The sequence below is a fragment of the Diceros bicornis genome, chromosome 34 (genome assembly GCF_020826845.1).
Source record: "Diceros bicornis minor isolate mBicDic1 chromosome 34, mDicBic1.mat.cur, whole genome shotgun sequence".
Lineage (NCBI taxonomy): Eukaryota > Metazoa > Chordata > Mammalia > Perissodactyla > Rhinocerotidae > Diceros > Diceros bicornis.
This window is the reverse complement of record NC_080773.1, coordinates 26,874,272-26,944,978: the sequence shown is the minus strand read 5'-3', so window position 1 is coordinate 26,944,978 and position 70,707 is coordinate 26,874,272. Positions and strand designations below refer to the sequence as shown.

The window sequence follows — 70,707 nt, the reverse complement described above, 5'->3', positions numbered from 1 at the left end:
CAGCGTCTGACCTCAAGGGGACCCAGTCTGGTAAATGGAGATCCTTAGAAATGGAAAAGCACTGACCCTCCCCCCATGCTGGGACAGATGTTCATGATGGTCCTGGGGAGGGAGGGGTTACTTCTTCCTGGTAAAGTCAGGGGAGGTCTCCTGGGGGGGGGGTAACACCCAGCTGCCCCATCCTCACATCCACTGTATTCATTTGTTCTGGCTGACATAACAAAGCACCACAGACTGGGGGGCTTAAACAACAGAGATTTATTTCCTCATACTTCTGGAGGCTGGAAATCCAAGATTGAGGCGTCGGCTGGGTTGGTTCCTTCTTTTTTTTTTTTAATTTGTGAGGAAGATCGGCCCTGAGCTAAAATCTGCCAATCCTCCTCTTTTTGCTAAGGAAGATTGGCCCTGGGCTAACATCCGTGCCCATCTTCCTCCACTTTCTATGGGACGCCGCCACAGCATGGTTTGACAAGCAGTGCGTCAGTGCGCGCTGGGGATGAGAACCAGCGAACCCCGGGCCGCCGCAGCAGAGCGCGCGCACTTAACAGCTTGCGCCACCGGGCCAACCCTTGGGTTGGTTCCTTCTGAGGCCTCTCTCCTTGGCTTGTAGACAGCTGTCTTCTCCCTGTGTCCTCACATGGTCTTCCCTCTGTGAGTCTGTGTCTTAATCTCGTCTTCTTATGAGGACACTGGTCTCATTGGATTAGACCCCATCCTATGACCTCATTTTAACTGAATCATCTCCTTAAAGACCCTACCTCCAAATGCAGTCACATTCTGAGGTACTGGGGGTTAAGACTTCAACATATGAATTTTGAGGGGAGGAGATATAATTCAGTCCATAACATACACTTTCTCTTCACTCTGATTCCTGAGTCCCCTCTTCCCAACCTGGGCTTCCTCTGAGGGGACCAGGTTCCCTTCTCCCAGGGGAGCCTTCGAGTCAGGGAATCACCCCCTTCACTCTGTGGAGCTCACAGAAGAGGGGCCTCTCACAGGGAGGAGTGCGAGGGAGAGATGGATGCCTGGGTCCTGCAGGGGGCTTGCCCTGAATGAGCTGAGAACTGAGCAGCCCCCAGCTTAGGCCCAGCCCCGCCTCTGCCTTTGAGCGTTTCCATCCCTCTCTGGGACCCATTGGGGTGGGAGCCAGGAGAATGGCAACATCTCAGTCCTTCCATGGATCTGTCCACACCACTATTCCCTGATGCCCCATCAGCTGGAGAAGGGAGGAAGGACCCTCCGCCACCCTGGGGCTGAAAGGTGCCAATCCTGACCCCTTGGGGCTCTCCAAGCTGACCTGGGGGCCCCACAACCCCCCATAAGAATGTGGACCACCCTTGGGGTTAGAGATCCCTTTGAAACTATAGGGGAGGAAGAACTATTTCTCTACCCTCTAGGTCCTTCTGACTGGTCTAAGAATTAAATTGACATGAGAGAGAATAACAGGAAAAAATCAAACAAAGTTTAATAACACATATACATGGGAGAAATCCAGGAAATGTGAGTAACTCACCAAAATGGTGGAAGCCACCACCTTAAATACCATCTTCAGCTAAAGACAAAGGAGGATGTTGGGGGTGGTGGTTTGTGACTTCAAAGGGGATGAAGGCAATTCACATGGAGATAGAAAAGCAAATGTTTGGTAAAAAAAAGTTTACTGGGCCGACTAACTTTGATAAAATAGGCCTCGCTAAGTTCCTTCCTGTCTACCACACCTAGAGTTATGTATAGTGATAGCTCCTTCCTGGGACAGGCCTTCTATCTTAAACTCTTTTAGGCAGTTAGGGGAAAGGCCAAAGTTTCTTTCTGAGTCCTTTGTTCTTTATTTATTTAATTTATTTATTTATTTTTTTTGTGAGGAAGATTAGGCCTGAGCTAACATCCATACCAATCCTCCTCTTTTCACTGAGGAAGACTGGCCCTGAGCTAACATCTATTGCCAATCCTCCTCATTTTTTCCCTTTTTCTCCCCAAGGCCCCAGTAGATAGTTGTGCGTCATGGTTGCACATCCTTCTAGTTGCTGTATGTGGGACACCGCCTCAGCATGGCCGGACAAGCAGTGCATCAGTGTGCGTCCGGGATCCGAACCCGGGCCACCAGCAGCGCAGCACTCACACTTAACCGCTAAGCCACAGGGCCAGCCCCAAATCTTTTGTTCTTAAAAATAATAAAGCCAAAGGGATACATTTTGGGGTGGCAAATTCTGATGTTACTGAACATAATTGGGGTTCTCTTGCCAGAAGTGCATAAACAGCCAATTAATTATGGCATCAGCCTTTGGGAAAAGAGATCAGCTTTATTCTGAGAGACCTACCTGCAGTAAGGCAGGGGGCGTGTACCCTCAGATCTGTCTCAGGATTTGGGGTGAAATTGAAGAGGTTAAGGAGAACAGGCTGGCATGCAGAAATGCTAGCGGGACAGATTTTGATTGGTGGGCTTCAAGCATTTATGGTAAGGTTTTAAACATTTATGATGGGGTTCTAAACATTTATTATGAGGTGGGGAAGGAATTTTAACACCAGGTCTTCCTGAATGAGGGACCCCTTGCTTCTGACAAGAGTCCGACTTTCAAGTTCCGGTCATGTCCCCTGCCTTTGTTTCCAGACCTTTGGTTCCTCGGTCATTTCAGGTCAAGATTTCTTCTTCTGTGCATTCTCTGGCTATGTGACTTTGCACATTTTCTGAAAGACAATTCTTAATCACTCTGTTGATAAGAGATGGGGTCAGATGAACTGGTCCTGGAGGGCCTGTGGTTACGCTGATTCCCCACAAACCTCAGAGCTGATCTCTGAGATGTGAGGGTGAGGAGGCCTCCAGTACCAGGCAAGGACAGCTTGGCAGCTCTATGTCCACAGCCTTGGAATTGGAGCAGATCTAGGCTTGGCAGGGAGAGGTAGAAAGAGAGTGGGGTTAGGGAACCCTTCTCCCTTCCAGGGGCAGTTGGCAAGAGACCATCAGCCCCTACAGCCCTTTCTCTGAAATCTTGAGGGTTCTCTCTTCTCTTCACAGGGAAAGTTCTTCAAGGACTTCTCCTTCTTTATTTACTGTCCATCCTACCCATCCTAGTCCAGTCTTGCTTCCAACCCCACATCACTCAAACTGCTCCTCAAGGTCACCAAAGACCTCAAATGGCTAAAGCCCACAGACAATTTCTATTCTCACTTTTCCTGGATGCTGCCCTCCCAGCAGCATTTGACATGCTCTGTCACCCATTCCTTCTTGAAACACTTCAGTCTGGCTTCCGTGTCACCTAGATCTGCCATCTTGCTCGAGTCTGGTGGCACCACCCACTGATTCTACATGAAGGTGACTGAACTTAACATATAGAAGATACCACACTTCCTAGCTTTTCCTCCGACCTTTCTAGACACTCTTTGTCATCTCCTTTCATGGTTCCTCCTCTGACTCCTAAATCTGGGAATGCATCAGGACCACTCTTTCTCAATGTCCTATTTCATCCATGACTTTATTTGTTTATTTATTTTGGTGAGGAAGATTGGCCCTGAGCTAACATCTGTGCCAATTTCCATCTATTTTATATGTGGGACACCACCACAGCATGGCTTGATGAGCGGTGTGTAGGTCGGCGCTTGGGATCCAAACCCACGAACCTCGGACCGCTGAAGTAGAGTGCACGAACTTAACCACTACACCACTGGGCCGGCCCCTATCTGTGACTTTAAAAACACATGCCACCTGTGACATTGTGATTTATAGTAAGTATATATTTTGGTCTTTGTCCACACTTCCTGGCTCACAGCTCCCCAAATCCTTGGAATTTCCAGAGCAATAAGAGCCATGCGAGGGCCGACCCCGTGGCTTAGTTGTTAAGTGCGCACGCTCCGCTACTGGCGGCCCGGGTTCGGATCCCGGGCGCGCACTGACGCACCGCTTCTCCGGCCATGCTGAGGCCGTGTCCCACATACAGCAACTAGCAGGATGTGCAACTATGATGTACAACTATCTACTGGGGCTTTGGGGAGAAAAAAGGAAAAAAGGAGGAGGATTGGCAATAGATGTTAGCCCAGGGCCGGTCTTCCTCAGCAAAAAGAGGAGGATTGGCATGGATGTTAGCTCAGGGCTGATCTTCCTCACAAAAAAAAAAAAAAAAAGATTAAAAATAAAAGAGCAATGCGACTATGTTTTGTTATAATGTTTAGTCTCTTGACCTCAGTTCCTAAAATCACTTCAGAGCCATAAAGATGAAATGGGTGCCTGTTATTCATAACAAGCCCTTTTCCATGACAACTGGGTTTATGTTAATGAGATGACTTTTGGAAAGCACCTAAGGATGGGGGCTGGTTGCCAGGGGAAACAACATGTGATTAGAGGGTTGGAACTTTCAGTCCCACCGCCTTACCTCCAGGGAGAGGAGAGGAAAGGGGCTGGAGGTTGAATCAATGGACGATGGCCAATGATTTAATCAATCATGCCTATGTAATGAAGCCTCCATAAAAACCCAAAAAGATGAGGTTCAGAGAGATTCTGGCTTGGTGAACACATGGAGATCCATGGAGAGTGGTGGGCCCAGAGAGAGCATGGAAGCTTTCTCTTTCCCCATGCCTTCCCCTATGCATTTCTTCCATCTGGCTGTTCTTGAGTTGTATTCTTTTATAATAAATCACTAATCTAGTAAGTAAAATATTTCTCTGAGTTCTGTGAGCCATGATAACAAAGTAATTGTAGCCAAGGAGGGGGTTGTGGGAACCTTCAATCTATAGCCAGTTGATCAGAAACACAGGTGACAACCTGGACTTGAGATTGGTGTCTGAAGTGGGGAGGCGGGGACAGTGTTGTGGGGCAGAGCCCTTAACCTGTGGAATCTGATGCTATCTGCAAGTAGGTAGTGTCAGAATTGAGTTGAATTGTAGGACACTCAGCTCAAGTCTGGAGAATTGCCTGGTGGTGTGGGAAAACCCTCACCCCGGATTGGAATTGGTGATCAGAGTTGCACTACCAATGTCAATTCCTTGATTCTCATATTGTACTATGGCTGTATAAGATGATGACATTGGGGGAGGCTGGAGTGCATGAGAGGTCCTTGTTCATTTCTTTGCAATGTCCTGTAAGTCTATAGTTGCTTCAAAATAAAAAAGTTAAAAAAAAAAAACAAAATAAGTGATGGTAAATCACACAACAGTAACAATAAAGAAACATACTGATGACTCATAAAATTATATTTCAGCCCTGACCCTTCCCTGTCAATTTGACACTTAGTCAGGAGCAGATAATGGGCATCTCAGACCTAACATGCTTCATGTTAACATGCAGCTCTCTCTATTTCTCACCTCAACCTCCTCTTCAGCAGTGTAAACATCATTGTTACGTGGTACCAACATCTGCCTACATCTAGCATCATTCTGATGTCTTCCTTTGCCTCACTCCCATGTACAACCTATCCCCGAGATCCATCGGTTCAACTTTTTAAATATTAAAAAAAATCCTATCCACTTATCCTCATCTCCACTACCCTTACCCTAATCCAACATTTCTCAATCTCAGCGCTACTGACATTTTGAGTCAGATAATTCTTGGGGGACGGAGCCGTCCTGAGCATTGGAGGATGTTGAACATCATCCCTGGCCTCTATCCACTAGATGCTAGTAGCACCCTTCCATCCCAGCTGTGACAATTAAAAACACCTCCAGGCATTGTACACTGGACAGCAAACCCAACCTCGATTGAGAATGACTGTCCAGATCCAAGCCACCAGCATCATTCCTCTGTACGACAGATTCCATGATTGTTGATTCTACTTCTGCTCCCTCCACAGTGCATTCTCAACACAGCAGCCAGAGTTCTTTTTTTAACTTAATTTTTCAATTGAGGTAACATTTGATTATAGAGAGTTATTTTAAAAATATAAATCAGACCAAGTCACTCTCTCACTTAAATACTTCAATGGCCTCTCATTATATTTGATAGAAAACCCAGACTCCCCACCACAACCTGTAAGGCTTGACCTGCTGCAGCCCTGATGACCTCCCCAGACTCACCTTGAACCCTGCTCACTTCGCTTCTGCATCCACGCCAATGATCCCCACTGTGTGTCTCATGTGGACCAAATTTGTTCCCACCTCAAGAACATGACACTTGTGGGTTCTCTCTCTTCCAGGGGTGCTCTTCCCTTGGATGGCCTCTTCTCACTGTTTTTCACTCAAAGGCCATCCCTTCAGAAAAGCCTTTTCTGATCTTACAAACTAAGTTGCCCCAGACATTTTCTCATCCTACACTTTCCTGCATGTTCTGTGGCTTCTTCAGCCCCCTCGGAACTTTCCATCCTTCCTCAGTGTAACCATAGCACCTCCCACCTCCTGCTTCTCAGTCACCAAGCCGCCCCTCCCCAACCCTGGGCCAGACCAGAGACTCGCGGCCACCTGAGGCCACGAGGATCTTCTTGGGTCATCCTCACGTCTACATTCTCTGCCTAAGAATGTTCAGATTTTCTCTGAGCTTATTCCTTAAAAAAAAAAAAAAAAAAAAAACAACTCTGCAGGTCTCCTGTCTCCTCCTCTCGTTCATCAATAGATGTTGAACACCACCTCTGTCTGTCCCTGGTGTCACAACAAGGGCAAACGTAGATACTGAGAGAAAGGGAGATATGGGGGATAAGTATGGGGAGGGAGAGGCTGAGGGAGGGGAGAGAGGGTAGGTTGGTAGGTGGTTCAGGACTCTACCCTGGGAGGGGTGCAGTGTGTGGGCCTGAGGACTAGAGTCTTGAGGAGGGATGAATGAGGGGGCGGTGTAGGGAAGGGTCCCAGTGGTGGATGAAGAGTCCACAGCTGGCTGTACTTAAGGCCTGGAGGGTGCCAAGGAGCCTTTATTGAGGGAAGCGGGTATCTTAGACACCAGGACCAGCATCTTTTTATCATTTGGGCCAGGTGCCTGCCATGGCAGCCTGTGCTGCAGTTCAGGACGCCGCCCCCAGGGGGCGCTCCATCTCCCCCCCCCCCCCCCCCCCCCCCCGACACTGACTACTCCTGTGAAGTTCCAGGCACTAGGATCTATGCTGTCCATCCATAGTCCTGCGCAAGGGCAGCTCTACTTGGAATATTTCTCAGGTTCTGGACACATTTGCAAATGTGGCTCTTCCAGAAAGACTGCGTTCATTCTCATTGCACCTACAGATCGTGACTGTGTTCTTCTCACTGCACCTCCACGGAACTGAGTCTCTGCCAGCGGGAGCACATTACAGCCAACACCGTCACCATGACACCCCACTTCCCTCACTGCAACCCCGCCCCCATTAAAACACCTCAATATCAGGGCCGGCCTGGTGGTGCAAGCAGTTAAGTGCGTGCGCTCCGCTGCGGCGGCCCGGGGTTCACCGGTTCGGATCCCAGGCATGCACCAACGCACCGCTTGTCAAGCCATGCTGTGGTGGCATCCCATATAAAGTAGAGGAAGATGGGCACAGATGTTAGCCCAGGGCCAGTCTTCCTCAGCAAAAAGAAGAGGAGGATTGGCATCGGATGTTAGCTCAGGGCTGATCTTCCTCACAAAAATAAAAAGAAAAGAAAGTTGTTCCTGTGGTGTCTTAGTCCATTTGGGCTGCTATAACAGAAACACCACAGACTGGGGGGTTTAACCCAAGGGACATTTATTTCTTACAGTTCTGGAGGCTGGAAGTCCAAAATCAAGGTGCCGGCAGATTCGGTGTCAGACGGCCATCTTCTCACTGTGTCCTCACGTGGCAGAAGGGTCGAGGGAGCTCTCTGAGGTCTCTTTTATAAGGGCACTAATCCCATTCATGAGGGCTCCTTCACTTCCATATGACCTAATCACCTCCCAAAGACCCCACCTCCTAACACCATCATATTGGGGGTTAGGTTTCAACCTATGAATTTTAGGGGGACACAGTCTATACCATGTGGGGTTATTTGGGTCACATACCCACGTTGTCTAGGTCGGGATCATTAATACTGTAGGAGCTCCTGGCTGGGTCTTTACCCTCTTCCTTTCATGTCAAGATGGCATATGATAAAATATCTGGGAATAAATTTAACCAAGGAGATGAAAGACCTATACAATGAAAACTATAAGATATTGAAAGAAATTGATGATGACATAGAGAAATGGAAAGATATTCCATCCTCATAGATTGGAAGAATAAACATAGTTAAAGGGGGCTGGCCCCGTGGCTTAGCGGTTAAGTGTGCGTGCTCCGCTACTGGTGGCCCGGGTTCGGATCCCGGTCGCGCACCAACGCTCCGCTTGTCTGGCCATGCTGAGGTGGCGTCCCACATACAGCAACTAGAAGGATGTGCAACTATGGCATACATACAACTATCTACTGGGGTTTTGGGAAGAAAAAGGGGAAAAAAAGGAGGAGGATTGGCAATAGATTTTAGCTCAGGGCCAGTCTTCCTCAGCAAAAAGAGGATTGGCATGGATGTTAGCTCAGGCCTGATCTTCCTCACAAGAAAAAAAATAAATAAATAAAAAATAAAAATAAATAAAATAAGATAAAAAAAATAAACGTAGTTACAGCTCCATACTACCTAAAGCAATCTACAGATTCAATGCAATCCCAATCAGAATCCCAATGACATTCTTCACGGAAATAGAGCAAAAGATACTAAAATTCATATGGGGCAACAAAAGACCCTGAATAGCTAAAGAAATCCTGAGATAAAAGAACAAAGCTGGAGGCATCACAATCCCTGACTTCAAAATATACTACAAAGCTGTAGTAATCAAAACACCTCGGTACTGGCACAAAAACAGACACACAGATCAATGGAACAGAATTGAAAGCCCAGAAATGAAACCACACATCTACTGGCAGCTAATCTTCGACAAAGGGGCTAAGAACATACAATGGAGAAAAGAAAGTCTCTTCAATAAATAGTGTTGGAAAAACTGGACAGCCACATGCAAAAGAATGAAAGTAGACCATTATCTTTCGCCATATATAAAAATTAACTCAAAATGGATTAAAGACTTGAAGGTATGACGTGAAACCACAAAACTCCTAGAAAAAAATATAGGCAGTACACTCTTTGACATTGGTCTTAGAGGGATCTTTTCAAATACTATGTCTCCTCGGGCAAGGGAAACAAAAGAAAAAAATAAACAAATGGGTCTTCATCAGACTAAAGAGCTTCTGCAAGGTAAAGGAAACCCTGAACAAAACAAAAAGAAAACATACCATGGGGAGGAAATATTTTCAAATCATATAGCTGACAAGGGGTTAGTCTCTAAAATATATAAAGAACTCATACAACTCAACAAAAAAAAAACAAACAACCCAATCAATAAATGGGCAGAGGATGTGAACAGACATTTTTCCAAAGAAGATATACAGATGGCCAAAAGGCACATGAAAAGATATTCAACATCACTAATCATTAGGAAAATGTAAATCAAAACTACAAGGAAATATCACCTTACACCTGTTAGAATGGCTATAACTACCAAGACAAAAAACAACAAATGTTAGAGAGTATGTGGAGAAAAGGGAACTCATACACTGCTGGTGGGAATGCAAACTGGTGCAGCCTCTATGGAAAACAGTATGGAGATTCCTCAAAAAATTAAAAACAGAAATACCATACAACACAGCTATCCCACTACCGGGTATTTATCCTAGGAACTTGAAATCAACAATTCAAAGAGACTTATGGACCCCTATGTTCATTGCAACATTATTCGCAATAGCCAAGACATGGAAGCAACCCAAGTGCCCATTGACAGATGAATGGATAAAGATGTGGTATATATATACAATGAAATACTACTCACCCCTAAAAACAAAGACAAAATCATCCCATTTGCAACAAAGTGGATGGACCTGGGGGTATTAGGTTAAATGAAATAAACCAGATAGAGAAAGACAAACACTGCATGATTTCACTCATATGTGGAAGATAAACAAATACATGGATAAAGAGAACAGATTAGTGGTTACCAGAGGGGAAGAGGCTTGGAGGGTTGGCATAAGGGGTAAAGGGGCATATATATATGGTGACCAACAAATAATAACATACAACTGAAATTTCACAATGTTATGTACTATTATGATCTCAATAAAATAATTTTAAAAAGATAGCATATTACAAAGGAAGAAGGTGAGTGACATACTACTACAGGGTAAGCTGGGATTCACTCTAATTTCTAGTAAAGGAGAAATTTTTCAAGCCCAGCACTTCATTATCAGATATAATTGCTACTCCCTGGGGTATGTTTTGACGCTCAACGTTAAGTATTTATTTTCCAAATAAAATACCAACTCTTTGTGTTAAAACCCACGGCTGTCTGTGATCTGGTATTTGTTTACGTCTCCGGCCTCCTACGTTTTAACTCCATTACTTTTTAAATTTTTCCTGTAAGAAAGAGAAAAGCAGCCCCTGCTGGCTCTCACAGCCAGGCCCTGGTGTTCTCCTATTGAACGTAAGCAATCTCACAGAACACCACACCAGACAAGCCCACTCCGTGACTGTGCTGGAGCAAGATGAGAACCACTCCACAGTCATGTCTCAGCACAGACACAAACAGGAACATGGTCTAAACTACAGAATGACCAAATACACCCCTATCCAGGGTGACATGAATGACTGCTGATTATTTACCAATTACAGCGTTAGCCTTTGGTGTGGACTGAATGTTGTGTCCCCTCCAGCATTAGTATGTTGACGCCCTAACCCCAATGTGAAGGTATTATGAGGTGGGGCTGTTAGGAGCTGATTAGGTCATGAGGGTAGAGCCCTCAGGAATGGGATTAGTGTCTTTAGGAAAGAGATCCTAGTGAGCTCTCTCGCCCCTTCCGCCTCGTGAAGACACAGTGAGAAGACGGCTGTCTATGAAACAGGAAGTGGGCTCTCATCAGACACTGAATCTGCCAGTGATTTGATCTTGGACTATACAACCTTCACAAGTGTGAGGAATAAATTTCTGTTGTCTGTAAGCACCCTAGTCTATAGTACTTTGTTATAGCAGCCTGAACAGACTAAGGCAGATACTTGTGGGAGCTCAGTGACATCACTTGGTGAGACTGGCCTATATTCAACTAGCTGAAACCCTCATCAAGATATGGAACATTTCTGTCACCCTAGAAAATACAATCCGTCATGCCCTTCCATAACAATCGCAGTGTTCTCAGCATGCCATGCTTGAGTGACACCTCCTGCCCTATGGACAGGGGGACAGCTTGAAGAAAACAGCCTCCAACTTCTCAGCTGCCTCGTTTGGAATTTCACCTCTTCTGCACATTCCTCTGGCAGGAATGAGAAATGCTGGCAGCCTGCCCCTCCTGGGAAGACACCACAGCCCTCAACTTGGGACTTGGAGGAGAGGGAGCCTTGTGGTCTTGGCGCCACCCACCCGGAATGGACTTCCCATCATGCTGAGCTGGAATAGGAATGGGAGGGTGCACGTGGTCATTCAAATGCCATAGACTCTCAACGTTCCTACTGAGTTTTAGTAGATTTTCTTGAATATGTATGTTTTATCATTTGTTGCTGGCTCTTAGGACAATTTCCAGAGAACTTAAATGGTTGTTACAAAGAAAATAATTTTCACCAGCTATGCTTGTTTGACTGAAGAGTGAGTCCATGGAACATCTCATGTTACCCTTCCAGACATGGAACTAGCAGCATTGTTCCTAACAGCCCAAACTAGATATGATGTAACTGTCCACCAACTGGTGAATGGATAAACAATGCGGTGTTTATCCCTACAATGGAATGATATTGAGAATAAAATGTAATTAACTACTGACACGGGCTCCAACATGGTTGAACTGCAAAAACCTAATACTAAATTAAATATATTAGACACAACAGACTTTACATGATCCCATGTATATGAAGTGTGCATAAAAACAAATTTTTAGAGAATAAAAACAAATTGACGATCTCCTGGAGTTGTAAAGGGAGTGGGTATCAACTGTAAACATGCACAAGGGTCCTTTTTAGGTTGCAGGACTCTATAAATTTGCTAAAAAATTATTGAACTGTTCACTTACAATGAATTAATTTGATGTTATGTAAATTATACCTCAGTAAAACAGATTTTACAGGACTACGGGGGACTTCTGCATCTGAGCATGGGAGAGAGTCAAAGGGTCCAGAATTATCCTTCTATGTAAGCAACTAGAATAGGATGAAATATAGGAAACTTCTATTTTCATACATAGGATACAAGCAGGGAAGAACTTTGGTCCTTGAGAGAAGAAAAAATAATAAGGTGAAACTTACAATCAATTATAAATGAAGTGTAATTCAAATTAATAACTTAAAAATCGATCTGTCTCCTCACATGCCCTCCAACCATTCGTGCAGAACCATCAGGAAGAGTCCTGGACACCAGAGGTGAAGGGTCATTTCTGGACAGGAGGCAGGGCCACCTCATGCAGCACCTCCTTGCTCCACAGAGCTGTGCTGGGGAGGGTCTCAGGACACAGTGGTCTGATGGATCCTCATCCACCTGTCAGGGATCTAGATCCCAGACCTCGGCACCGCCAGGAGGAAGGGGCTCAGTCACACCTTGCAGCCCTCTCCCCATAGGAGTCTCTAAACCTGTAGGGGAAACACAGTTCTGCATATAGAGACCAGTTCTATGGAGGGCGTACTGGAGAGAACAAGATGGGTGAAGCTACCCAAGATGTCCCCAAATGTAGGACATCTTGAGAAGGGCTTCTCATCTGGTATAGTAGATCCAGGTGAGGCCGTAGGTGAGAAGGAAGCCAGCCCCCATTAGGGCCCCCCTGAGCAGGGTGAGGACTAAAGGCCAGGTACCCTGCTGCTCCCCAGAGATGTGGGGGCAGTGACAGGAGAAACCTGGGGGAGGAAAAGGGAGAGAAGGATGGAGGGGTGAGTTTCCTAAACTCCACACCTGAGCCTGCTCACTGCCCCACCTAGAACGCAGGTGTCCTGCTGTACTCACCCTGCACAATTAAGTTCACGGAGACGTGGTAGGAGCCGCAAGCGTTCTGAGCACGGCAGGTGAATTCTCCTCCATCCCCTAAGGCCACCCGGGGAAGCTCCAGGACCCCAGGATCCAAGGGCTGAGAGGGGCTCAAGGTCAGGCTTCCCCGGGACCAGCTCAGCCTGGCAGGGTAGTTGCCATCAGTGTCACAGACCAGGCGCAGGGACTGGCCCTCCTGGACGGGCAGGGAGGTGGCGTTGCCCAGGACCTCTGGGACTAGGGAGACAGAGAGAGCCATAGGACAGGGCTGAGAGGCCCTCTCTCCCTCTGTCCTCCCACAGACACAGGAATGGGAAATAGTGTCTCTGAGACAGCAGTGCAAGCAAGGGCTGACAGCGCTAGAGATCATGAGGTGAGAGGTGGAAAGAGAGGCAACTGGATGATCCAGGACGGGAATGGACATCTGAGGATGAGTTGGCCATGTCTAGACATCCCAGGAGTTGGACCTGATGTGTGAGCCATGCAGGGCGCTGACACATGTAGTCTGACCACCTGGAGGCTTCCACAAGGTGATGCCCTCAGCCTCTCCCCTGAGGCCCACAGGGGCCGTGGGAGGGCTCTAAACAGGGAAGAAAGAGGGTCAGATGTGGGTATGTAGAGTCCCTTTTGGGGGCCAAATTCTGGCAGGTGGAGACTGGAGGCTGGTAGTCCAGAGAGGAGGTTGGTCCTGTCCAGGTCTCACTCATGTCCATGAGGACGGAGGCCTGAGGAGGGGCTGCGGCCATGGGGATGGAGGAAGAGAGGGATCTGAGACATTTTCAGGAAGTTGACTCTGCAAAACTCACTGAGTCATGGGGAGTGTTGGTGACACACAGAGATGTCTGAAGTGACTTCCAGGAATTGACTCAGGAGACTTGGGAGGGAGGGGCCTGGTAAGGGGGAGGGGAGGATGCTCAGGACCATCTGGACCCGACAGGGATTTGTGAGGGTCTTTAGGGCAGAGGTCGGACTGGAAGCACCAGGGTGGACGAGCTGAGCTGCAGGGTCATGCAGAAGGTGGTCAGAAGCAGGTGTCGAGCTGTAGGGACTCAGTCCCCTTGAGAGAGATGGAGATGGCCCAGTCAGATAAGAGGAAGGGAATCTGGGATAGGATGTCACGGGACAGTGAGGGGAGAGAGGAGGTCAGGAGAGAGGAAGCAACCAGAGGTGACAGTGAAGGGTCAACTAGGAATTCACAGTGACCCTAGAGAGTCCTGTCAGGGGACAGGAAGGGGGAGGGCTGAGGGGGACTGAGAGGGGATGGAGAGTGATGGAGCTTCATTCTGTCCAGCCTCCACACAGTCCCTTGACTTGACTTCTGAGACCCCACTTCCACCCAGGCCTCTCCCACCTGTGCTGTTGTCCCGGAAGACATGGACTGTCAGCTTCTGTGGAGCATCTGGAACAGAAATAGATAAGTGGCTCCTGCAGTAGGAGGGGTGGTCATGACTCAGGTGGTGGGGTCTGGGTGTTCTCTCCATCTCGACCCCAGCCATGTCTCTAAGAACAGTCCCCAGTATCCCACCCAGACCCTGCCTCCCAATCCTAGGAGCAGGAGGGACCAAACAGCTGTGGGGGTCTGTGGGGAGAGTGAAGGGGGAGCAGAGGACCCTCTCTCCTCTCAAGGACCCAGGTGTCCTTCCCCAGGTGTGTCCCGCTCACTGGTCACAAAGAGGCTCAGCGCAGCTTCCAGAGAGCCCAACAGGTGCCAAGCTCGGCAGACGTATTTCCCATGGTGCCCCAGCTCCACCCGGGGCAGCTCCAGGACCCCAGGGTTTGAGGGTGAGGAGGGGGTCAGGGTCAGGCTCCCCAGGGTCCAGCTCATGGTGGGAGGAGGGTTGCTGTGGGCCACACAGACCAGGCGCAGGGAATGGCCCTGCTGGACTGGAAGAGATGAGCCATTGCCCAGAGCTTCAGGTCCTGACAAGACAGAGAGAAAGCTGAGCCCAGGCCCTCATTAGGAGCGCTCTCTGTCTCTCTCTCTCTCTTCCTTTCGTCACGTAGATCTGTTTCTTTTCTTCCACTGCCTGGTGAGCTCGTACTGTCTGCACTCAACAACGGGGGACAGGGCTAGAAGCAGGCACTGCAGCCCTTCCCAGAGCTCCTCCTACATGCATTCATCTGCACCGCCTTGGTCCCCGCACCTCCCACCTTGGCCCTCTATGCCAACTCAGATCCCGGTTTTGCCTCTACAAGACTTGCCATTTTGTTTTTCAATAATGGTTCACAAAGACCTGTCTAATTTGGCTGTAGTTGAGGGATCACAGTCTCGTTGGCGAGTTACCCAAAAGAGCAATATGACATGTTTTGTGATGGGGACAAATTGGGCTGAGGGAGCCCTGAGTGCATTGAGACTCTCAGGACAAGGAGGGCTTCCTGGAGGAGGAGAGGCTTAAACAGAGCCTGAGAATGGGTGGCAGCTGACTAGAGGATGGTGCTGATGAATGACCTTGCGGGAGGCAGGTACAAGAGGTGCAACTACAGCTGGGGTGTGAAATGACCTCCATGCTCAGGGGAAAATGCATTGTTCTGTGAGGTTTGAGTGAACGGGTGTGCTTGGGAGTGTTGACACATGAGGCCACTGCAAGAAATTATGGGAGATTTAAAATAATATCAGAGTGGAGAAAGTCAGAGGCATGAAAGCAAACATTGATAAATGCCACCAGTGGTTTACTAGTAAATGTTTGACAACCAGCTCGTTCATGGTGGGGGAGGGCAGAGTCCTGATTTGTAGCATTTGCCAATTTCCTTGGTGTAAACACTCCCATCTTGGCCAATTTCAAGCACCCAATTTGAACTCACTGAACCCTGAGTTGGGAAAGATGGACACAACTAGCTCTTGGGAACCAGTGAGAGCCAAGACCAGAAGGAGTGGCTGTGCCCTACCTGTGCCTTCTCCCCAGAACACACTGATGGTCAGGTTCTGGGGTGCATCTGGACAGACAGACATAATCGTTCCCTTTTCAGTGGCAGGAAGGTGGGTGTTGGGCCCTTAACTCCGGATCTTTAGAAATAGGAAGGGGGTACAGCCTGGTGCCCTCTTTCCTTCCTCCCCAGAGCCACCTTGTAGGACCCAGCACCCAGTATCCTAGGTCTTGCCTTCCCCTCCCCCACACGCACTGCCCTCAGGGACCCAGCCGTCCTAGCCTGGCATTCACAGGACACGTTGAGCCAGACAGTCCTCTCTGTGCTCACGCCAGCTCCAGGGAATGTCACTCGACAGGTGAGGTTGGTGCCATGGTCCTGGGGCCCCAGGGTGAGGGTGAGCACCGAGGTGTGGGGAATCTTGGGGCCCAGGGAGGTGAGGGCAGCCCCAATCCAGAAGAAGGTGGGGGGCGTCCCCCTCTCACAGGCCCATGGCACTGCACAGGTAATGTTCTTGGGGTGGCCAGATTCTAGGGTCCCCTGAATGTGGATGTCAGGTGTCTGTGTCAGAGCTGAGGAGGAGAGAGACAGAGACACAGGCCTGGAGGTGGGACCCCAAGTGTCACCCTAAGAGCAACCTCTGCCTCAGGCCAGGTGTCTCCTCTCCAGCCAACCTCAGCATCCTGTCCTCCTGAGTCACACTGGGTCCCTCCCAGGATAAGGAGCAGAGGAGCCCCTCCCGGCCCCACCCAGGGGGCCTTCAGAACCCATCCATGTGTCCCCTCCTTGACCCCATTCCTTACCCGTCACATGCACAGAGAGGAGGTTCTCATTGTAACTATATCTCGCAAAAGACCCTCTCTCCACCCTAAAGAAATATTTCCCATTGTCCCTCCTCCTGGCATCTCTGATGTCCAGGGAGCAGTCATTGGTCCAGGGGTCCCTGAGGAGGTGGAATCGGCCCTGGTCTCCTCTTGCACTTTAGGATCTGGGTTGTTTGTGGCCACTGCAGCATCCTGGTATGGATTTGCCACTTCTCGGAACCAGTAGCCATGAGCTGGGTCAGAGTCAGTGTAACCGATTCGAGGGTAGGCGACAGTGCAGGGCACGCGGACACACAGGCCCTCCTGCACTGTCACAGACTCCTGCACTCGCAGCCGGAGTCTCCCCTCCTGAGCCAGGCACCCTGTGGGGAAACGAGGGTCAGCTGCAGCCCATGCCCCACCCACCCTCTCCCCGTGACCCACTCACCTGCCCACAGCAGGGGCAGCAGCAGCTGCAGCAGCATCTCTGAGATGGAGGGTTCTGAGCTTCCGTCTTGTATCTGGAAAGAGAAGAGGAAGGCAAGTGGGAGGGGAGGCTTGAGGAGACTAAGGGGAAGCTGGGGAGGAGCCAGGGACTTGGACCATTCACAGAAGGGGAACGGCAGGTCGAGGCTTGTCCCTCTCTGCACGGAGCAGGTGGACACTCCACAGCCCAGATACCCCAAGACCTGCTCAGAAAGGAGCACAAGGAGCAGACCCCACCTCCTGCCCCCGTTTCAGGGCTTCCTCTGCCACCAGAGCTGGACCGGGACCTCTGAGGACATCTGAGCAGTGGGACATGGTGAGTCTCTAAGGGCCTCCCTCTGAGGTGCTTTTCTGAGCCCTGGTGTCTACACCAGGGAGCTGGTCAGTTCCCGCTTGGCCCTGGAGGGTCACAGCCTCATCTAGAGCTCGGGTGGTGGGTCCTGTCAAGTGTAAGATTCTTTGGGGTCATGTGAGCATCTGAGCAGAGGAAAAGAAGGGGTCCTAGGTGAGTGAAGGAAGCAGCCATTTATTCATTCCCTCATTCATTCTCCAAACACTTAGTGAGTATCTCTGTGTTGGGGAGGTTGGAGGCAAGAAGGGAAATGACCCACCTGGTCCATGCCTGTGAGACGCTCCCCACCCAAGGAAGTCACTTCCTCCCCAAACACTCAGTACCGTCCGGCTTTAGAGCTGCCGTCACCGATGAGTTTGCTGTGTGTCCTAGAAGAATACTTAACATTTTCTAAAATATAAGTATGGGATTTTTTTTTGACATCTAGTCAAAATAAACCCCCCCAAAAACAAATAACAGCTCTTTTCAAGTGCATGACTTGAAACTCTATTCCCATGGAACTTGAACTTCCCAATTCCCTCCACCTCCCAGCGCCCAGTAACCACTGTCCCATTTTCTGACTGAATTTGGCTACTTTAGATGCTTCATATAGGGAAATCATATAGTATATGCCTTTTTTGTGACTGGTTTATTTCACTTATCATAATGTCCTCGAGCTTCATCCATGTGGTAGCATATGTCAGAATTCTTTCCTTTTAAGGATAAATAATATTCCATGGTAGGTGTACACCACACTGTGTTTATTCATACATCCATTGAGGGACACTTGGGTTGCTTCCACCTTTTGGCTGTTGTGAACAATAGTGCTGTGCGCATGGGTGTGCAAATATCTCTGAGTCCCTGCTCTTTTATTCTTTTGGATAAATACCTAGAAGCAGAATTGCTCGGTCATACAGTAATTCTATTTTTATAAATTTAAATTTATTTGTTTATTTTTTCCCCCAAAGCCCCAGTAGATAGTTGTGTGTCATAGCTGCACATCCTTCTAGTTGCTGTATGTGGGATGCTGCCTCAGCATGGCCGGAGAAGCGGTGCGTCGGTGCGTGCCCGGGATCCCAACCCAGGCCGCCAGCAGCAGAGTGCACACACTTCACTGCTAAGCCACGGGGCCGGCCCAGTAATTCTATTTTTAATTTTTTGAGGAACAGCCACTCTCTTATCATCCCTCACTTTTTTTTTTTTCCTCATCTGTTGTCATCACCTTACACTGGCTATACCTGTTAACATCTCCACCTGGACCCCTCTCCTGACCTCCAGATGTTTATATCCAACTCTGTCACTGACATCTTTAGTTGGCTTTCAAGTGGCTTCTTGGAGTGATCAGCACCCTTCAACACCCTGCTCTCTGTCGTCCTCCTGGAACACAACTCCATCCTTCCAATTGCTCAGAGGAAAGATTTCAGCACCATCCTTGTTCCTCTCTTTCCCCACTTACCACATCCATTAGAAATTTCAATGAGCTTGACCTTCAAAATGTTTTCTAAATATATCCTCCCCACCTACACAGTGTCCCTGGTCCAGGGCACCATCACATCCTGCCTGGAGTACCCAGTAGTGATGTGCCACATCTATTTTTTGCTGCCCTGGAATCACTCTGGCCCATTCTGAACACAGCGGCCATTGGAATCTTGCTGACTTGAGGATCTAGTCATGTGTCTGCTCCCTTGAAAGTCTTCCAGAATCATGCACTGCCCTGCACTGGTCTTCCACGAGGTCTGCACCATCCTCCCCGTGCAGTCATACATCGGCCTCTTGTCTCTACCACACACCAGCCCTGCTTCTGTGTCAGCACCATGGCACTGACTCCTCCACCTTCTCCATCTTCCTGGAATACTTTTCTCTTAGGGAAACACAGAGCCTGCTTCCTCCCTGCCATCAAGTCTTTGTTCAAACATCACCTCCATCACATCACACTCTCTGATACAGAAAACCCACCCCATTATGTCACAGGCTCCCTTCTCTGAGGGATTTCCCCCAAACATGTATTGATATCCAACATGCTCTATTTTTATTTATTTTTTATTCTCATCTCCATAATGACGGCATCTTGATGACAAAAGTGCCTCTCGTTTCCTTTGCTTTACTGTGGTAAAATATCCATGAAATAAAACTTACTGTTTTTAACATTCTATACGATACAATTCAATGACACTAGGTACACTCACAGTGTTGTGCAACCATCACCACTGTCTATTTCCTGAACATTTCCGTCATCCCAAACAGTAACTCTGCACAGTTACACAAAACAACTCCCCATCCCCCATCCCCTGGTTCCAAGCAGCCACCATTCTACTTTCTGTTTCTATGAATTTGCCTTCGTGGGCAGCTCACAGAAGCAGAATCATGCAATATTTGTCCTTTTGTGTCTGGATCCTTTCATTTACCGTGTTGTTTTCAAGGGTCATCCATGTTGTAGCATGTGTCAGAATGTCATTCATTCCTCTTTAAGGATGAATGATACTCCATTGTATGTATATACCACATTTGGTTCATCCATTCTTTTGTTGATGGACACTAGGGTTGGTCCACTGCTACTGTGAATAACGCTGCTGTGAACAATGATGTGCAAGTATCTGTTACATCCATGCTTTCACTTCCTTTAAGTACACAACTAGAAGTGTAAGTGCTGGGTCATATGGTAATTCTGTATTTAACTTTTGAAGGAAATTCCAAAGGGTTTTCTAGGAGGCTTCACCATTTTTCATTCCCACAAGCAATGCATGAGGGTTCCCATTTGTCCACATCTTCACCAACACTTGATATTTTCTGCATTTTTCAAAATATATAATAGCTGTTCTAATGGGTGTGAAATTGTATTTCATTGTGGATTTGATTTGCGTTTCTCTAATGACTGATGATGTTGACCATCTTTTAATGTGCTCTTTAGTCATTTGTGCATCCTCTTTGCAGAAGTGTGTCTTCGAATCCTCTGGATGACAGTAGGTTTTGAAGTTGTGGCCCCTATGACAATGCTGGCATGGAGTAGGTGTGGAATAGCACTTGTTAAATGAGGCTGTGAATAAATGACTGGATGTCACTCTGCTAAGAACCATACAATGATACACAGACACAGACACACACACACACACACACACACACACACACACACACACACACCCCTCATGACATGTAAGACTGAGCCTGAAGGTTGAGCAGGACTTGGAGAGGCAGGAATGGGGAGGGAAGGGCATTTCAGGAGAAGGAACTGTACATGCAAAGTCTCAAAGTCACAGAGGCCTTGGCCCAGCTGTGCATGGAGATATTGCCAGATGCAGGGAGAGGGAAGAATCTGGGGGAGAGTCCAGCAGGGGACAGACCACGCCAGGCCTTCCAATCTAGCCTGTGGTGTTTTCACCTGAGTATCTGGCCATGGAGGTGCCACGTAGCTGTTCATACTATGCAGGAAGTGGATGATGATGGTCTCTGGAAACAGTCTGGAGGCCTATGTTGAGGAGAGAGATGGTGGCAGGAGGTCAGATGGCTTCAGAGACATGGGGAAGAGTTGATGACCCAGGAACAACCAGGTCAGGATGAGGAGGAGATAGGCAGCAAGATGAGTTGTGTAGGAGGAAGGATAGACAAGACTTATGGATGAATGGATCAGGGAGAAGGGAGGGAGGTAAAGAGGAGAACCATATCCTGGTTCTGGCCTTAGAGATGGGGCCATGGTGTCATCAGTGTGTGAGAGAATCCAGCAGAGAAATGGGTTTGGGGAGGAAGATGGCAGCTCAGCTTTGGCATCCTGAGCAGAGCAATCCTGAGGGCCATCCTGGGGGAGGTATGTAGTGTGATGGTGGGTGCTGAGACGTCTGGTTCACTCACCTGACAGATTAACTTGGGATGGTGTTTGCATCCTTAGTGCCCTCTGTGGACCTTGTCACTTTCCTCCTGCGGGACCTCATCTGAGAGGAGACAAGGGTCTTTCAGTCTAGTTGGATCAGGGTGCAGGGGGCTCACACCTTCTTCCCTTTTCAGGGGCTGGAGGGGTGACTGAGGTGGGAGAGGGCAGATCTGGCTCCACAGACCCATCTTGAGCACAACATCTTGAGGTACCTGCCATCCCGGACGCTAGGTGGGTGGGCAGGGTGGCTGCCAGTGTAGATCCTCCCCCCTCCCTTGCCCCCATCTGCCTCCTATCTGCCCCACCCCCTCACCCCTTCCAGACCCTTCAGCACTGGTTCTGGGAATCAGCCACATGTCCCCTGCCCTCCCCACACCTCCCCTTCCTGCTGGGACAATGCTCACATGAGGAAGATGAGGCAGAGGAGGAGGAGCAGGGTCTTCACAGCTGATTCCCCGATGGCCACCAGAACCACCTCTGCCACGGGCCCTGATGTCCCTGCAGGAAAGTGGGATGAGGATGGATCCACCTGCTGCATTGCAATCCTAGTCCTTCCAATCACAGTGGGATCTGGACATTGGTTCTCCAGGCCCGCCTGCATCACTGGATGTGGGACCACCTGTGCCCAGGCCTCACTCCAACTCACCCCATGTCCTGACTGTCCAGCATTTAGACAGAGAAAAATTGTATAAGTTGGACTTCACCAAAACGACAAAATTTTGTTATTCAATTGACACTACTGAGAAAGTAAAAAGCCAACCTATTTCATGGCAGGAAATATTTGCCATTCACAGATATGATAAGAGTGTAGTATCCAGCACTCTTACAACTCAACAACAGAAAGTCAAACTACCCACTTAAAAAATGTGCAAAGAGAGCCAGCCCTCACGGCCTAGTGGTTAAAGTTCGGCACAATGCCTTTCAGTGGTGGAAACACGCCACTCGTCTGTCAGTAGCCATGCTGTGGTGGCGGCTCACATAGAAGAACTAGAAGGCTCACTAGAAGAACTTAAAACTAGAATATACAACCATGTACTGGGGCTTTGGGGAGGGTGAAAAAAGAAGAGGTGAAGATTGACAACAGATACTAGCTCAGGGTGAATCTTTCTCAGCAAAAAAATAAATAAAAAAATAGGCAAAGAACTTGAAAACAAAAATCTCCAAAGAAGGACGTCAGCATCATGGCGGAGTGAGCTTTCCCATGAACTCTTCCCCCGACAAGATACAACAAAAGGAACAGTCACAGACCAACAACGGAATCCCAGACAGTGAAAAGCTAGAGCGGAAAGATCCACACTAGCGCACATCTCAGAGCGGAATGTGCTGGGCCCCCAGAGGAAGTGGGGAGAGGTAAGGAGAACTCCTCTCCTTCCCCATCAGATCAGCAATCCCGGTCCGCGCGGCTCCCAGAGAGGGGGGAGGGGCGGCCCTCGGCGGGGAAACCATGGCTCTTCGGACTCTCTCAGCCAGTGGGAAACTCCCGCACAGAGGACTCAGAAGAGCCACAGGGCTACCATCAACATCTGAGCACCCCAGAGAGCGGATAAAGAGGAGCAAACGAGAAGCCTCCCACGTCAGGGACCCAGAGGGCAAAAGAGAGAGCTCCCCCCTCCCCACAAACCGGATCCTGCAGCTCAACTGACCAGACCAGACCTAGCGATCCGCGGCAGACCAGACCAAGAGATCTGCGACAGACCACACCAAGCGATCCGTGGCAGACCTGATCAAACGACTGGAACACCCCCCCCACCCCACCCGTGGATCGCAGCAGAAAAACCAGGGCAGAGCGCACGGGGCTTAGACTACACAGCCCTTTACCACCAGACAGTGGCGGCAGGTGGAAATTGCAACCAGAGAGTTCCAGGATGAGGAAAAACAAAACCAACACAGGAACCACAATGCAAAAATATATGAAATCACCAGACCAGAAACAAAATGACAAGCACCCAGAAATCAACCCCGAAGACACAGAAATCCATAAACTAAATGACAGAGATTTCAAAATAGCTATCATAAAAACACTCAACGAAATACGAGACAACACAGACAAACAATTCAATGAGATTAGGAGTTTCTTCACAAAAGAGATTGAAATCATAAAGAAAAACCAATCAGTGCTGATGGAGATGAAGAACACAATGGAGGAGATAAAGGAGAATCCGGAATCTTTAAAGAACAGAGCTGACAATATGGAGGAAAGAATTAGCACTTTAGAGGATAGGAATACAGATATACTCCAGATGGAAGAGGAGAGAGAACTAAGACTAAAAAGAAATGAAGAAAGACTCTGAGAAATATCTGACTCTATTAGAAAATGTAACATAAGAATTATAGGTATTCCTGAGGGAGAAGAGAGGGAAAGAGGAACAGAGAGCCTAGTCAAGGAAATAATAGCTGAGAATTTCCCAAATCTGGGGAAGGAGCAGGAAATACCAGTAAGCGAAGCCAACAGGACACCTATATACATTAACAGACAAAGGCCTTCACCACGACACCTAGTGGTAAGGCTAGCCAGGGTCAACGACAAAGAAACAATATTAAGGGCAGCTAGACAAAAACAAAAAATAACGTACAAAGGAACTCCCATCAGGCTCTCAGCGGATTTCTCTACAGAAACTTTACAGGCTAGAAGAGACTCGAATGATATATTCAAAATACTGAAAGACAAAAACTTTCAGCCAAGAATACTCTATCCAGCAAAAATATCCTTCAAATATGCTGGAGAAATAGTAACTCTCCCAGATAAACAAAAGCTAAGGGAGTTCATGGCCACAAGACCCCCACTACAAGAAATACTCAAGAAGGCCCTCAAGCCTGAAAAAAAGAAGAGAAAGGGAACACAAAGCTTGGAGGAAGGAGAAAAGTAGGTAGACAAACTCAGAAAAATAGTAGATCTTTACCGGAATAGGTTAGCAAGCACTTAAATACTAAATTCAAAGATCAAAGGAAGAAACTCACCAAAAATAAATTTAACCTCATCACTTTAAACACACAGCCACAACACAAGATAGAATAAGGTATAACAAGAACAACTTAGAAGGGGAAGAGGAAAGTGATTGAATTGACTTAGTATAAGGAAATAGGAGGCCATCAGATAATGGACTATCTCATACACAAGATTTTTTGCCCAAACATCAAGGTAACCACTAAACAAATAATCAAAACAAAACCACATATGATAAACAAAGAGAAAACTAGAAGAGTCATAAGACAGAACAACCAAACTGAATTGGCAGTCAGAAACAAATGGGACAAGAAACAAAGGAAATGCAAAAGAACCAGAAAATAAGTGACAAAACAGCAACATTAAGCCCTCATATATCAATAATTACCCTAAATGTAAATGGATTGAACTCTCCAATCAAAAGATACAGAGTGGCAGGATGGATTAAAAAGCAAGACCCAACAATATGCTGCCTTCAGGATACACATCTTAGCACTAAAGACAAGCACAGGCTCAGAGTGAAAGGATGGAAGACAATACTCCAAGCTAATGGCAAACAAAAGAAAGAAGGTGTTGCCATACTCGTATCAGACAAAGTAGACTTCAAGATAAAACAGGTTAAGAAAGACAAAGAAGGGAAATATATAATGATAAAAGTGACACTCCATCAAGAAGACATATCACTTATCAATATATATGCACCCAACATAAGAGCACCAATGTACATAAAGCAACTATTAACAAACCTAAAAGGAGACATCAACAGCAACACAATAATAGTAGGGGATCTTAACACCCCACTTACAACAATGGATAGATCATCCAGACAAAAAGTCAATAAAGAAATAGTAGACTTAAATGAAAAACTGGACGAGATGGACCTAGTAGACATATACAGAGCACTCCATCCAAAAACAGCTGACTACACATTCTTCTCAAGTGCGCATGGAACATTCTCAAGGATAGATCACATGTTGGGAAACAAAGCAAGCCTCAATAAATTTAAGAAGATTGAAATCATAACAAGCATCTTTTCAGACCATAAGGCTATGAAACTGGAAATGAACCAGGAAAAAAAAACTGGGAAAGTGACAAAAATGTGGAGATTAAACAACATGCTACTGAACAACCAATGGATCATTGATGAAATTAAAGGAGAAATCAAAAACTATCTGGAAACAAACAAAAATGATAATATGCCATATCAAACCATATGGGATGCAGCAAAAGCCGTCCTGAGAGGGAAACTCATAGTGATACAAGCCCACCTTAACAATCAAGAAAAAGCCCTAATAGGCAACCTTAAATTACACCTAACAGAACTAGAAAAAGAAGAACAAACAAAGCCCAAAGCCAGCAGAAGGAGAGAAATAATAAAAATCAGAACAGAAATAAATGAAATTGAGGACAAAAAAACAGTAGAACGGATTAATGAAACAAAGAGTTGGTTCTTCGAGAAGATAAACAAAATCGACAAACCCTTAGCCAGGCTTACTAAGAAAAAAAGAGAAAAGGCTCAAGTAAATAAAATTAGAAATGAAAGAGGAGAAATTACAATGGATACCACGGGAATACAGAGGATTATAAGAGAATACTATGAGAAATTATATGCCAACAAATTGGACAATCTAGAAGAAATGGATAAATTCTTAGACTTATACAACCTCCCAAAATTGAACCAAGAAGAAATGGAGAATCTGAATAGACCAATAACAAGTAAAGAGATTGAAATAGTAATCAAAAGCCTCCCCAAAAATAAAAGTCCAGGACCAGATGGCTTCTCCAGTGAATTTTACCAAACATTCAAAGAAGATTTAATACCCATCCTTCTCAAACTATTCCAAAAAATAGAGGAAGATGGAACACTTCCTAAATCATTCTACGAGGCCAACATCACCCTGATACCAAAACCAGACAAAGACAATACAAAGAAAGAAAATTACAGGCCAATATCGCTGATGAACATTGATGCAAAAATCCTCAACAAAATATTGGCAAACCGAATACAACAATACATTAAAAAGATCATACACCATGATGAAGTGGGATTTATACCAGGGATGCAGGGATGGTTCAACATCCGCAAATCAATCAACGTGATGCATCACATCAACAAAACAAAGAATAAAAACCACATGATCATCTCAATAGACTCAGAGAAGGCATTTGACAAGATACAACATCCATTTATGATAAAAACTCTCAATAAAATGGGAATAGAAGGAAAGTACCTCAACATAATAAAGGCCAATTATGACAAACCCACAGCCAACATCATACTCAACGGGGAAAGACTGAAAGCCATTCCTCTGAGAACAGGGACGAGGCAGGGCTGCCCACTCTCACCATTCCTGTTCAACATAGTACTGGAGGTTTTGGCCAGAGCAATTAGGCAAGAAAAAGGAATAAAAGGAATCCAAATAGGTAACGAAGAAGTGAAACTCTCACTATTTGCAGATGACATGATTGTATATATAGAAAACCCTAAAGAATCTGTTGGAAAACTGTTAGAAACAATCAACAACTACAGCAAAGTTGCAGGATACAAAATCAATCTACAAAAATCAGTTGCATTTCTGTATGCTAATAATGAACTAACAGAAAGAGAGCTCAAAAAGATAATACCATTTACAATTGCATCAAAAAGAATAAAATACCTAGGAGTAAATCTTACCAAGGAGGTGAAGGACCTATACAATGAGAACTACAAGACATTATTGAAAGAAATCCATGATGACATAAAGAAATGAAAAGATATCCCATGCACATGGATTGAAAGAATAAACATAGTTAAAATGTCTATATTACCTAAAGCAATCTACAGATTCAATGCAATCCCAATAAGAATCCCAATGACATTCTTCACAGAAATAGAAAAAAGAATACTAAAATTTATATGGGGCAACAAAAGACCCTGAATAGCTAAAGAAATCCTAAAGAAAAAGAACAAAGCAGGAGGCATCACAATCCCTGACTTAAAAACATACTACAAAGCAATAGTAATCAAAACAGCATGGTACTGGTACAAAAACAGGCACACAAATCACTGGAACAGAATTGAAAGCCCAGAAATAAAACCACACATACACGGACAGCTAATTTTCGACAAAGGTGCTACGAACATGCAATGGAGAAAAGAAAGTCTCTTCAACAAATGGTGTTGGGAAAACTGGACAGCCACATGCAAAAGAATGAAAGTGGACCGTGTGCTATCGCCATACACAAAAATTATCTCAAAATGGATCAAAGACCTGAAGGTGAGTCCTGAAACTATAAAACTCATAGAAGAAAATATAGGCAACACACTATTTGACATTGGTTTTAAAGGAATCTTCTCAGATGACATGCCTACCCAGACTAGGGAAACTAAAGAAAAAATAAACAAGTGGGACTTTATCAGATTAAAGAGCTTTTATAAGACAAATGAAACCAGAATCAAGATGAACAGACAACCAGCCAGCTGGGAGAGAATATTTGCAAAACATACATCTGACAAGGGGTTGATCTCCATAACATATAAAGAACTCACACAACTGAACAACAAAAAAAACAAACAACCCGATCAAAAAATGGGCAGAGGAAATGAACAGACACTTCTCCAAGGAAGATATACAGATGGCAATAGGCACATGAAAAGATGCTCAACATCACTAATCATCAGGGAAATGCAAATCCAAACAACACTAAGATACCACCTCACGCCTGTTAGAATGACTATAATCACCAAGACAAAAAAACAACAAATGTTGGAGAGGATGTGGAGAAACAGGAACCCTCACACACAGCTGGTGGGAATGCAAATTGGTGCAGCCTCTATGGAAAACGGTATGGAGATTCCTCAAAGAGTTAAAAATAGAGATGCCCTATGATCCAGCCATCCCACTACTGGGAATCTATCCAACGAACCTGAAATCAACAATCCAAAGAGGCTTATGCACCCCTATGTTCATTGCAGCATTATTCACCATAGGCAAGAAGTGGAAGCAACCTAACTGTCCCTCGACTGACGATTGGATTAAGAAATTGTGGTATATATATACAATGGAATACTACTCAGCCATAAAAAAAGACAAATTCGTCCCATTTGCAACAACATGGATGGGCCTGGAGCGTATTATGTTAAGTGAAATAAGCCAGAAAGAGAAAGACAAACACTGTATGATCTCACTCATATGTGGAATAAAAACCAACACATGGACAGAGAAAACTGGACTGTGGTTACCAAGGGCAGTGGGGATGGGGGGTGGGCACAAGGGGCGAAGGGAGTCATATATATGGTGATGGACAAACAAAAATGTACAACCCAAAATTTCACAATGTTAGAAACCATTAAAACATCAATAAAAAAAAATCTCCAAAGAAGATATACAAATGGCCAATATGTCCAGGAAAATATTAACAATATCATTAGTCATTACATAAATACAAATGAAAGTCCTGATGAAATACCCTTTCACAGTACTTGCAGACTATAATATTTTTATTATAAAAAGGAAAATATCAATGTAGGTAAGAGTGTGGAGAAATTAGAACCCTCATACGTTGCTAGTGTGAATGTAAAATGGAGCTGCCACTATGGAAAACAGTCTGGTCTTTCCTCAAAAAGTTGAACATTGATTTACCATGTGACCTAGCATTTCTACTCCTGGGGAGTTACACGCTCAAGAAAACTGAAAACATATGTTTGAACAAAAGCGTGTATACCAATGTTTATAGCAGCATTAGTCACATAGCCAAAAAATGGAAACAACCTAAATGTCCATCAGCTAGTCAATGGATGAACAAAACATGGTACATCTATATAATGGAATATTATTCAGACAAAAAAGAAAGAATTACTAATACATGCTTTATGGATCAACCTTGAAAATGTTTTGTGAAGTGAAAGAAGCCAGACACAAAAGCCCACATTTTCTATGATTCTGCTTATGTGAAATGTCCAGAAAAGGAAAATCCATAGAGACAGAAAGCAGATTAGTGGTTGCCAGGGGCTGGGGGAGGGGAGCATGGGGAGTGACTGCTTCCTGGGCACAGGGTTTCTCTTCGGGGTGATGAAAATTTTGGGTGGATGGAATTAGGTGGTGGTGATAGTTGTACAACATTGTGAATATACTAAAAGCCATCTGTACATTTGGAAATGGCTCAAATAGTTATTTTATTTTTAGTGAATTTTTCCTCAATAATAAAATAATGCATACAGATTTGTAAAAACTGTATAGAGATCGATACAGGTTGATATTCACCTGCGACTGTCAAAAATCAAAAGGTTTCACCTTATACTGAGCTACTGAAAATACACACTTCTATCTTCTGCACAGCAGAGGAAACCATCAACAAAATGAAAAGACAACACAGAAACTGGGAGAAAATATTTGCAGATCGTATATCTAACAAAGGGTTAATTTCCAAACTATGTAAAGAACTCATACAACTCAACAACAAAAAAATGAACAGCCTGATGAAAAAATGGTCAGAGGAAATGAACAGATATTTTTCCAAAGAAGATAGACACATGGCTAACAGGCACATGAAAGGATGTTCCACATCACTAATTATTAGGGAAATGCAAATCAGAACTACTATGCGATATCACCTCACGCCTGTCAGAGTGACTATTATTAAGAAGACAATAGACCCGCCCCGTGGCTTAGCGGTTAAGTGCACACGCTCCACTACTGGCGGCCCAGGTTCAGATCCCGGGTGCGCACCAAGGCACCGCTTCTCTGGCCGTGCTGAGGCCGCGTCCCACATACAGCAACTGGAAGGATGTGCAGCTATGACATACAACTATCTACTGGGGCTTTGGGGAAAAAAAGGAGGAGGATTGGCAATAGATGTTAGCTCAGAGCCGGTCTTCCTCAGCAAAAAGAGGAGGATTAGCATGGATGTTAGCTCAGGGCTGATCTTCCTCACAAAAAAAAAAAAAAAGACAATAAATAACAAGTGTTGGAGATGATGTGGAGAAAAGGGAACCCTCATACACTGCTGGTGGGAAAACAAACTGGTGCAGCCTCTGTGGAAAACAGTGTGGAGATTTCTCAAAAAATTAAAAATAGAAATCGCATATGATCCAGGGAGTGGAAGGGTGAAAGGGGTAAAGAGGCACATATGTACGGTGATGGATAAAAACTAGACTATTGGTGGTGAACACGCAGTCTATACAGAAACTGATGTATAATAATGTACACCAGAATTTTACACAATGTTATAGTCCAACATGACCTCAACAACAACAAAAAAAGACGCAACTACAGCTGAGGTATGAAATAACCCTGCATGCTCATGGAAAAACAAATAGCTCTGTGAGGTTTGAGTGAATGAGTGTGTTTGGAAGTATTTGTATATGAGGCTAGTAGAAGAAATTATGGGAGATTTAAAAAACCGTACTAGAGTGGGGAAAGTCAGAGGCATGAAAAAAAATATTGATAAAGGCAACCAGTGGTTTACTAGTAAATGTTTAACAACCAGATCACTCATGGTGTGTGTGGGGGGAATCCTGATTGGTATCATTTGCTAATTACCTTGGTGTAAATACTTCCCTTTTGGCTAACTTCAAGCACCTAATTTGAAGTCACTGAACCCAGAGTTGGGAAAAGACGGACACAATTAGTTCTTGCCAGACAGTCAGAGCCAACACCAGTACACTACTAAATGCAACTTAAAAGAAAAATGCATGTTTTTGCCTGTAAAAATCACCATATACTAAGTCAAAACGCCATCAATAGACTAGAAATCAATCCTTTCAACTAATACACAGCTGATGTCCTTAATATGAAAAGAGCTACTTCAAACCATTAAGAAAAAGTCCACAAAGAAATGCAGATGATTCTTAAGCATAATGAAAGATCTCAACCTAGTCACAAAATGATACTGCAACTTAACATGACAGTGAATTTACTTAGGATCAGCAAGGAGGAACGTGTTTAGCAAGGAAGTAGGCACATTGCAGGTGGGAGTATAAAGAGAAGAAACTCCACAATGTAGGATTTGGCCACATCTGTGGAAATTGCAAATATACCCTTTGATCAAGGACTTTCTTCTCTAGAAAATTATCTGACAGAGACACACATGCACGAGGGGAATGTTCGTACCAGTTATTCAGTGCAGTATTATTTGTCGGACGAGAAGACTGGAAACACCGTAGTTTTCCACCAACAATGGACCAATTAAGTACTTTATAGTATAATATACTTCCAATCAGAAAACCATGGAGTCATCAATAAGAATGAAGAATGTTTCCTACGTACTGATACAGAAGGATCTCCAAGATAGACTGAGTTTGAGAAAAAGATGAATTTAGTTCACAGAAATATACCAATGTCACTTCCCTAGTTGTGACAAATGTACCAAGGTGATGTGAGATTTTAACGAGGAGGGAAGCTGGGTGAGGTATTATGGAAACTGTCTACTGTGTAAATCTAAAATTACTCCACAAGAAAATTTTTTATAATTTTTATTAAAAATTTAATTTTTAATAAATAAAATTTTTATTAAAAATAATAATAAAGATGCGGAGCAGTGTGTATCATATGATATGTACATATATGTGTCTTTTTAAATGTCTATGCATAGGTTATATTTGGGAAGATAACCAAGAGGGAGGTACACAAGGTTCTGAATACTGTTTTATTCTTACTAAATTTTGCTGGGGGCTGAGTTGAGTTTTCCCCAAAATCATATGTCGAAGCCCTAACCCCCAATGTGATGGTATTTGGAGATATCTTGATGGGCCTTTGGGACGTGATTAGGGTCAGATGAGGTCATGAGAGTGGGGCTCTCATGATGACATTGGTGCCCTTATAAGAAGAGACACCAGAGGCTGGTTCTCTCCCAGCCCTGTGAGGACACAGCCAGAAGGCGGCCGTTTCCAAGGCAGGAAGAGAGCCCTCACCAGGAACCAAATGGCTTGCACCATGATCTTGGACGTCCAGCTTCCAGAACTGTGAGAAATAAATTCCTGTTGTTTAAGCCCCCCAGTCTCGGGTATTTTGTTATGTCAGCCCGAGCAGACTAAGACACACTTTATGCTTCCTATTTTAAACAATAACATTAAAATGATCCAAGGAGGCTGGAGGAGTAGGTGGGATCCAGATCCTAAGGAGAATGAGGGCAGGATGTGGGCCGATGATGTATCCATGGCATGGAGACAGCACGTCCATTGGGTGTGGAAGAGGCCATGCAAATCCCCTGAAAGCAGGGTCAGCAGTGGGGGAGGCCAGCTTATAAGCTGATGAGCAAGTGGGGGGCTTCCCACCTCTGCTGTGCCCACACCTGACCTGATCCTTCCTCCCATCTGAGTTCTGAACCCCAGCTCTGCTCTGAAAGGAGGAGACAGACCCAGCTTCCACCACATCCCCTGGAGGGGAGGTTGGGTCCTACCTGTGCCTTCAATCCAGAACACGCTGGTGGTTAGGTTCAGGGGCACATCTGGACAGAGAGATATAATCGTTCCCTTTTCAGTAGCAGGAAGGTGGGCATTGGTCCTTTTCGCCCAGAACTTTAGAAATAAGAGGGGGTGGATTCGGGTGTCCTCTTTCCTTCCTCCCAGAACCAGCTTGCAAGACCCAGCACCCAGTGTCCCAGGCCCTGCCCCAACCTCCCCCTCCCCCATACCCACTGCCCTCTGGGACCTGGCTGTCCTGGCCTGGCACTCACAGGACACATTGAGCCGGATGGTCCTCTCTGTGCTCACACCAGCTCCAGGGAAGGTCACTCGACAGGTGAGGTTAGTGCCGTGGTCCTGGAGCCGCGGGGTGAGGGTGAGCACCGAGGAGTGGGGAGTCTTGGGGCCCAGGGAGGTGAGGGCATCTCCGATCCAGGAGAAGGTGGGGGGCGTCCCCCTCTTACAGGCCCACGGCACTGCACAGGTAATGTTCTTTGGGTGGCCAGATTCTAGGGTCCCCTGGATGTGGATGTCAGGTGTCTGTGTCAGAGCTGAGGAGGAGAGAGACAGAGACACAGGCCTGGAGGTGGGGACCCCAAGTGTAACCCTAAGAGCAACCTCTGCCTCAGACCAGGTGTCTCCTCCCCAGCTGGCCTCTGTGGCCTGTCCTCCTGGGTCCCTCCCTAGGATGTGGAACAGGGACCCCTTCCAACTGCACGCTGGGGGCCCTCAGGATCCATCCATGTGTTCTTTCCTTGACCCCATTCCTTACCTGTCACATGCACAGAGAGTTGGTTCTCTCTGAAATTATGTCTTATGTCTCACATAAGACCCTCTCTCCAACATAAAGAAGTATGTCCCCTCGTCCTGTCTCTGTGCATCTCTGATGTTCAAGGAGCAGTGGTAGGTCTGGGGGTCTCTCAGGAGGTGGAATCGTCCCTGGGTGTCCGCCTGTACTTTAAGATCTGGGTTGTTTGTGGCCACTGGAGCATTGTGATGTGGATTTGCCCCCTCTCGGAACCAGGAGCCATGAGCAGGGGCAGAGTCAGTCCAATACTTCCGCGGATAGGAGAAGGTGCAGGGCACAGAGACACAGAGTCCCTCCTGGACCGTGACAGACTCCTGTACTCGCAACCAGAATCTCCCCTCCTGAGCCAGGGACCCTGTAGGGAAATGAGGGTCAGCTGAATCCCCCGCCTACCAGCCCCCTCTCCCGTGACCCACTCACCTGCCCACAGCAGGGGCAGCAGCAGCGGCAGCATCTCTGAGATGGAGACTTCTGGGTTTCAGTCCTCTGTCTGGAAAGAGAAGAGGAAGGGGAGAGGGAGGGGAGGCTGTGGGGAGAAGCAAGGGGAAGCTAGGGAGGAGTAGGTGACCGCAGCCATTCACAGAAGAGGAACTACAGGCTGGATCCTGCCACCCCCCACTGCACAGAGTTGGAGGACACCCCACAGCCCAGACACCAAAGGACCCACCCAGAGGCCAGCAGACGAGGAGCAGACCCTGTGTTCTGCCCCCATCTCAGGGCTTCCCCCCAGCACCGAAGCCTGAACCAGGACCTCTGAGGACGTCTGAGGAGTGGGACATGGTGAGTCTCTAAGGGCCTCCCATACGAGGTGCTTTTCTGAGCACTGTTGTCTACACCAGGGAGCTCGTCAGTTCCTGCCTGACCCTGGAGGGTCACAGCCTCATCTAGAGCATAGGTTGAAGATCCTGCCAGGATTCTTTAGGGTCTGTGTGAGTGTGTGGGGCAGAGGAAAAGAAGGGGGCCCTAGGTGAGGTGAAGGCAGCAGACATTCATTCATTCATTCATTCCTCAAACACTTAGTGAGCATCCATGTGTTGGGGAGGCTGGAGACACGAAGGGAGATGACACACCTGGTCCATGCCCGTGAGATGCTCCCCATCGGATTCACTTCCTCCCCGAACACTCAATACTGTAGGGCTTTAGGGCTGCTGTCACTGGTGAGTTTGCCATGTGTCCTGGAAGAATACTTGGTATTTTCTAAAATATAAGTATGGCATTTTTTTTTGACATCTAGTCAAAAAACAAAACAAAACAAAACCGAACAACAACTATTTTCAATTGCACGACTTGAAACTCTATTCCCATTAAATTAGAACTTCCCAATTCCCCCCACCTCCCAGCTCCCAGCAACCACTGTCCCATTTTCTGTCTCTAGGAATTTGACTACTTTATATGCTTCATATACGTGGAACCATATAGTTTTTGGTTTTTTTATGACCGTTTATTTCACTTACCACAATGTCCTCAAGCTTCATCCATGTGGCAGCACGTGTCATATTCCCTTGCTTTTTAAGGCTGAATGCCATTCTATGGTAGGTATACACCATATTGTGTTTATCCATCTAATCATTGAGGGTTGCTTGGGTTGCTTCCACCTTTTGGCTTTTGTAAACAATGTTGCTGTGAGCATGGGTGTGCAAATATCTCTTTGAGTCCTCATTCTCAATTCTTTTGGACAAATGCCTAGAAGTGGAATTGCCGGCTCTTACAGTAATTCTATTTTTAATTTTTTGAGGAACCACTGTTCTCTTATCATCACTTGTTTTTATTTTTTTCTCCTTCCCTCTTGTCATCACCTTACATGGGCTATACATTTTAACATCTCCCGTCGGGACCCGTCTCCTGATCTCCAGACATTCATATTCAGCTCTCCAGCTGGAGTCCCCAGTTGTCTATCAAGTGGCTTCTCAGAATGAACATCAGTCTTCCAAACCCTGCTCTCTGTCGTCCTCTATGGAACACACCTGCACACTTCCAGTTGCTCAGAGAAAAGATTTCTGCACCATCCTTGCTCCTCTCTTTCCCTCGCTTACCACATCCATTAGAAATTTCAGTCAGCTTGACCTTCAAAATATTTTCCAAATATATCTTCCCCACCTACACAGAGTCCCTTGTCCAGGGCACCATCACCTCCTGCCTGGAGTACCTAGTAGTGACGTGCCACGTCTGATTTTCGCTGCCCTGGACCTACTATGTCCGATTCTGAACATAGCAGCCATTGGGATCCTGCTAACTCGAGGGTCTAGTCGTGCGTCTGTTCCCCTCAAAGTCTTCCAGAATCATGCACTGCCCTGCACTGGTCTTCCACAGGGTCTGCACCATCCTCCCTGTGCAGTCACACATCGGCCTCTTGTCTCCACCACACACCATGCCTGCTTCTTCCCCAGGACCATTGCACTCACTCCTCCCTCTTCTCCATCTTCCTAGAATACTTTTCTCTTAGGGAAACACAGAGCCTGCTTCCTCCCTGCCTTCAAGTCTTTGTTCAAACATCATCTCCATCACATCACACTCTGCAATACAGAAAACCCACCCTACTGTGTCACAGGCTCCTTTACCTGAGGGGTTACCCCCAAACATGTGTTGATGCTCAGCATGCTCTACTTTTATTTATTTTTTTTAATTTTCTCCATAATGACAGCATCTTGATGACAGAATTGCTTCTTGTTTCTTTTGTTTTATTTTGGTAAAATATCCATAAATTAATACTTGCCTTTTTTAACATTTTATACGGTACAACTCAGTGATGCTAAGTATACTCACAATGTTGTGCAACCATCACCACTGTCTATTTCCTGAACATTTTTGTCATCCCAAACAGTAACTCTGCATAGTTACACCACAATTCCCCATCCCCCATCCCCTGGTTCTATGCAGCCAACATTCTACTTTCTGTTTCCATGAATTTGCCTTTGTAGGTGGCTCACAGAAGCAGAATCATGCAATATTTGTCCTTTTGTGTCTGGCCCCTTACATGTACCATATTGTTTTCAAGGTTCATCCATGTTGTGGCGTGCGTCTGAATTTCACTCATTTCTTTTTAAGGCTGAATGATATTCCATTGTATGTATATACAACATTTGGTTAATCCATTTTTCAGCTGATGGACACAAGGGTTGGTTCCACTGCTAAGATGAATAACACTGCTATGAACAAATGTGAGTAAGTATCTGTTAAGTCCATGCTTTCGATTCCTTTGAGTACACACCTAGAAGTAGAAGTGCTGGGTCACGTGGTGATTCTATGTTTAATGTTTAGAGGAAATTCCAAAGGGTTTTCTATGAGGCTACACCATTTGTCATTCCCACAGCAATGCATGAGGCTTCCAATCTGTCAACATCTTCACCAACACTTGTGATTTTCTATTTTTTTTAAACATATAATAGCTGTGCTAATGGGTGTCCACATATTTCATTGTGGTCTTGATTTGGATTCTCTAATGACTGATGATGTTGACCAACTTTTCATGTGCTCCTTGGTCATTTGTGTGTCTTCTTTACAGAAGTGTCTCTTCAAATCCTTTGGATGACCATGAGTTTTGAAGTTGTGTCACTGATACTCCCCTGGGGCCTATGGCAATGCTGGCCTGTCGTAGGTGCGTGATAACACCTGTTAAAGGAGTCTATGAATGAATGACTGAATGTCACTCTGCTCAGAACTATAGAACGATAAACAAAAACACATACGCAGCCCTGGGTGACATTTAAGACTGAGCCTGGGGGATGAGCAGGACTTGGAGAGGCAGGAATAGGGAGGGAAGGGCATTTCAGGGGGTGGAACTGCACATGCAAAGTCTCAGAGTCACAGAGGCCTTGACCCAACTGAGGGTGGAGACATTGTCAGATGCAGGGAGAGGGAGGAACCTGGAGGGAGAGTCCAGCAGGGTACAGGCAACCACAGGCCTTCAAATCCAGCCTGTGGTGTTTGTACCTCGGTCTCTGGCCTTGGAGAGGACACATAGTTGTTCATATTGTGCAGGATGTAGCCAATGATGGTCTCCGGAAACACAATCTGGAGGCCTGTATTGAAGGGAGAGATGGAGGCAGGAGGTGAGGTGCATTCAGAGACCCAGGGAAGAGATGAGGCCCCAGGAATGACCAGGGTCAGGATGGGGAGGAGATGGACAGCAAGATGAGCTGTGATGAGGATAAAGGATGGAGAAGACTTCGTGATTTATTGGATGAGGGAGAAAGGAGGGAGGTAAAATGGAGAACCACATCCCATTTATGGCCTTAGAGATGGGGACCACAGTGTCAACACTGTGTGAGAGAACCCAGCAGAGAAGTGTGCTTGGAGAGAAAGATGGCAGATTAATTTTGGCCATGCTGAGTGGAGCATTCTTGGGGGCCATCTTGGGGGAGATGTGTGGTATGATGTTGGGAGGTGAGACAGCCGTGTGACTCACCTGAGGGATTAACCCAGGATGGTCTTTGCCCTACATGCCCCTTCTGGGCGACCCCTCCATCCTCCTGCAGGATCTAACTCTGGGATCAGAGATACAGCTCGTGCTTCCCCCCAGTGGTAGCAGGTGGAATCTGTGAACTGATACTACTACAAATGTGCAGGCAAAGGATTAGTTCATCAAACACCACGAGAAGCTATGGCAACAATTCAGAGCAGAAAGAAAATGATAATTCTCTAGAAACCAACCCCGAAGTCAAAGAAATTTACAATCTAAATGACAGAAAATTCAAAATAGCTCTCTTAAAGAAACTCAAGTTACAAGAGAACTCAGAAAGACAGTTCAATGAGCTCAGGAATAAAAGTAATGAGAAGAAGAAATACTTCACCAAAGAGATTGAAACTATAAAAAAAAAGCAGAAATTCTAGATATAAAGAATACAATTAATGAGATAAAAATAATCTAGAATCCTTAAAAAATAGAGGTGACATTATGGAGGAAAGAATTAGCCATTTAGAGGATAGAAATATAGAAACACTTCAGGTGGAGGAAGAGAGATAACTAAGATTTTTAAAAAATGAAGGAATTCTTTGAGGAATATATGACTCAATTAGGAGAAGCAGCATAAGGATTATAGGTATTCCAGAGGGAGAATGGAGAAGAGTGACGGTTCAAAGAAATAATAGCTGAGAACATCCCAAACCTGGAGAAGGAACTGGACTTACAAAAGCGTGAAGCCTATAGATCTCCTAATTACATCAATGCTAAAAGACCTTGCCCAAGGCATATAATAGTAAAACTGGCAAAAATCAATGACAAATAAACAATAATAAAGGCAGCAAGGCAGAAGAAAATAACCTAACAAAGGAATCCCTATCAAGCTTTCATTGAATTTCTTGGCAGAAACCTTACAGGCTAGGAGAGAATGGAATGATATATTCAAAAGACTGAAAGACAAAAACCTTCAGCCAAGAATACTCTATCCAGTGAAACCATCTTTCAGGTATAATGGAGAAATAAAAACTTTCCCAAATAAACAAAAGCTGAGGAAGTTCATCACCACTACAGCTCCTTTACAAGAAATATTGAAGGAAGCTCTCATGCCTGAAACAAAAAGACAAAGGAAATAAATAGACAGACAAAATCAGAAACCTGCAGTTCTCTTTGAGAAAAGGGTAGCAAATACTTAATTGTGACTTAAAAGATAAAGAGAAAGAAAGCATCAAAAGTAACTATAAACACTTCAAATTAGTCACAAATGCACAACAAAAAAGGATTAATATGTGACAATAACTCAGAAGAGGAAGAGAAAATGGATAAAATCTGCTTAGGCTAATGGAGATAAGAGGCTATCAGAAAATGGACTGTCTCATCTAAGAGATCTTTTATACAAACCTCACAGTAACCATTAAACAAAAAATCAGAGCAGAGCCACAATTAACTTGGAAAAAAAAAAAAAAAAGAAAGAAAGAAAAGAGAAAACCACCACAGAAAACAACCAAAATGCAACGGAAGTCAGAAATACAAGAGAAGAGAGACAATGGAAATATAAAACAACTGGAAAACAAGAGATAAAGTGGCAGTGTTAAGCCCTCATATATCAATAATCACTCTAAATGTAAATGGATTGACTTCTCCAATCAAAAGACACAGAGTAGGGCCGGCCCCGTGGCTTAGCGGTTAAGTGCATGTGCTCCACTACTGGCGGCCCGGGTTCGGATCTCGGACGTGCACTGACGCACCGCTTCTCCAGGCATGCTGAGGCCGTGTCCCACATACAGCAACTGGAAGGATGTGCAACTATGACATACAACTATCTACTGGGGCTTTGGGGGAAAAAAAGGAGGAGGATTGGCAATAGATGTTAGCTCAGAGCTGGTCTTCCTCAGCAAAAAGAGGAGGATTAGCATGGATGTTAGCTCAGAGCTGATCTTCCTCATAAAAAAAAAAAAAAGACACAGAGTAGCTGGATGGATTAAAAAACAAGACCCAACAGTATGCTGCCTCCAGGAAACACATCTCAGCTCTAAAGACAAACATAGGCTCAGAGTGAAAGGATGAAAGACAATACTCCAAGCAAATGGCAGACAAAAGAAAGCAAGTGTTCCTATACTTATGTCAGACAAAGCCACCTTCAAGATAAAAAAGGCAATGAGAGACAAAGTGGAGCAGTATGTAATGATAAAAGGGACTTTCCACCAAGAGGACATAACACTTACGAATATATATGCACCTAACACTGGAGAACCAAAGTTTATAAAGCAACTTTTAATAGATCTAAAGGGAGAAGATAACACCAACCTAATAATAGGGGACCTCAACGCCCCACTTACATCAATGGATAGATCATACAGACAGAAAGCCAAGTAAATAGTAGCTTTAAATGAAACACTTGATCAGATGGACTTAATAGATATACATAGAGCATTTCATCTGAAAACAGTAGAATACACATTTTTCTCAAGTGCACATGGAACATTCTCAAAGATAGACCACATATTGGGAAACAAGGTAAGCCTTAATAAAATTAAGAAGACTGAAATCACATCAAGCATCTTTTCTGACCACAATGCTATGAAACTAGAAATGAACTAGAAGAAAAAAGCTGAGAAAGCCACAGATATGTGGAGACTAAGAAACATGCAACTGGACAACCATTGGATCAATGAAGAAATCAAAGGAGAAATCAAAAAATACCCGGAGACAAATTAAAATGAAAATATAACATACCAACACTTATGGGATGCAGCAAAAGCAGTTCTAAGAGGGAAATTCATAGCAATACAGGCCTACATCAACAAACAAGAAAAACCTCAAAAAGGTCATCTTAAAGTACACCCAAAAGAACTAAAAAATAAGAAAAAACAAGACCAAAAGTCAGCAGAAGGAGGGAAATATTAAAAATCAGAGGAGAAATAAATGAAATAGAAACTAAAATAATAGTACACAGGATCAGTGAAACAAATAGCTGGTTATTTGAGAATATAAACAAAATTGACAAACTTTTAGCCAGACTCACTAAAAAAAAAAGAGAGAAGGCTCAAATAAATAAAATTAGAAACAAAAGAGGAGAAATTACAATGGATACTGCAGAAATACAAATAATTATAAGAGAATACTGTGAAAAACTATATGCCCACAAATTGGATAACCTAGAATAAATGGATGAATTCTTAGACTCCTACAACCTCCCAAAACTGAATAAAAAAGAAATAGAGAATCTGAATAGACCAATCACAAGTAAAGAGATTGAAACAGTAATGAAAAACCTCCCGAAAAACAAAAGTCCAGGACCAGATGGCTTCTCTGGAGAATTCCACCATTCAAAGAAGATTTAATATCTATCCTTCTCAAACTATTCCAAAAAATTGAAGAAGATGGAATGTTTCCTAACTCATTTTATGAGTCCAACATTACCCTGATACCAAAACCAGAAAAGGACAACACAAAGAAGGAATATTATAGGCCAATATTGCTGGTGAACATAGATGCAAAAATCCTTAACAAAATGTTGGCAAACCAAATACAGCAATATGTTAAAAGGATCATACACCATGATCAAGTGGGATTTATACCAAGGATGCAAGAATGGTTCAACATCCACAAATCGATCAATGTGATACACCACATTGACAAGATGAGGAATAAAAATCACATGATCATCTCAATAGATGCAGAGAAAGAATTTGACAAGACCCAACACCCATTTATGATAAAAACTCTCAATAAATGGGTATAGAAGGAAAGTACCTCAACATAATAAAGGCCATATATGACAAACCCACAGCCAACATCATACTCAATGGTGAAAAACCAAAAACCATCCCTCTGAGAACAAGAAGAAGACAAGCGTGTTCACCCTTGTCACTCCTATTCAACATAGTACTGGAGGTTATGGCCAGAGCAATTAGGCAAGAAAAAGAAATAAACTGCATGCAAATAGGAAAGGAAGAAATGAAACTCTTGCTGTTTGCAGATGACATGATTCTGTATACAGAAAACCACAAAGAACCCACTGGAAAACTATTAGAAATAAACAACTAAAGCAAAGTTGTAGGATACAAAATCAGCTTCCAAAAATCAGTTGCATTTCTATACGTAGTAACGAACTAGCAGAAAGAGAAGTCAAGAATACAATCCCATTTACAATTACAACAAAAAGAATGAAATATCTAGGAATACATTTAACCAAGGAGATGAAAGCCCTATACACTGAAAACTATAAGACATTATTGAAATAAATTGGAGAAGAAATAAAGAAATGGAAAAATATTCCATGCTCATGGACTGGAAGAATAAACATAGATAACATGTCTATATTACCTAAAGCAATCTACAGATTCAATGCAATCCCAATGACATTGGTCACAGAAGTAGAACAAAGAATTTTAAATTTATATGGAACACCAAAAGACCTTGAATAGCCAAAGCAATCCTGAGAAAAATGAACAAAGCTGGAGGCATCACAATCCCAGACTTCAAAATATATTGCAATGCTATAGTAATCAAAACAACATGGATCTGGCACAAAAGCAGACACACAGATCAGTGGAACAGAATTGAAAGCTCAGAAATGAAACCACACATCCACAGTCCGTTAATCTTCGACAAAGGAGCCAAGAACGTACAATGGAAGAGGGAAAGTCTCTTCAATAGATGTTGTTGGGAAAACTGGACAGCCACATGCAAAAGAATGAAAGTAGACCATTATCTTGCACCATACACAAAAATTAACTCAAAATGGATTAAAGACTTGAATGTAAGACCTGAAACCATAAAACTCCTAGAAGAAAATATAATCAGTACACTGTTTTTTTTTTATAATTTTATTTATTTATTTATTTTGCCCCCAAAGCCCCAGTAGATAGTTGTATGTCACAGTTGCACATCCTTCTAGTTGCTGTATGTGGGACGCAGCCTCAGCGTGGCGGGAGAAGCGGTGCATCTGTGCGCGCCCAGGATCCGAACCCGGGCCACCAGCAGCAGAGTGCGGGCACCTAACTGCTAAGCCACGGGGCCGGCCCAGTACACGCTTGACATCGGTCTTAGCAGCATATTTTCGAATACCATGTCTACTCAGGGAAGGGAAAGAAAAGAAAAAATTAACAAATGAGACTACATCAGACTATAAGGCTTCTGCAAGGCAAAGGAAACCATGAACGAAATGAAAAGACAACCCACCAACTGGGAGAAAATATTTGCAAATCATATATCTGAGATGGGGTTAATTTTGAAAATATGTAAAGAACTCACCCAACTCAACAACACAAAAACAAACAACCCAATAAAAAAATGGGCAGAGGAGATGAACAGACATTTCTCCAAAGATATACAGATGGCCAATAGACACATACAAAGATTCTCAGCATTGCTAATTATTAGAGGAATGCAAATCAAAACTACAATGAGATATCACCTTACACCTGTCAGAATGGCTATAATTACTAAGCCAAAAAAATAACAGATGTTGGAGAGGATGTGGAGAAAAGGGAACCCTCATACACTGCCAGTGGGAATGCAAACTGGTGCAGCCACTATGGTAAACACTATGGAGACTTCTCAAAACATTAAAAATAGAAATACCATATGATCCAGTTATCCCACTACTGGATATTTATCCAAAGGACTTGAAATCAACAATCTGAAGAGATTTATGCACCGCTATGTTCATTGCAGCATTATTCACAATAGCCAAGACATGGAAGCAACCCAAGTGCCCTGCTACAGAGGAATAGATAAAGAACATGTGGTACGTACATATGATGGAAAACTACTCAGCAGTAAAAAACAACAAAATTGTCCCATTTGCACAACATGGTTGGACCTTGAGGGTATGATGTTAAGCAAAATGAGCCAGAAAGAGAAAGACAAATGCATGATTTGCACGATTTCACTCATATGTGGAAGGTAAACAAACACAAGGATAAAGAGAACAGACTGGTGGTTACCAGAGGGGAAGGGGGCTGTGAGGAGGGTGAAAGGGGTAAAAGGGCACATATACATGGTGATGGATAAAAATGAGACTACTGGTGGTGAGCACAATGCAGTCTATACAGAAATTGGTAAATAATAATGTACACCCAGATTACACAATGTTATAAGCCTTTATGATTTCAATAAAGTCAGTGAAACAAAAAAAGAATTATAAGGAAATTTAAAATAAGCAAAATGAGATGACTGGCTGTCTCCAATGGAAAACTAGGCATTCTATAGAGCACACCCTTCTGGAGTTATCTCATTCTAGTATTTTATTACCTTTGAGCTATTTTACAATACTATAGTTTGTGGATAAGTAATAGCAATACAAATAGCTCATGTCCACAGACATGCACATTCTGTCTGCTGGCGGGCACTTGAAATGCCCCACCAAGTCAGTTTTACATGCATTCACAAATTTATTTCAAGATTCCTTTATTCCAGATAAATTTGTGCTTCTTTCAGTTCTGCCTGGTTCTCGTATTAATGAGTTAAATAAAACGGGGAGTTGCTGTTCAATGCTTATAAATTTCAGCCATGGAAAGGGAAAAGTTCTAGAGATCTGCTGTACAAAATAGCGCCTATAGTTAACAATAGTGTACACTTAAAAATTGGTGAAAAGGGTAGATCTCATGTTATGTGTTTTTTTGCCACAAGAAAAAAATGTTTTATTTCATTTTATATCTATATGAAAGTCATAATTTTCCCTCTTGTAATATATTATATTTTGATAGCATAAGTGAACAAATTTGTATGTGTCTCTGTGCATGTGTTTTCTTTTTGGTTTATGATGTGTTCTAGGCATTAGAGACAGGTCCCCCTGGGCCAAATAAGATGGACCATGTAACACCTTGGCCTCACCTTAAAGGATTTTAGTCATTCCCATTTGGCAACTGGGAGACACTGAAGGATGGACACTGTTGGGTTTTAGAATCCACTCTGGCTTCTCTGTGGGGAACAGATTGGAGGTGGGCAGAGAGCAGGTGAGGAGATGAGTCTCCTTAACCATGTATTTAAGTTCCCACTGTAGAAGGTGAATCCTTGGAGGCAAGAAGGTGTGTCTCTCACAAGTGCTGTAGACTTGCCTTGAACACAGTAATGATAAATTACATAGTAGGTGATAGATACGTGCCAAATAACAGGTATCCCAAATCTACATACAGGTAAATACACAAGTGGCAGAATCTTGCATAAGGTATTGCTTTAATATTGGTAAAGAAAATGGCATATGTATGTCCTTCCTCTTCCTGCATCTACTCACTTGTAACCAAAGGGAACAGTTTGGGAGCCCAGAAGTGAGAGGTGAACAAGTTTGTTGTTTTTCTGTGTAGAGGCAGAGCCAACTCAGTAAAGGGCTTCCACAATGTGCAGAGGTGGGTTAGGGGTGGGGAGAGAGGTTTGGGAGACAATGATCATGGTGTCCCCATCTTTTGCCTTTCTTTTTGGGCTCTCATGTCCAGGACCTTCCCCTGTTCTAAGAGGCAAAGAGCTCAAGGTTTTCTCATCCTTCCTTTTCCAGCCCCCAACCCTTCCAGGAAAGAATAGGAGTGAGGTCAGAGTCCCATAGAATGCCATAGGGAAGGAGGAAGTCAGCCACCAGTGGGCACTGCTGAGCAGGGTGAGGACCCACAGAGGAGCACACATAGTGTAATGCTGAGAGAGTGTGAAGTTCCTGTTCCCAGCTCTATCAGGACCCAGGTCTCTTGTACCATTTACATTCCTGCCGCTTCACGACTCTGGGGCTCAGGACAACCTGGACCAGTAACTGCAGGAAGTGCCTGGGCAGAACTGGGGTGGGAGCCCTGGAGTGGCTGAGACCACCTAGTGAGAGACCAGAAGGCTCCAGACAGAAATGTGAAAAAATGCAGAAAGAGGAAAAACCTGTCCCAGAATGAAAGTGAAAATCAGTTCAGATTGAGAAAGACAGTGAATTCCTGCAGGGGTGGGTGGGGTTCAGCGTGAGTTGGGGGGACAGCCACAAAATTAAAAGGAAAGTTTATTTCTCTCAAGGTCTTACAACAACTGTAAAACAGTATAAAGACTCCTTCTTTGAGTGATTAATGCTGTCATACCAATGATGCCCTGAGACTGGCTTGTTATTCCATCTAATTACTGGGGACACTCCTGGATAAACCATTCTCACCACAGGACAACATCGAATCCCTAGCTAACACCTGAGGGGACTAAGAACAGGAGTCTGAGGATGACGGCATGCCCTGGAAGGTCTCGGACACCCCTGACCAGTGTCATTGACAGAGGGTGTCACTAGACCCTTTCCTAGGCTCCCCCCACTCTGCACTGGGGGCTGGTAAATGGTTAGAGCCCAGGGGGCTCCATTCACCAGGAGACGCTCTGGCCCTTGGGGACACCAGATGGCAGGGCAACAGGTGCTGTCTGTGGTGCTAAAACAGGGTCAGGATTGGAGCTTAGGTAACTCCCAACTCTGCAGAAGGGTATGAGCTGAGGTTTAAGGTCCCAGTTTGGGGCCAGGAGGGCAAAGAGATGCGGATGGATGGAGCCAGGGGAGGAGCAGACAATCAGGAGTGGGTGGTGCTGGTCTCCTCTCTCTGCTCCTTCTCCCACCTCTCCTGTTCACTCTCAGCCATTGTCCCTTCTGTGGACAATGTCTGTCTGCCCCACCTGGCTGAGCCACAGGGGAAAGGGGATGTTATTGCTGAGGTTTTATGTTTACTGGCCTCTGTACTGCTCCTTTAAATAACTTGCTTCATGCCAGCCTCAAAAATTAAAAAAATTTCTGAAAATGAGGAGGCTAGTCTTCACATTTGACAAAGGAGAAAATTGAGTGTCAGGGTCAGGAATATCAAACACCATGCCTGGATGCCTTCCTCCCATTCTGTCCACCCGCCCTAGTGCCTCATGGAAGGGAAGAATAGTCTCCCACCTGACGGAGAAGGTAAGTGCTTCCTGGACACTTATTTCTGTCCCCAGTCGATTCCCCTTGTCGGTGGCGTAGGACTCTCTTGATATTGTCAGAGGGGCTCTCCTTCTGTCCAGGAGAGGATTGAGCCTACCTGGCTGCCTTGTGTGTCTCAGTCAGGATTTGGGAAATGGCAAATCTGAGTGTCCTTACTCTGTTGGGTGGGAGCCTGAGATTCCCTGCCTCTGTATTGTTCCTCCAGTCCTGGGGTCCTAAACCAGCTCTCCTTCTTGCCACGTTCCAGAATTCTCCTTTGGTTGTCTCTTGCACCATTTACAGGACTTCTAGTTGTGAATAGAGGGGAGAAACAGGGAACAATGGGTCGATGCCACCTTGTCTGGATTGTAAGCCTAACCATCAATTTTTAATGTTTTCAACAGACAGGTTGACGCATATGAGTCGCCCTGACATTATCATAAATAGAAGTCTGACTCAATTGTGCCTTCTGCATGTAGGGCAGGAGGAGGTTAGGTGTCAGATCTTTTTTTACACCTCACCAGAGTCTTCCGTTTCTTTATTTAAGGATCACTTTATGAACTTATGGCAAAACACTTTGTCTCTGTCATGGTTTGGGTGTTTCTGGTGAATTTTGGGTGATTTTTGTTTAAAGTGGTTCTTATTAAAATTGAAATATTATCAAGTTTTTTAGCAGAAAGAGTATGCGCTCCTGCTTCCCTCTACCTTCTCAACCCAGATATATATTTCTGACCTCATTTTGAAGGATAAGCTGGTGTTAGCCAGATGATGACATGATAATGGACCTTCCTGGAGGAGGGATGTGGATGCACAGAGACAGTGAGGAGTGCATCAGAATGGGGGCACTTAAAGAATGACTTGAGGGATTGATGGGTTAGGATATGGCAATGGAGAAGTAGGCAGAGTGAGATGAAGAACAACTTAGAATAGAGGTCAGAAAACAACAGCCCATGTGCTGCCTGCTTTTGTAAATAAAATTTTGTTGGAACACAGCCACATTAATTCATTTTCAGATTGTCTATGGCTGCTTTTGTGCTGCAAACATGGAGTTGAATTGTTGCAACAGAGACCATACAGCTGGCAAAGCCCAAAATATTTTGTATGTGACTCTTTACAAAAAAAGTTTCCTGACCCCTGGCTTAGAATGTCAAGTTTAGAAGCTTTTAAATTATTCTTTTCAGCTGAGGAGATAGAAAAGTATTTTGACTATGTTCAGCTCTGAGTTTTAGGAAATTTTCTACATGTTAATAGCTTATTTTGCCAAAGCAGGACTAGTAGGTGGCAGGCAGGATGGAAAGGGAAGATTCAGGAGTGGAGAGAGATGATACTGGAGGCCAAGTCAGGGCAGGGATCCACGGGAGGACTTTGAGTAGAGAGTGAACTGACATGTTGCTGATGTGGTGTCCGGGGCAGAACACATCCAGCCTCTGGGTGAAATGTGACTAAGGCCTTTCTGTTCAAGAGAGAAGGAACCAGGATGCACCAACTCTCACAATGTACCAGGACTTCGCTGAGTGTTTTCCATAGGTACTTTTATTCAATGTTCACAGCAACCCTGTGAGCTAGGGCTTACTACATCCATTTCACAAAAGAGGAAACCAAGACATGAAAGGGCAAGGTGGCTTGCCTGATGTCCTACTCTTAGTAAATAAAAGAGCATGGATTTGATCCCTGGTCTCTCTGATTGGAAAGCCTAATAAGGTTCTTGTGTAGCAGGAAACGCACATATAATTCTCGATAAACTCATTGGATATGGGGATGTCAAGTCTCCAAGAATTGGTCTTTGGGTCCTCCTTCCTGGAGGGGATGTGGGCACTCCGGCTGAGACTGATGCTCCTGTTGGTTCCTCGCTCGGTGGTGTAGGTGCCTTCCTGAGGATTCATCCTGTTAAAACAGAAGGAGGCATAACACAGCTTCTGCTCCATCCCCAAGGCTGATCCAGTCCCTGCAGAGCTTGTGGGGTCAGCAGGGCTGTCTAACTTGGACTCCTGCTGATGACCCTGTGTGGAGATCAGAGAAGTGGGACAGAGCAGAGCAGTTGTGCCTGTGGGGGGCGGGGAGGTTGGTGAGCAGGGAGAAGACAGAGAGGGTCCATGAAGTGAATTTGATTCTGACACAACATTTATTCATTCTTCCATTCTTTTAACAAACATTTCTTAAGGTCCCATTAATTCAGTTATCCAACAAGCATAGCGCTTATTTGTTGCTTTCCAGTTATACTGAACACGCACATACACTTGTGTGGAAAATACTATTATTTCACAGAGAAAGAAACTAAGTATCAGACAAGTTAGGTACTTCCAAGGTCACACATCCACTGATCATGGTCTCTTTGAGTTCTCCTGTGTACCAGGCACTGGATACACAAGAAAGTCATTATGAAAATCTACTTCTCCTCCTGTTTGTCCCTCCTTTACTCGCACACTATCGCACTCACAAGTGCGATCTGACACCAGATGTGTCAGAAGACTTGTGAGTCTTTTTTATCCCCACAACAAGCAATTCTCTGTGACACCAGCTGGGTGTTCTACAATTGAACTCAATTCTGACACTCTGTACTTGGAGATAGTTAACCGCTCAGTCTGACAAGGTTCTCCCCTTTCAGACGCCAATCTCAAGTCCAGGTTGTAACCTGTGCTTCTCACCAACTGACTATTAATTGGAGGTTCCCATTGCTCCGTCCTTGGGTTCAATTAATTTGCTAGAGTGGTTCAGAGAATTCAGGAAAACAGTTTACCTACTGTGTACCAGCTTATTATAAAAGGGAATGATAAAGGATACAGATGAACATCCAGACGGAAGAGATGCATAGGGGAAGGTAGGTGGGAAGGGACTTGGATCTTCCATGTTTTCTCTGAGTGCACCACCCTCCCAGCACCTCCATGTGTTCACTAACTTGGAAGCTCCCCAAACTCCATACTTTTGGGATTTTCATGGCAGCTCCCTCACACAGGCATGATCAATTATTAACTAAATTTCCAGCCTCTCTCCACTCTCTGGAGAATGGAGTTAGGAATGAAAATCCCCATCCAGGGTTCCACCAAGAGTCATCTCATTAAAACAAAGACAGTGCTCTCACCCAGGAAGCCAAGGGATTTAGGAGCACAACCATTTTCTGCTGCACTCATTTCTCAGCTCTAGATTTACTGCAACATTTCTCAAGAGTCTTTCCACTTCCTCCCCTCCCATCTCTCTTGATGTCACTCCAATCAGGATATCTGCCTCTACCTGTCTACCAGATCTGCTTTTGTCAAGATCAGCTGTGATACCACTTAGCTAAATTTAAATGGTCATTTCTCAGACCCTACCCTACTGGAATTATTAGTGTTTGAAACCACTGAACACTCTCTCCTTCTTGAAGCTCCATCTCCCCTTGGCCACAAGGACCTAACCCTACATCCTCCTGGTAATTTATTTTTTCTCGGTGGTTTTCTTGCTGTTTCCACCTTATCTCCCTGACTCTAAATGCTGGAGGGTCCCAGGAGCCTTCTCTTCTTTGTGGTTTCATCCATTATCAGAATTTGATGTGAAGGACTCCCAAACCTCTGTGTCTCACACCTGAGCCCTTCTCCTGAGCTCCAAACTCTTGCCATCTACCTGTCACCTTCACTTGGAAGTCTCAGAGGTACCTCAAACTTATAGTAAACAAAATAAAGTTTGATCCCCATATTGAAAATATCCTTCTCCTACAGAGTTGGCAATTTCAGGAATTGGCTAATGAATTCTTGAAGTTGCTCATGGCAACTACATTGGAGTCATCTTTGGTATCTATGGACATTTATGAACATCTATGACATCTACAGCTCTATGGACATCCATAAAATCTATGGATATCTGTGATGTCCCTGGACATCTATGGGGTCATTTTGACATCCATGGACATATATAACATCTATGGACATGTGTGACTTCTATGGACACCTATGGAGTCATCCTTGACATCTATGACACCAATGAGGTAGAGGCAGTGAGCTATCTTTGAGCATACTCCACATGTACTCTATCACTCCATTAATAAATGCTTTTTATTCCACCTTCAAAAAGTATCTGGAACCCAACTTCTTCACATTAGATTACTCATTATTACCCCAGACTAAGTCTTTCTACGGACTCCATTGTGTCCCCCCAAATTCATATGTTAAACCCCCAAAGTGACTGTATTTGGAGAAAGGGCCTTTAAAGAGATAATTAAGTTTAAGTGAAGGCGTTAGAATAGGGTCCAAAACGACTTATATTCTTGTAAGAAGAAGAGACCCTAAAGATGTGTGTGCACAGAGAAAAGTCCAAGTGAGGACATAGCTGGAAGGCAGCCATCTGTAAGCCAAGGAGAGAGTTTTCAGGAGAAAGCAACCTTGCTGTCACCTTGGTCTTGGACTTCTAACCATCAGAACTATGAGAAAATAAATTTCTATAGCTTAAGTAACCCAGTCTATGGTATCTTGTTATGGCAGCCCCAGTAAACTAATACAGTCTGCATCATCTCCTGCCTGGATTATTTGAGTGTCTTCCTTATCTAACTTCCTCTCTTTTACCCTACCTTGATACAGGATTTCTCAACACAGCTGCCAGAGTGATCTCATTAAAATGACTGTCAGTTCATGTCTGTGAAATACTAGAATATATCTTTATATATCTATTTCTGTATCTAATATAGATTTTGAATACACATAGATGATACAGATATAGATGATATGAGTTTAGGAATAGATATAGATATGTATACGTGATGAAGCCTCCATGAAAATCCCAATAGTATGAGGTTCCAGGTTGGTGAACACGTGAGGTGCTGGGAGAGTGGCGCTCCTGGAGAGGACATGGAAGCTCTTTGCCCCTTCCCACATACCTTGCCCTATGCATCTCTTCATCTGGATGTTCATCTGTATCCTTGATCATGTCCTTTTAAAATAAGTTGGTACACAGTAGGTAAACTGTTTCCCTGGATTCTGTGAGCCACTCTAGCAAGTTAATTGAACCCAATCAGGGAGTCATGGAAACTTTCAATTTACAGCCAGTTGGTCAGAAGCACAGGTGACAACCTGGACTTGAGATTGGCATCTGAAGTGTGGAGAGGGGACAGTATTGTGGGAATGAGCCTTTACCCTTTGGAATCTGATGCTATCTCCAAGTAGATAGTGTTAGAATTGAGTTAAATTGTAGGTCACCCAGCTGGTGTTGCAGAGAATTGCTCAGTGTGGGGAAAACCACCACACATCTGATGTCAGAAGTTTCAGGAGTGAAGTGTTCTGTGTAAGTAGCAAAGGAGGCACACACAAAAGTTGTCACTCTTCTCAAAATACATAAGTAATGATGGTGAACTGCAGGACCCTGCAATATTTGCTCCTCCATGCCTCTCCATCCTCATTCCCTCCCCACCATGATCCAGTCCCGACCCCCACAGAGCTCTGCTTTACAAACACTGTCTTACTTGCTGTTTCTCCAACACATCAGGGATGCCCCAACCTCAGAGTCCTAGCACCTGCAGCTCTGTCTGTTTAGAGCCCTCGGTGATCCTCTCTCAGTGCTCACACTGCACTCCTTCACCTCCTGCAAGTGTTTTCTCAAAGATTGCAGCCCCCAGGACAGTTCCTCCTCGTTCGCCCATTTTATTTCCCTCAGAGCACTTATCTCCTATATATTTTCACTCCTTATTTATTCGTTATTTTCACCCTCCTCCCCAATGAATGTAAGTCATCGACAGCAGGGACATTTACATTTGTAACACATGTATTTGTAAAAACACAGATGTTACCCAAGCCCTCAGACAATCGACAAGTGGGAGATCGTTGCTGAAGGAGTAGATGAATGCATGGGAGATTGCTGACTGTGTACTGAAAACCCTTACAGCAGTGACCATACTAGTCAGAGCTAAATAAAGAAATGAAAGTCAGGCTCAAAGGATGAGCAGGAGGAGGGAGGAGTGAAGCACACCCAGAACCCTGTGGGATGCTGAAAGTCTTTGTCCTTCATTCCTTCAAGGGAGGGTGTCTGAATCTCCTCTCCTGTCCTCCATGGCCCCTGTCCCTCAGGGTCAAAGGTGATCTTTCTTACCTGCAGAGTGGGGTGGAACTTGGGAGTTCTCAGAGCTTCAGGTCAGACCCAGACAGCTCTCCTTACCCTGCCTGGCCATGCCTCCTGGGAAGCCAACACCTAGGGTGATGGATGTGTTTCTGTGCTTCACCTGTCAACAGTTTGATGGACTGTGTGTCCTGGTAGCATATTGCATATTTTCTCAAAAAAAAAAAAAGAAAGAAGCAACAAGTCTTTTCAAGTTACACAACTTGAAACTCTGCTCCCATTAAACAAAACTTCTCATTTGCCTCCACCACCCAGGCCCTATCAACCAGTGTCCCATTTTCTGTCTCTAGGAATTTGACTGCTTTAGATGCTTCATATTAGTGGAATCGGACAGTGTTTGCCTTTATTGTTACTAGTTTATTTCACTTACCATAATGTCCTCAAGCTTCATCCATGTGGTAGCATATGTCAGAATTCTTTCCTTTTTAAGGCTGAATAATATTCCATGGTAGGAATAGATCACATTGTGTCTATCCCTCCATCTGTTGAGGAACATTTGGTTTGCTTCCACCTTTTGGTTTTTGTGAACAAAATGCTGTGAGCATGAGTGTGCAAATATCTCTGAGTCCCTGCTCTCTATTCTTTTGGATAAATACTCAGAACTGCAATTGTTGGATCATATGGTAATTTTATTTTTAATTTTTTGAGGAACCACTATTCTCTCACCACGCCCTCTTGTTTTTGTTTCTTTGTTTGTTTGTTTTACCTCATCTGTTGTCATCACCTTACACTGACTGTACATGTTAACATCTCCACTTTGGACCCCTCTCCTGACCTCCAGATGTTTCTATCCAACTCTTTCGCTGACATTCTCAGTTGGCTTTCAAGTAACTTCTCAGAATGATCAGCAACCTTCAAAACCCTACTCTCTGTCGTCCTTCATGGAACACAGCTGCATCCGTCCAGTTGCTGAGAGGAAAGATTTCAGCACCATCCTTGCTCCTCTCTTTCCCCCATTTACCACATCCACTAGAAAATTCAGTCATCTTGACCTTCAAAATGTTTCCCAAATATATCCTCCCCACCTACACAATGTCCTTGGTCCATGGTGTCACCACCTCCTGCCTGAAGTACCCAGCAATGACGTGTCACATCTGCTTCTGAACATAGCAGCCATTGGGGTCCTGCTAATTTGAGGGTCTAGTCATGTGTTTGCGCCCCTGAAAGGCTTCCAGAATCAGCACTCACCTGCACTGGTCTTCCACGGGGTCCGCACCATCCTCCCTGTGCTGTCAAACATCGGACCCTTGTCTCTACCACACACCACGCCTGCTTCTGCCTCAGCACCATGGCACTCACCCCTCCCTGTTCTCCATCTTCCTGGAATACTTTTCTCTTAGAGAAACACAGAGCCTGCTTCCTCCCTGCCTTCAAGTCTTTGTTCAGACATCGCCTCCATCAGATCACACTCTCTGATACAGAAAACCTACCCCATTATGTCACAGACTCTTTTCCTGGAGGGATTTCCCCCAAACATGTATCGATATCTGATGTGCTGTAATTTTATTTATTTTTTCTTCTTGTCTCCATAATGACAGCTTTTTGATTTAAAAAGTGCGTCTTTTTCCTTGTTTTACTGTGGTAAAATAGCCATAAAATAAAACTTGCCATTTTTAACATTTTATAGGGTACAATTCAGTGACACTAGGTACACTCACAATGTTGTGCAACCATCACCACTGTCTATTTGCTGAACTCTTCTGGCATCCCACACAGCAACTCTGCACAGTTACACAACAACTCCCCATCCCCCATCCCCTGGTTCTGAGCAGCCACCATTCTACTTTCTGTTTCTATGAATTTGCCTTCATAGGCAGCTCATAGAAGAAGAATCATGAAATACCGGTCCTTTTCTGTTTGGCTCCTTTCATTTACCATGTTGTTTTCAAGGTTCACCTACGTTGTAGCATGTGTCAGAATTTCATTCATTCCTCTTAGGGATCAATGATATTTCAATGCATGTATATACCACGTTTGGTTCATCCATTCTTCTAGCTGATGGACACTAGGGTTGGTTCCACTGTTACTGTGAATAACGCTGCTGTGAACAACGGTGTCAAGTGTCTGTTGCGTCCATGCTCTCAATTCTTTTGAGTACACAGCTAGAAGTGGAAGTGCTGGGTCATATGGTAATTCTGTGTTTAACTTTTGGAGGAAATTCCAAAGTGTTTTCCATGAGGCTGCACCATTTTTCCTTCCCACAAGCAATGCATGAGTGTTTCCATTTGTGCAAGTCTTCACCAACACTTGTTCTTTTCTATCTTTTTTTTTTAAATACATAATAGCTGTCTTAATGGGTGAAGTCACATTTCACTGTGGTTTTGATTTGCATTCTCTAATGACTAATGACGTCGACCATCTTTACATGTGCTCCTTAGTCATTTCTGTATCTTCTTTGCTGAAGTGTCTCTTTGAATTCTTTGGGTGACAGTGGGTTTTGAAGTTGTGTTCACTGATGTACCGCTGGCCCCTATGACAATGCTGGCATGTGGTAGGTGTGCAATAACACTTGTGAAATGAGTCTACGAGTAAATAAATGACTGAATGTCCCTCTGCTAAGGATCATACAGTGATACACACACATTCACACACATTCACACATACAACTTTAGGTGGCATTTAACACTGAGGCTGAAGGATGAGCAGGACTTGGAGAGGCAGGAATGGGGAGGGAAGGGCATTTCAGGAGAAGGAATTGCTCATGCAAAGTCTCAGAGTCACAGAGGTCTTGGCGCAGCTGTGGGTGGAGACATTGCCAGATTCAGGGAGAGGGAGGAATCTGGGGGAGAGTCCAGCAGGGGACAGACCACTCCAGGCCTTCCAATCCACCCTGTGGTGTTTGCAGCTGGGTCTCTGGTCATGGAGAGGACACATAACTGTTCACACTGTGCTGGAAGTGGACCATGATGGTCTCTGGCAGGAGGTGAGTTGGGTTTAGAGACCCAGGGAAGAGATGAGTCCCCAGGAGCTACCAGGGTCAGGATGAGGAACCAGTGAGCTGAAGGGCATTGGGGGGTTGGGGTCCAGTGTGCAGCCCCTGGACACTCACTCTGCAGGGACAGGCTCAGAGAGAAGTGCTGGGAGCCCAGAGGGTTCTGAGCTCGGCAGGTGAATTTCCCTTCATCTCTGACGTGTACTCGAGGCAGTTCCAGCACCCCAGTGTTCAAGGGCTGTGAGGGGCTAGAGGGTCAGGCTCCCCTGGGCCCAGCTCAGCCTGGCAGGTGGGTTGCTGTTGACAACACAGACCAGGAGCAAGGACTGGCTGTCCAGAACTGAAAGAGATGAGCCACTCTCCAGGACTGTGGGTGCTGGAGAAAAAGAGACAGACGGTCAGAGACACATAGAGGTCCAGAGAAAGGGAAAGATGCAGAAGGAGACCGGCTGAGAGGGACAGACTCAGACACACAGACTGAGAGAGACCCAGACTCTGCGAGAGGGACCCAGAGAGAGGTAGTGAGTAGGGGCCCAGATCACTGCTCAGGCCCCATTCTATCTGCACTCGATGTAGATTCATCTCTGTCCTGATGGGCTGTCTGGCTGAATTCAGGCCCCAGGAAGTACAGAGGGAGTGTCTTGGGCTTTATAAGATGTCCTACAAGGTGTCAGCCCTGCCCTGGATCCCTCATCCCCTTCACTCAGAACCCAGATTGACCCTGAAAACCCTTTTCCTTCAGTTTTCTCTAATTTGACACAAGTTGACTGATTTAACGAGGTGTCTCTGAGGGGGCTCACTCTTAGAAACTACCAGTCTGGTGGGGAGTGGGGACTCTGGGACAGATGCTGACACCACATGACACATGTGATGGTGGTGACACTTGGCTGCAGGGGCTCTGAGGATAGCAATGTAAATGAGACGGCAGGGCCAAGAGGGCTTCCTGGAGGAGAAAGCATCTGAAATCAAGAGTGGGGGTTAAGCAGGGGCAGTAAGATGATGCTGAGAGTGTGGAAGGGAATTGCAGGAAGGAGGAACAGAGAGTGCAAAGATGACCAAGGCCTGTGCATGTCCAGGGAAAAGCAAATAGGTCTGCAGAGTTGAAGCGAAAGGGAGTGAGGCACGGGGTGGCTTTTCAGAGACAAGGCCACAGGAGGAAAAGCAGGGAGTTGTTTTTATAAACTCAAAGTGGGAAATGCAGAAGCCATAGAGAAGAGATTGATAAATGTGACCATAGACATAAACAGATCGCTAAGCATTGTAGCAATTACTGACCAGCAATAAAAAGGTAACAGCACACTGAGTAAAGTGCTCACAAATCCTATCACAGAACAATGGCTAATTCCTCTCGCTTGAGAAAAGTTTCCAAGATTGAGTAATAAAAAGTCAACTCACTCAGTAGAAGACTAGCAGGGACTATGAAGAGACAGTTCACTGAATAAAAGAAACACAAATGACTCTTCATCAGATAAAATCACGTGCAACATCATGCATAGCAAAAGAAATGACAACTAAAACCACACGGAGATTCCAGTGTTCACCTGATATGGTCAAAGATGTAAAAGTTCCCCCACTCCCGGTTTGGTGAGGCTGAGAGAACACACACACTTCACCCATCCTGGAGGGGATGTCAGCTTGTCCACTCTCGATGGAGAACAGTTTAGCCAATTTCTCAAAAATAGAGGATGTGGAGAAAAGGAACCCTTGTGCACTGCTGGTGGGAATGTGAATTAGTGCAGTCACTATGGAAAACAGTATGGAGGTTCTTGAAAAAGTAAAAATAGAAATACCGTATGACCCAGCAATTCCACTTCTGGATATACATCCAAAGAAAATGAAAACACTAATTTGAAAAGATATATGTACTCCTATGTTCATTGCAGCATTATTCACAATAGCCTAGACTTGGAAACAACCTAAATGCCCATTAACTGATGAATGGACAAAGAAGATGCGGTATATATACCATGTAATACCACTCAGCCATAAAAAAGAAGGAAATCTTGCCATGTGTGACAACTTGGATGAATCTTGAGGGCATTATGCTAAGTCAGCTAAGTTAGACAGAGAAAGACAAATACCGCATGATCTCACTTACATGTGGGATCTAAAAAAGAAAAAAAAAAAAGAAGCTCATGGATACAGAGAAGAGATTGGTGGTTGCCAGAGATGGGGGTTTGAGGGTACAAGCTTCCAGGTATAAAGGAACTAACTCGTAGGGATGTAATGTACAGCATGGTGATTATAGTTAACAATACTGTATTGCATATTTGAAAGTTGCCATGAAAGTAGATGTTAAAAGTTCTCATCTCAAGGAAAAAAAGTTCTGTAACTATGCATGGTGAGGGATGTTAACTAGACTTATTGTAGTGATCATTTCACAATGTATACAAATATCGAATCATTATGTCGTACACCTGAAAGTAATTTATGTTATATGTCAATTATACCTCAATTAAAAAGATAGAAAGAACACATAACCCAGTGCTTGAACTTTTAAGAATTTATTCCAAAGGCATACACACAACACACACACATACACACATGAGAAAGTAGATATGACATTGTTCATCGCAGCATTTCAGTCAGTAGTAAAAAATTAATACCATGGTATTCCTTTACAGAAGATGCATTCAGAATCAGATCCATCCAGGCCATGGAAGACTGCACAGTCACAGAGAAGAATGAGGACAGTCTGTACGACTGATGTCAAAGGACTCCTAGGATCCTTTAGGTGAACAAACCAAGGCTCAGAGCAGCCTATGGACATTGGTCACTTCCCAGGAGGGGATTGGGCATCTGAGGACAGACTCTGCTGTGCATTTTGAATTTTTAGCCATGTGACTATATCACCTGTCCAAAAATACTTAAATAAACAATTGTTAGGGAAAATAAAAAGACAAGGCTGGAGGAGTCATCAGGAGACAGATGACAAAGGGCCTCGAGACGTGGGCTCTACCCTGTGAATGCTGCCCTGTTCTCCTTTTGGAGCTGAGAAGGGGGGTGGAGAAGTCTGAGGAGAGTGAGAGGCTGATGGGGAGAGCTACTCACAGCAGCCATGGGGGCTGAGGATGGGAGGGTCCATTGGGTTCACCCACAAGAGAGTCTCTGGTCACTGGGGTGAGTCCAGGGTGAGGCAGGGAACTGGCCCTACCCTGAGCTGGAAGAGGCCCTGCTCCCTACAACTGTTTCTTTGGAGGACAGTGACAGTCAAGTTCTGTGGAGAGTCTGGGACAGAAAGACATGGTGGCCCTGCATCAGTGGTGAGGGCTGGGTGTACATGGGCCCTTGTCCCCAGGAGCTGCATAAATGGGACAAGAGTGGAGGTGGGCATCCTTGTGACCCCCTCCCAGCCTGGATTCTGGGACCCAACACCAGTGTCTGAGGCCCTAGCCCCCATGCCTACTGCCTTCAAGACCCCAATAGGGTACCGGTTGTTTTGGCCCAGGACTCACAGGACACGTTGAGGTGGATGGTCCTGGTGGTGAGGATGTCAGGCATGTGAGTCAAAGCTGGTGAGGTGACAGGGAGACATGGGGGTCAGGAAGGAGGGTTCGAGGTTCGGCCCTGAGAGAAGCCTCAGACTTTGGTCCAGCTCCTCCTTCTGAGCCCTGACACTCTGTACCCCCCAACCCTCTCCTAGGATGGAGAGTCCCATCCCAACCCTGCCCTGACACCCCCATGTCCTTCCCTTGTGGCCTCTCCTGGAACCCACTGCTTACCCGTCACATGCACGGACAGATGGTTAGATATGTAACTCCATTTTCTACTTCCTGTCTCCACTCGAAAAAAGCACGAACTGTTGTGCCTCCTCCTGGCATCTCTGATGTCCAGGGAGCAGTTGTAGGCCTGGGGTCCCCGAGGAGGCAGAATCAGCACTGGGTCTCTTGCACTTCACAATCTGGGTTGTTTGTGGCCAGGAGCATCCTGGTCTGTATTGGTCCCTTCCAGAAACCAGAAGCCGTGAGCTGGGGCAAAGACAACCCAGACATTCCAGGGGTAGGAGAAGGACCAGGGCATGAACATGCACAGGCCTTCATGAACCATCCCTGACTCCTGCACTTCTAGCCAGTAATCCTCCCCTGGTTCCCCCTGGCCCTCGGCCCCCTCCCTCCACCACAGCAGGGCCAGCAGCGGCAGCATGTCTGGGGTTGGCAGTGCCAGGCTCCCCAGGAAAGTTTGTTTCTCAGAGTTCTCTCTCAGGACCTAAAAGTTGCGAGATTTTGTAGAGGCTCCAACAGGAAGCTGAGGGTGAGGTCAGAACAGGGACCCTCCTCAGAGGAGGAACTTCAGACCCAGACACTGTCAGGGGCAGGACAGCCCATGGAGTCAATCATCCACCACCCACATCCACTCCTGGGGAGCCTGGGCCAGAGAGGGTGAGAGCCTCACCCAAGTTCACGCCCCATACAGGGCCCCAGCCCATCTCCTGCCTCCCTTTTGATGCCCTTTCCGTCAGGGGTCATTTTCTGCAAAGTGAAATACGTCCCTCTGGTCACACCCCCGAAGTCACAGGCTGTAGATGTCTGTGGAGGTTGGTCCAGGGTTAATATGTAGGGACATGGGAGATGGGAGAGAAGTGGGCTGGGGGCCACGTGGTAGAACAACCCCTCTCTGCTCACGAGGTCACACATCAGTCCCGAGTGCTGCCCCAAGAGTCACTGTCCAGTGGGGAGTCATAAGTGTCTAGGCACCCGGAGCTTCCTGTGACAGGAGCTGTGATTCTGTGAATTTATGTGTTTTGTGAATTTGAGACTCCATTGTAGAGGCATACATATTTAGAATTTTATATTTTATGGGGAAGCGACCTAAACCTTTGATTTTTATGAAGTGCCCGTTCCTAATGCTCTTTACCTCAAGGACTCACTCATCTGATGTTAAGATAGTGACACCAACTGTTTTATGTTTTTATGGAAGAACTTTTAGTTCTTCCTGGTATATCTGTTGGCATCACATCATTTCAAACTTTCTTAATCCTTAAGTTTCAGTTATGTTTCTTGTCAACGTGGGGAGGCCATCTTTCAGTCATTTATCCTTTCCTTCATTTCTCCAAACACATAGGGATAAGTCCTACTCTCTTCTGAGAGGAGAAAGAGAGGTAAATTTGACAGACCAGGACACTCTCCTTACTGTCCAGTGGGGAGCTGGATGAGGCATCAGGAACTAGAAATCTAGATGGAATTGGCAGAAGGGACGTGACCAGGACTGTCATGGTGGAAGGTCATGAGGAGTAGGTGGGACAGCACACTTAATTCATCAGAGGGCCTGGAACACGGGAACTCTCAAGAGGCAGCTGGGATTCTCTGTGGGATGGGGTTGTAGAGAGAATTAAAGGAGAGAGAACAACTGCCCACTTTGCCACAGCGGCCCCATTGGCCTCCATGACTGACTTCTGGACAGCTGTCCCCTTGCCCGGCCACACTGCCCCTCACTGTTCCAGAACATGACAAGCTCTGCCCTGCCTCTGGGGCTTTGCCCATGCAGACCACTCTACTGGGTGTTTTGGTGCTCAGGACACAAGGAATGAGGACCACCAGGCTGGGAATCATTGTCCACTGGGATTTGTTGGGAGAAGAGACTTGCTCCCTGATGTGGAGGACATGTTTCTCCTGCATAGCTGGTGGCTGTGCAAGAGGTGGTAGGTATCTTGGGACAGAGGGACAGGAACTGGAGGGGTCTCCTTCAATGGCTTTATTGTCAGTTCCAAAATTTCTTAGGATATTCTAGTTGTTTGCTTTTCTCTGCATAGTTTAGAATTAGCTCATCAATTTCTACAAAGCTCTCACTGAGAATATGAGATTGTATTGAACTTATTGATCAATTGGAAAAACTGACATCCCAACAATATTGAGTCTTCCAATCCATGAACACGGTATATATCGCCATTTATTTAGATCTTCTTTCATTACTTAATGCAATACTATGTAATTCTTTCAATGTCCAGAGCTTGCATATATTCCATTCAATTTTTTTCATGTTACGGTAAATTGCATCTTTAAAAAAATGTTTAATTTCTAATTGTCCTTGGCCAATATATAGCATTGAAAAATAATTTTTTCATTTGAACTAATATCTTAACATCTTGCTAAACTCTTTTATTGGTTTTAGCAGCTTCTTTGTGAATAACTATATTTTCCATGGGCGTAATTGTGTTATCTGTGAATATAGACTCTTTTACTTCTTACCTTATGACCTGGAGAGCTCTTATTTCTATCTTGCATTTATTGCTCTGGGAAGGATCTACAATATATTGTTGAACAGAAGTGGTTAAAGCAGCCATCCTTGCCTCATTTCCAGTCCTAGAGAAGAAAGTTCTGTGGCCTATGGGACTGGCCCCTCCAAGCCTTAGGAGAAATTGTGAGCAGAAACTTTCACTAAAATAGCCAACAAAAGTCTTGACAGAAGACTGTGTTCAGAGTTCACAAATAATTTTGCACCAAGATTTTGTTAACTGTTTTATATGTATGTTTTCAAGGCTCATTCACAACAATCTGATTAGAAGGATGACTCCCTTGTTTTGCAGAACAGTAAAGTGAACCACAGAGAGATAATGGGACTCAGTCAATAAGTGGTATAGATGGATTTGAACTCAGTTCTTTTGGACACAAGTCCTGTGGTCTTCCACATATACTAGGGGAGTCATTCCATTGCCAGGAAGGCCATTAATTTTAAAACAATTAGAGGCTGAGTGTTATGGGCTGATAAATCATAAAATTAATAAGTCGAGGTCCTATCCCACAAGACCTCAGAATGTGACTGTATTTGGAGACAGTGTCTTTAAAGAAGTATATCAGTGAAAATGAGGTCATTAGGGTGGGCCCTAATCCAATACATCTGGTATCTTTATAAGAAGAGGAAACATTTATAAGAAGAGGGAAGACCATGTGAGGACACAGAGAGGAGACAGCTGTCTGCAAGCCCAGGAGAGAGGCCTCCGAAGGAACCAACTCTGCTGACTTGTTGATCTCAGACTTCCAGCCTCCAGAACTGTGAGATAAAAATCCCTCACTTGTGTGTCTTGATCTCTGTGTACTCGGTGTTGGTGCCTTTTTCTTCCTGAGGCTTGGGAAATTGGAGGAGAGAATAGTGGGGCTCCTGTTCCTCTCTTGAGACGGGGCTCGCCCCTGCAGGGGCTGGGTGGTCTGAAGGGGAGTCTGTCCAGACCTGGTGCTGATGCGCCTGAGTGGAAGGAAGAGAAGGATTCAGAGCTGGGTAATAGGGTCAGGGAGAAAGTAGCCAGGACCAGAATGGGATTGGGACCGATGGAACTTTGATCATTTTGCCCTTCATTTATTCAAAAATAGTTAATAATTAGCACTGTCCAATCCTCAGTGAGTATTTATATTAATCATGTTATATTCTAAAAACAAATGCTGGGAGAGGATGTGATTATCATTTTCATCTTACAAACGGTAAAACTGAGGCTAAGAGAGATTGCATGCATTGCCCTGAAGACACATGTCTCTATACATGCACCACTGAGCCAGGACTCAAATCCAGCTCTTTCTCACTATGCCGCCATCCTCTGTAGGGGCCGTGCGCCAGGTGCTGTGTGTGGAGTGATGAAGAAAGCAGACCCAGCCCCTGACACCAAGCAGCTGATGATTTTCTAGGAGAGGCAGGTACTAAACAAATAGAAAACAAGTACATTTCAAGTTTTAGATTTGGGATAGGAGATATTTTGAAATACAAAGCAGGGGTTGGGGGGGCATAGCCAGTTTCCAGACAGGTCCTAGAAGACAGAGCAGAGAGAACGGCTTGCATGAAAGATGGCACCAGACAACTCGCCCATATCTGCTTCCTGCTCACAACACCCTCATGCTACAGATGCATGAAACAGACACCATCAAACAGCAGCTCAGAGAGGCAAAGACAAGCAGTCCTCAGATCAGGAGGAAAGGGCTTCGCTATTGCAGAGCGAATAGAAGAGAAGGAGAAGGCTGCCCAGAGTGGGCAAAAGAAAGATGAAATTCAATGACAGATCAGCTGTGCTAATATACTGCAGCCAAAACATGGGAAAGAAAGAAACATGTCTGTGAATAATCATACAGTATTTGAGTATGGATGAACCTCACCCATCAAAGACACAGACAGAGATTTTAATAGAAAATGTTTTCCAGCAATATGATTATTCAATGTTTTATTCCAGAAACATTTATTGAGTACCTGCTGTGAGTTATGAGTCAGGCATTCCTCTAGGCCCTGGGAATGCAACAGGGAATAAAACAACAACAACAAACCGCCCTTGGAACTTACTAGCTGTAGGACGCAAGGATTCTGATTGATAATAATGAGTCCTGTGCTCAGTGTGTGCCAGATGCTGTTTTAAGTACTCCTCACAACTACTCTGTGACACAGGGTCTCCTCATAGTCCCATATGTCACAGAAAATAAACAGAGGTCAGAGAGGGAACACCATTTGTCCAGGGTCACATAGCTTATCAGTAGGGAAAGGGGATTTGAATGCAAGTGGTCTGGCTCTGGAGCACAGGCTTTCAAACACTATGCTCTACTGCCTACAAGAGACATTCCTTAAAACAAAACATTTACTGAAAATTTGTAAGTAAAGTAATGGAAAAGATATGTCCTGATTCCGGTACCCACGATTCCTGATGGGGACTTAGCACACAGTGAGGATTCCATTCCCCAAGATCAACCAGGGGAAACAATATAGGGAATTAAGAAAATTGAAGTAAAAAAGTGACTTTCTGTCTCCTTGTTCTACCAGTTACTGAGAGAGGAGTTTTGAAATAATCAGCTGTGATTGTGGGTATGTCTACTTCTCTCTGCATCTCTGTCAGTTTTTGTTCATTTGTTTTGATGAATGATGCTCTGTTATTGAGGGCATACGTGTTCAGGATTTTTATATCCTTTAATGACGTGATAGAAGCCAGATATATAGAGTAAATATTGCAGGTTCCATTTATATGAATTTCTGGAACAGAGAAAACTAATCTGTCATGATAGAAATCAGTGATCACTGGAAATCAGGGGTTGACTGGGAAGGGGAACAAGGGCATTTTGGGGAGTGAGGGAAATACTCCATGTCTGGATTGGGGACCTGGTTACAGGGTGTATGCACTTGTCAAAACTCATTTAACCATATACTTAAAATGGGTGCATTTTATTCTGTGTAAAGTATACCTCAATAAGTTCAGTGTTGATATTAAATAAACATGGTGGTAGATTGGAAAATGTAAATGGAGTGATGAATTGTGACTTTGGGATACCCTGGCTCTCTACCCTAGAGCTCATGTCCACCACTCTCCTTGTGCCCAGTGGGTCTGACACAGACTCGGTTTGGGCCATTACTCTTCCTCGGTGATCAACACCAGAAGAAAAGGCTAATATTCCAGGGGAATATGATCATCTGACAGATGAAGCATGAATACCTCCAACAAACTAACGGGACTACACACTTATCCCACCAGAAGGAGACACATCAGAGTAGTTGAGTCAATAATTTAAAATGACCACGTGTGGAACTCTGGGGAGTGTTGCATGTAAACAAGGATGTTCCTACGGGCCCTTCCCGAGGCAGCATCCACCAGGGATAATGTTGAATGGAGCACACGTCCCCTCACTCACCCCGGAGCCTGAGCCCTCGACTGGGTTCACGTTGTCCATGCTCTGCACTGGCTGGGCTGCCTTCTTCCTGCAGGTCTTCACTCTAAGGGAACAGCCCAGGGCATTTCAGCCTGGTTATTTGGGGCAAGGAGTATGCAGACCACCCCCTACTCCCTGTGAAGAGCATGGAAGTGCTGAATGAGGTATGCAGAAATGGGGCCCCTCTCCTGGTGCTCCCCCTACCCCAAGAGCTGGATCAGGGGCTGGGAAGAGACCCAATACTTAGCCCTGTTGGTTATAGGCTGATTCACACCACCACTCAGCCTCTCTTTCCTGGTTCCTGACTTTCCAACCAGTCCAGTTCCTCCAGCTCAGGATTTCTGAGATTCTGAGACCTTATGCCCTTCCCATCCCTAGTCTCTCCCTCTGTCCCTGGAGCCCACTCTCACCTGAAGAGGAGACAGAGGCAGAGAGAAAGCAGGGCCATGATGCCAGCTCCCCCGACTGCTCCCAGGACCCACCTTGCCCTGGGTTCTGATTTACCTGTAGATAATTTGAGTTTTGAGTGAACTCCAACCCCAATACATGGCATCCTCCCAACTGGCCACGTCTCTCCCTTTATTCCCTTAGTGTACCCACTCCCCAAACAGGACTCAGTCACTCTGCATTCCATTGCCCTGTAGACCCTGGACCCGCCCCTTCTCCTGGCCACAGGACTGAGGATCTTACACCCCCAGCCACTCTGGTCCGGGCCTTGGGGTGTCTCTCCTCCAAGCTCCATCTCTCTGGGGCTGTTATGGGTTAAATTGTTTCCCCCACCAAAATTCATATGTTGAAATCCATACACACCCTGCCATATTCCCTGCTCCGTACTTCAGAATGTGACCTTATTTGGAGACACGGTCTTTAAAGCAGTAATGGTTAAAATGAGGACATTAGGTTGGGCACTGATCCAATATAACTGATCTCCTCATTAAAGGGGGAAAATTCGCACAATGAGAGGGAGAACGCCATGTGAAGATGAAGGCAGAGATTGGAGAGATGCTTCTACAAGCCAAGACACGACAAAGATTGCCAGAAAACCACGAGAAGCTGGGGGAGAGACCTAGAACTGATTCTCACAGTCTCAGAGGGAACCAGCCCTGCTGACACCTTGACCTCAGGCTTATGGCCTCTAGAACTGTGAGACAATGAATTTCCATTGTTTAACCCCCCGATTGAGGTACTTTGTTTCGGCAGCCCTAGGAAACTAAAAGAAGCATCCAGGCCCATCTTTCCCCAGGCATCACCCCTCGGCTGACCACTGACCTTGCAGCAGCACGACAGTGGCACTCTGGGCCCCATAGACATTCGAGGCTTCACAACTGATTGGGAGGCCAGAGGTGAGCCCCTCGCTGAGGCTCAGGGAGCTGTTGGCCCAGGGACCCTCGGAGCTGGAGGTGACCGTGAAGGAGGCGTTGCTGCTGTTCCCCTCCAGCAGACCCGCCCCCAGCCACCAGAGCAGGGAGGGGGCTGGCTGGGCTCGGGATGAGCAACCACAGCGCAGACTCTGGTCATCCCAGGAGCAGGAGGGTCTGAGCAGCTGTGGGGGGTCTGTGGGGAGGAGGGAGAAGGTCAGTGGTGTCTATGCCCTCCCCAGGAACCAGATGTCCTGCCCCGGGGGTCTCCACACTCACAGACCATGGAGAGGCTCACAGAGACATTTTGGGAGCCCAGCGGGTGCCGAGCGAGGCAGGTGAAGTCTCCCCCTGTAGTCCCTACGCGAGGCAGCTCCAGGATGGCAGTGGTGGAGATGGGGGTGCCGTTCAAGGCTGAGGACCCCCAGAACCAGCTAAGCTCTGCAGGTGGGTTGCTGTCAGCAACACAGAGCAGCCTCATAGCCTGGCCCTCCAGGACAGGGAGGGGCGAGGCGTCTTGCAAGATCTTGAGAGCTTTGGAGAGAGAGATGCCAAAAAAGAGGCAAAGACAGAGAGAGATGGGGTGGGTGAAGCAGGCATCTCTCTCTACACTAACTCTGAAGAGGGGACTGGGAGAGTCAGGCCTCAGGCTTTCAGAAGAGGCCCAGAGGATTTCCCTGAGCTGCTCAGAGTGTTGGGCAGATGGAAGACAGAGGGCTCAGGACAGGGATGTAGTGAACAAATGCAGTTAATGGACCAATGAGGGGCTATGGAAGCAGGAGGAGCTAACACGTCAGAGAGAAGGTGAAACAAGTGGGATGTGACAGCTTCCTTTGGATTTGGCCAGAGAAAGCTATGGGTGAGAAAAGATTAACTTCAGGGAGTTGGGATTTGTAGGGTATTTCCTCTGTGCTCTCCCCACATCAGACCTCAGTAGCTGGCTTCTCACTTATCTCTCACTTAGTCCCCGGACAATTGGAGCTCTAGATCTAGCTAGACCTGCATCCAGTACAGCTCTGGAGAGAAGAGGTTCTTTCTTACCTGTGCTGTTTCCTTGGGAGATGCTGATGGCCGTGTTCTGTGGAGCATCTGCGACAGAAAGATGTAGCAGCCTTAACACCCATGGTGACTGATGAGTGGGCACTGGGCCTTTCCCCCCAGGAGCCATGGAAACAGGTAAAGGAGGAACCCTCCCTGTTGGACTATCAGGACCCCTATATCCAGCTTGGTCCAGCTCTGCCCTGGACGCCCCCCCCCCCCCCAGTGACCCGAGTGTCCTGGCCCAACACTCACAGGTGATGTTGAGTTGGATGATCCTTTCCACAGTCACACCAGCTGCAGGGAACTTAACCTGACAGATCAGGCTGGAGCTGTGGTCCTGGGGCCGTGGAGTGAGGGTGAGCACAGAGGAGAGGTGGGTCCTGGGGCCCAGGGAGGTGAGGGCAGCTGATGTCCAGGAGAAGATGGGGGGCGTGCCCTGCTCACAGGCCCAGGGCACAGAGCAGGTCAGGTTCCTGGGGAGGCCAGATTCCAGGGGCCCCGAGATAAGGATTTCGGGCCTCTGGGTCAAAGCTAGTGAGGAGAGGGAGGATGTTGGGGCCCCTTGGCGTATCTTCAGCCTGCCCCAGGGTTTTTCCACCACCGTCCCCACCACACCCCACACCTAGGAAGAACAGAACTTTCATTTTTCTATTTCCAGTGCCTCACACTCTGGGGCCTTTACCTGGGCCCCTACCATACCTGTCACATGCAGAGAGAGCGTCTTATCTAGATACGAGTGTTTCCTCAAGGCATCCTCCATGTGAAAGAAGTAAGTCCCACTGTCCCTCATGTTGACGTCTCTGATGCTCAGGGAGCAGTTGTGGGCCTGGGGGTCTCCGAGGAGGAAGAACCGGCCCTGGGTGCTCTCCTGCAGCTTCTGTTCTCTTTTGTTTGTGGCCACCAGTGAATTACGGTTTCTATCCTCCCCTTTCCGGAACCAAAACACGTGGAGGGTTCCAAAGGCAGTCCAGGGAAAGGAAAATTTGCAGGGCACGAGGACACACAGGCCCTCCTGCACTGTCACGGACTCCGGTAGTTTCAGCTGGTACCTCTGATCCTGAGCCGTGGGCACTGGTGAGAGGGAGAAACTCAGCCTGGAGCTCTGGTGCCTCCCCAGAGTGGGGTCCCCTCTCCCCTTGACCACTCACCTCCCCACAGCACAGGCAGCAGCAGCAGCAGATGCAGCAACATTCTGTCCTCCTGCCCTGGGATGGTCCTCCTTCCAGGGTCCCTCTGAGAGAGAAGAGAAAACTGCAGCTGTGGGAGGGCAGAGGAAGCTGAGACAGGAAGCCTGTGGTAAGAAGAAAGGGCCACATGCCCAGAAGAGGAAACTTCAGACCACAGAGTCAGCTGTGACTGCCCCTTTGAGATCATCCGGGCCCATTTCTGCATGTGGCAGGTGAACCCTGAAGCTCAGACAGGCAAGGGGCTTGCCCAAGTAAGGCAGCAAGGAAGGACGAGAGCCCCCAAGTCCTGCCTCCTGGACTCATGCTCAGTTTTCTCTACTGGGGAAGCAGATCCCACCTGACCAGCTCCCGGAGTCAAGAGTGAAGGGATGGTGGCTTCCCATGAGGACAGCCAGGGAAAACCTTTCTATTTGCCTATGATCAGGCCTGAAAAATCACATATAGGTTTTTAACTATGGGCTGAACATCTCTGATCGTTCTATCCACAGACCTACTACCTCCTAGGAAGATCACCTGGCATGTAGGGCTGGTGTCATGACCTTGGGACCCTGAGGTATGGGTGAGGACTTACGAAAGGGGAGAGGGCTTGGGGCCCAGTAGGGAGAAAAGCATCCTCTTACACAAGCTGCTGACATAGTGCTGTTTAGAATCCAAGATGGTTGCACATCAGGTGAAAGGGGTGTAGATTTGGAGTATCTGGTACAAGCTGGAGAGGAGAAAAAGACTCAGACCCCAGAGCATCATCCTGGGGGCAACCTCCACATCAGCCTCCCACTCTCTCAGCCCCATGATCCTGATCAACCCCCCAAACCCCCACCTCCAGATAAGGAGCAGGTGATTCCTGTCTCTAGGGTTCTCTCCTGGGGACCCTTGGCTTCTTGTCACCTCCAGAAACAGTGTCATATATTGCAAGTCATATTTCACATAATATTTCTCTATCCTAAAGTCTTCCCACTTTCCCACATCTTGGAAAACCTGATGCTCAGAGAGCAGTGGTGGGCCCTTGGGCCCCAAGGAGGTTGAGTCAGCCCCAGATTCTCTCTTAGAGGTTTGATAGGGTCTGTGGCCTGAGGGGGATTATGGTGTCTGTTGGCCACCTCCAGGATCTGAAGGTGGGTCGACTGGGCTGAAGTCGGTCCAGAAAATCCATGGGTTGGATTCGAGAATGGGATAGGAGGCACAGGCAGCCCCTCCTTCACGGTCATTGACTGAAGGTTACAGACTGTATCTGCACCGTCTCCCAGGGTCCACTGCAGGAAACAGAGTCTCTGACTGCAGCCTCAGCCAGAAATCACTTCCTCAGACCTGTTGCCCTCACAGTTGTGGCTGCAGCAGCAGCTGCATCTCTGGGCTGCAGAGGATCATCTAGATTCCCTTCATACCATCTGTTCAGCCTCTCCCAGCTGGGAGGTGAGGATGTCTGTGGGGTGGTCAGTGAGCTGGGGGCTCTTTCTGATTCAAATGTGTGGTTTGTGCCCCCCAAGGTTCTCCCTTCAACCAAAATACCCCTCTCTCCTTCAGGCCACTGCAGGGCAAGTGAAAGCTGAGCTGTTCTCTCCTGGGACACAGCAGGATGGACCCCTCTTTCTTCCTTTACCCTGAAATGCCACCTCTCCTGAGGAGCAACCCCCACTTCCCTCAAGAGAGATGTGGAGTTTTAGGATCTATTTTCCCCAGATAGGTTTCTTGGACCCTCCCTCATGGAGACAGAGGAGTGAGAGACCAAGACTCTCCTGGGACCGAATCCTCTCTGTGTGGAACCCTCTCCAGGGCTGGAGCTCCCCAGAGGCCTCAGGAAGCATTGAGTGAACTCTTGAATTCATCTGCA

The 70,707-nt window shown here is 45.7% G+C and overlaps 3 protein-coding genes, 1 long non-coding RNA gene and 2 pseudogenes across 4 annotated transcripts; all 6 read right to left on the bottom strand.

Annotated features, from left to right (window-relative positions):
- Positions 1-12,640: 12,640 nt before the first annotated feature.
- LOC131397253 (sialic acid-binding Ig-like lectin 14) lies at positions 12,641-13,270 on the bottom strand. The gene is made up of 2 exons (XM_058530019.1): positions 12,887-13,270; positions 12,641-12,780 (listed from the first exon to the last, which is right to left on the bottom strand). The coding sequence occupies exons 1-2, from the start codon at positions 13,164-13,166 to the stop codon at positions 12,641-12,643; spliced, it is 420 nt and encodes a 139-aa protein (XP_058386002.1). The 5' UTR covers positions 13,167-13,270.
- Positions 13,271-13,801: 531 nt separating this feature from the next.
- LOC131397249 (sialic acid-binding Ig-like lectin 6) lies at positions 13,802-19,253 on the bottom strand. The gene is made up of 4 exons (XM_058530016.1): positions 17,673-19,253; positions 17,024-17,096; positions 16,066-16,344; positions 13,802-14,306 (listed from the first exon to the last, which is right to left on the bottom strand). Exons 1-4 carry the CDS (start codon positions 17,679-17,681, stop codon positions 14,125-14,127), a joined length of 543 nt encoding a protein of 180 aa, XP_058385999.1. The 5' UTR covers positions 17,682-19,253; the 3' UTR covers positions 13,802-14,124.
- A 145-nt stretch (positions 19,254-19,398) lies between these two features.
- Positions 19,399-21,315, bottom strand: LOC131397256 (uncharacterized). Its single transcript, XR_009216736.1, has 2 exons — positions 21,236-21,315; positions 19,399-20,855 (listed from the first exon to the last, which is right to left on the bottom strand). It is a non-coding gene; the product is annotated as an uncharacterized LOC131397256 (long non-coding RNA).
- Positions 21,316-21,654: 339 nt separating this feature from the next.
- LOC131397667 (myeloid cell surface antigen CD33-like) lies at positions 21,655-33,878 on the bottom strand (annotated as a pseudogene).
- On the bottom strand, positions 33,868-59,849 carry LOC131397666 (sialic acid-binding Ig-like lectin 12; annotated as a pseudogene).
- A 1,398-nt stretch (positions 59,850-61,247) lies between these two features.
- LOC131397242 (sialic acid-binding Ig-like lectin 5) lies at positions 61,248-68,941 on the bottom strand. The gene is made up of 9 exons (XM_058530009.1): positions 68,841-68,941; positions 68,392-68,763; positions 67,945-68,223; positions 67,693-67,740; positions 66,931-67,185; positions 66,563-66,847; positions 65,704-65,797; positions 65,276-65,357; positions 61,248-62,867 (listed from the first exon to the last, which is right to left on the bottom strand). Exons 1-9 carry the CDS (start codon positions 68,881-68,883, stop codon positions 62,694-62,696), a joined length of 1,632 nt encoding a protein of 543 aa, XP_058385992.1. The 5' UTR covers positions 68,884-68,941; the 3' UTR covers positions 61,248-62,693.
- Positions 68,942-70,707: the final 1,766 nt, after the last annotated feature.

Excerpts from the sequence above, each read along its gene's own strand:
- LOC131397253 (XM_058530019.1), bottom strand. The coding sequence starts at position 13,166 with ATGGCTCTCTCTGTCTCCCTAGTCCCAGAGGTCCTGGGCAACGCCACC. Across the intron at positions 12,781-12,886 it reads CGTGAACTTAATTGTGCAGG|GTTTCTCCTGTCACTGCCCC; the intron begins GTGAGTACAGCA and ends TTCCTCCCCCAG.
- LOC131397249 (XM_058530016.1), bottom strand. Across the intron at positions 16,345-17,023 it reads GCTGCCCCTGCTGTGGGCAG|CTCTGACACAGACACCTGAC; the intron begins GTGAGTGGGTCA and ends TCTCCTCCTCAG. Across the intron at positions 14,307-16,065 it reads TGTCTGGCTCAACGTGTCCT|ATGCTCCACAGAAGCTGACA; the intron begins GTGAATGCCAGG and ends TTTCTGTTCCAG.
- LOC131397242 (XM_058530009.1), bottom strand. The coding sequence starts at position 68,883 with ATGTTGCTGCATCTGCTGCTGCTGCTGCCTGTGCTGTGGGGAG. Across the intron at positions 66,848-66,930 it reads TGTGAGCCTCTCCATGGTCT|ACCCCCCACAGCTGCTCAGA; the intron begins GTGAGTGTGGAG and ends TCCTCCCCACAG. Across the intron at positions 65,798-66,562 it reads CACTGTCGTGCTGCTGCAAG|GTAAATCAGAACCCAGGGCA; the intron begins GTCAGTGGTCAG and ends AATTATCTACAG.